Source organism: Onychomys torridus, chromosome 6 (genome assembly GCF_903995425.1).
Source record: "Onychomys torridus chromosome 6, mOncTor1.1, whole genome shotgun sequence".
NCBI lineage: Eukaryota > Metazoa > Chordata > Mammalia > Rodentia > Cricetidae > Onychomys > Onychomys torridus.
In genome coordinates, this window is record NC_050448.1 from 16,499,039 (window position 1) to 16,571,127 (window position 72,089).

Sequence of the window (72,089 nt, forward strand, 5' to 3'; positions counted from 1 at the left end):
ATTTCTTGTTCAAAGCAACACAAATAACAAATATTGTATCATCTGGGCTATTTCCTTAGCCCCCAAACTGTTGTTTTATACCATTATAATATTAAGACTGGTCGTGGTGGCACACACCTTTAATGCCAGCACTCAGGAGGCAGAGGCAGGTGGGTCTCTGGAAGTTCAAGGCCAGTCTGGTCTTCATAGTCATTTCTGTAACAGTCAGGGCTATACAGAGAGAGTCTGTGTGTGTGTGGGGGGGGGTATTATTTCTATAATGATTAAATGAAAATTTTATACTCAAAAGTCCTTGGTGTCTTGAAAGTAAAAAAAAAAAAAAAAAAAGGTTAGATAATTATTGCGTGTGTGCTGAAAACCTTGAAAGAAATACCTTGTACATAATCTGTAAAATCACTTCAGGATTAATTTCTAAATAGGGGAAAAATAGGACAAAATACTGTGATTCTTGTGAATCACACTGAAAATCTGATGAAATCCATGAAATAATAATCTCCATATTATAAAGGCTATAGTTGCTCCAGACTGATGAATAAAAATTGTAAAGTATCATGGACAAATGCATAGTATGTACAGTAACAACAAACACATTTAAAATAACCATGCAAAACACAGTTTTACCTCTTTCCCAGTAGCTTATGCATATTTGAAAATAATGCAGGTTTTATAGCCTTCATGCCAACCTTGGCTGGCCTTGGATCCCCTTTTTAACCTCTCTTCAAGAATTTGCTGAAATATATTCTTGACAATGATTGACCTCTATGATTCAATTTTCCAACACAAACACTTGACTGAAGCTGTTTGCTTAGCATTTGTTGGAGCTTTGATGTCAAGGCTGATTAAATCCTCTCTTTAAAGTAAACTTTTGTTCTTTGGCTTTCACACAAATGAAAACCTTCACAGGAGACCATGGTTAATGATAAGAATGATATTGAATCATTATGTTGAGTATCAGAGGGAACTAGTGTCCCCAACATCTCCCAAGCCCCAAGCCCTAGGTTTCTCTCCTTATTTATAGGTAAGATATATGATAGGCAGACAGATAGATAGATGATAGAAGATAGATATAGATTATTGATAAGACAGATGATTGATATGTGATAGATGATTGATAACAGACAGACACAACAGCCATGGCAATTTTAACAGGCCTTATTTATTTGACTGATGTTTGTTTATATAATGCTTAAAAGAAGATGTGTTGAGAGGCCTGCCCATAGGTCCCATCCCTAGGTACCAGCCATTCTGGGAAGACCTACCCAACTTGGCCCCAGATTCTGGCCATCAGGCAGGACCCTCCCACACCCACCAGGAAGGTTCCCCTTTTCCAAGACCCCAGGCAGACCCTGCAATCTCCACACCCTGCCCCCACACCCATCTGCCTGAGACCCTAGCTACTTCCTGAGACTTAGAGACCAGCCCCCAGCTGCCATCCCGCCTCTGAGCTCCCATCTGGACAAGAGGTGAGTGCCTGGGGTCATACCCAGAGAGCCCTGCCCCTAGGTCTCATCCCTCAGCACCAGCCATTCTGGGAAGACTTGCCCAACTTGGACCCAGGTTCTGGCCATTGGGCAGGAACCCCCACCCCCCAGGAAGGTTCCCCTTTTCCAAGACCCCCAGCATACCCTGCAATCTCCACGCTCTGCCCCCACACCTATCGGCCCAAATCCCCAGCCACTTCCTGAGACTCAGAGACCAGCCCTCAGCTCCCATCCAGCCAGCACTCTCATCTGGACCAGAGCTTCCATCTGGACCAGAGACAGGCTTCCTGAATCTGTCAGATCTGTCTGGACAAACTGTGCTGATAAGACCAAGAACGAACCCAAGAGGAGATGGGCAGACATCAAGGCAGAAGTACATACAACAAAATAAAGAGCAATACATAATCACCAGAACCTAGCCCTCCTCCAATACCTAGACCTGAACATCACAGAATGGAAGAAGCAGAAGAAAACAACCTTATGAATAAAATCATGAAGAGGCTAAAGGCTTATAAAGAAGAAATCAAAAATAAAGTGGAGGAACAGACAAACAAAAAATGGGAAGAATGCTACAAAAAAAACTAGAGGAAAGGACAAATCAAGGAGAAGAAAACAATAAATCCCTGAAAGAAAATCATGAAAAAGCAATGAAACAAATGAAGGAAACAGTCTAAGACCTGAAAAGGGAAATAGAAAAAAAATAAAGAAGACACAAACAGAGGGAATGCTGGAAATAGAAAATCTGAGTAAACAAACAGGAACTTCAGATGCAAGTATAACAAACAGAATGCAAGAGATGGAAGAGAGGATCTCTGGCGTCGAAGATACAGTAGAAAAAATAGATTCATCAGTCAAAGAAAACACTAAAGCCAACAAAGTCATGACCCAAAATGTCCGAGAAATTTGGGACACCATGAAAAGACCAAACCTACAAATAATAGGGATAGAAGAAGGAGAAGAATACCAACTCAAAGGCACAGAAAATATATTCAACGGATCATAGAAGAAAACTTTCCCAACATAAAGAAGGAAATGCCTAGGAAGATACAAGAAGCCTATAAAACACCAAATAGACTATACCCCCCCAAAAGTCCCCTCAAAACATAATAATTAAACAACTAAACATACAGAATAAAGAAAGAATATTAAGGGCAGCAAAGGAAAAAGGCCAAGTGACTTATAAAGGCAAACCCATCAGAATAACATCCAATTTCTCAATATAGACATTGAAAGCCAGAAGGACCTGGACAGATGTAATGCAGACATTAAGAGACCATGGATGCCAGCCTAGACTCACATACCCAGCAAAACGTTCAATCATCATAGATGGAGTAAACAAGACATTCCAAGAAAAAGCCAGATTTAAACAATACTTATCCACAAACAAAGCCCTACAGAAAGCACTAGAAGGAAAATTTCAACCTAAGGAAGTCAGATACACCCTTGAAAACACGGGCAATAGATAACACCACAACAGTAAACCCCAAAGAAGAGAGGTACACACACACTACCACCCAAATAATAATAATAATAACAATAATAATAATAATAATAATAATAATAATAACAAGAATGAACAATCACTGGTCATTAATATCCCTTAATATTAATGGACTTAATTCACCTATAAAAAGACACAGGAGCCAGGCAGTGGTGGCAAATACCTGTAATCCCAGCACACGGGAGGCAGAGACAGGCGGATTGCTGGGACTTCGAGGCCAGCCCAGTCTACAAACCGAGTTCCAGGACAAGCTCCAAAACTACAGAGAAACCCTGTCTCAAAAAAACAAAACAAACAAACAAAAAACAATGACAACAAAAAGACACAGGCTAACAGAATGGATACGAAAACAGGACCCATCTTTCCGCTGCATACAAGAAACACACCTCAAATTCAAAGATAGACACTACCTTAGAATAAAAGGCTGGGAAAAGACTTTCCAATCAAATGTTCTTCAGAAGCTAGCTGGTGTAGCCATCCTAACATCCAGAAAAATAGACTTCAAACTAAAATCAATCAAAAGAGATGATGAAGGACATTACATACTCATTACAGAAAAGATCCACCAAGATGAAGTCTCAATTCTGCACATTTATGCCCCAAACACAAGGGCACTCACATATGTAAAAGAAACATTACTAAAGCTTAAATCACATATAAAACCCCACACATTATTAGTGTGAGACTTCAACACCCCACTTTCACCACTGGACAGATTTGCCAAATTGAAACTTAACAGAGAAATAAAGGACTTAACTGATGTTATGACTCAAATGGACTTAATCAATATCTATAGAACATTCCATCCTAACACAAAAGAATACACCTTCTTCTTAGCACCCCATGGAACCTTCTCTAAAATTGACCACATACTTGGCCACAAAGCAAATCTCAATAGATATAAAACAATTGGAATAACCTCCTGCATTCTATCAGACCACCATGGTTTAAAGGTAGATTTCCACAACAACAAAAACTACAGAAAACCTACAATCTCATGGAAACTGAAAAATGCTCAACTGAATCATCAATGGGTTAAGGAAGAAATAAAGAAAGAAATTAAAGACTTCTTAGAGATCAATGAAAATGAATACACCACATACCCAAACTTATGGGACGCTAAGAAAGCAGAGCTAAGACGGAAATTCATAGCACTAAATGCCCACATAAAGAAGCTGGAGAAATCTCACACTAGTGACTTAACAGCACACCTGGAAGTTCTAGAACAAGAAGAAGCAAAGTATCCCAGGAAGAATAGGTGCCGGGAAATTATCAAATTGAGAGCTGAAATCAATAAAATAGAAACAAAGAGAACAATACAAAAAATTAATGAAACAAAGAGTTGGTTCTTTGAGAAAATCAACAAAATAGACAAGGCCTTATCCAAACTAACCAAAAGACAGATTGAGAACATCCAAATTAACAAAATCAGAAATGAAAAGGGGGACATAACATCAGACAATGAGGAAATCCAGAGAATCATCAGGTCATATTTCAAAAACCTCTACTCCACAAAACTGGAAAATCTAAAAGAAATGGATAATTTTCTGGATAGGTACCACATACCTAAGTTAAATCAAGACCAGATAAACCATTTAAATACTCCAATAACCCCTAAAGAAATAGAATCAATCATTAAAAGTCTCCCAACCACAAAAAGCCCAGGACCAAATGGTTTCAGCGCAGAATTTTACCAGACCTTCAAAGAAGAGTTAATACGAATACTCTTTAAATTGTTCCACACAATAGAAGCAGAAGGAACATTACCAAACTCCTCCTATGAGGCTACAATTACCCTGATTCCTAAACCAAACAAAGATGCAACAAAGAAAGAGAACTACAGACCGATCTCCCTCATGAACACTGATGCAAAAATACTCAATAAAATACTGGCAAACAGACTCCAAGAACACATCAAAACAATTATCCACCATGATCAAGTAGGCTTCATCCCAGGGATGCAAGGGTGGTTCAACATACGAAAGTCCATCAATGTAATACACCATATAAACAAACTCAAAGAAAAAAACCACATGGTCATCCCACTAGATGCAGAAAAGGCATTTGACAAAATCGAACACCCCTTCATGATAAAGGTCTTGGAGCAATCAGGAATACAGGGAACATACCTAAACATAATAAAGGCAATTTACAGTAAGCCAACAGCCAACATCAAATTAGATGGAGAGAAATTCAATGCGATTCCACTAAAATCAGGAACAAGGCAAGGCTGTCCATTCTCCCCATACTTATTCAATATAGTACTTGAAATTCTAGCCAGAGCAATAAGACGATATAAGGAGATTAAGGGGATACAAATTGGAAAGGAAGAAGTCAAGCTTTCCCTATTTGCAGATGACATGATAGTATACATGAGTGACCCCAAAAATTCAACCAAGGAACTGATACAGCTTATAAACACCTTCAGCAACATAGCAGGATACAAGATCAACTCAAAAAAATCAGTAGCCCTCCTATACACAATCGACAAACAGGTTGAGAAGGAAATCAGAGATACATCACCCTTTACAATAGGCACAAATGATACAAAATACCTGGGGATAACTCTAACTAAGCAAGTGAAGGACCTATATGACAAGAACTTTAAATCCCTGAAAAAAGAAATTGAAGAAGATGTCAGAAAATGGAAAGATCTCCCATGCTCATGGATAGGCAGGATTATCATGGCAAAAATGGCAATCTTACCAAAAGCAATCTACAGATTCAATGCAATTCCCATCAAAATACCAACACAATTCTTCACAGACCTGGAAAGAATAATACTCAACTTCATGTGGAAAAACAAAAAACATAGCATAGCCAAAAGAATCCTGTACAATCAAACAACCTCTGGAGGAATCAGGATCCCTGACCTCAAGCTCTACTATAGAGCTACTGTAATAAAAACAGCTTGGTACTGGCATAAAAACTGACATGTGGACCAATGGAATCAAATTGAAGACCCTGACATTACCCCGCACACCTATGAACATATAATTTTTGACAAAGAAGCCAAAAATGTACAATGGAAAGAAGAAAGCATCTTCAACAAATGGTGCTGGCATAACTGGATGTCAATGTGTAGAAGGCTGCAAATAGATCCATATCTGTCACCATGCACAAAACTTAAGTCCAAGTGGATCAAAGACCTCAACATAAATCCAGTTACTCTGAACCTGATAGAAAATAATGTAGGAAGTAGTCTTGAATGTACTGGCATAGGAGATCACTTCCTAAATATAACACCAATAGAACAGACACTGAGAGAAACAATCAATCAATGGGACCTCTTGAAACTGAGAAGCTTTTGTAGAGCAAAGGACATGGTCAACAAGGCAAAGTGACAGCCTACAGAATGGGAAATGGTCTTCACCAACCCCACATCTGACAGAGGGCTGATATCCAGAATATATAAAGAACTCAAGAAATTAGACGTCAAAATGCCCAACATTCCAATTAAGAAATGAGCTATAGAACTAAACAGAGAATTCTCCACAGAGGAAGCTCAAATGGCTGAAAGACATTTAAGGAATTGCTCAACATCCCTAATTATCAGGGAAATGCAAATCAAAATGACTCTGAGATACCACCTTACACCTGTCAGAATGGCTAAGATCAAAAATACTGAAGACAGCTGGGCTTTGGTGTCACATGTCTTTAATCCCAGCACATGGGAGGCAGAGTCAGGTGGATCTCTGTGAGTTTGAGGCCAGCCTGGTCTACAGAGTGAGTTTCAGGAAAGGCACAAAGCTACACAGAGAAACTCTGTCTGAAAAAACCAAAACCAAAACCAAACCAAACCAAACCAAAACAAAACAAAAAAACAAAAATACTGAAGACAGCTTATGCTAGAGAGGATGTAGAGCAAGAGGAACTTTCCTCCACTGCTGGTGGGAATGCAAGCTTGTACAGCCACTTTGGAAATCAATATGGTGCTTTCTTAGAAAATTGGGAATCCATCTCCCCCAAGACACAGCTATAGCACTCTTGGGCATATACTCAAGGAATGCTCAATCATACCACAAGGGCATTTGCTCAGCTATGTTCATATCAGAATTGTTTGTAATAGCCAGAACCTGGAAACAACCTAGATGCCCTTCAACTGAAGAATGGATAAAGAAAATATGGTTCATATACACAATGGAGTACTACTGAGCAGAGAAAAACAATGACATCATGAGGTTTGCAGGCAAATGGATGGATCTAGAAAAATCATACTGAATGAGGTAACCCAGACTCAGAAAGACAAACATAGTATGTACACACTCATAGGAGGATACTAGATGTAAAACAAAGATGACTAGACTGCTACTCACAACTCCAGGGAGGCTACCTAGAAAACAGGACCTTAAGAAAGACACAGGGATCGCCCAATGACAGAGAAATGGATGAGATCTACATGAACAACCTGGACATGAGTAGAGGTAATAAAGGGCAAGTTTCAAGGGAAAGAGAGCTTAGGGGAGCAGGAGATCCCAGCTGGATCAAGGACAGAGAGGAAGAACAAGGAATAACAGACCATGATAAAGGAAGACCACATGGGAATAGGAAGAAGCAAAGTGCTAGAGAGGTCCCCAGAAATCCACTAAGAGACCTCCAATGTAGACTACTGGCAATGGCTGAGAGAAAGCCTAAACTGACCTACTCTGGTGATTGGATGGCCAAACACCCTAATTGTTGTGCTAGAAATCTCATCCAATGACTGAGGGAAGTGGATGCAAAGAGCCATTGCCAGACCCCAGGTGGAGTTCCAGGAGTCCAATTGGCAAGAAAGAGGAGGGATTGCATGGTCAAGAATTGTTGAGACCAAGATTGGAAAAAGCACAGGTACAAATGGCCAAACTAATGGAAACACATGAACTATGAACCAAAAGCTGAGGAGCCCCCAACTGGATCAGGCCCTCTGGATAAGTGAGACAGTTGATTAGCTTGAACTATTGGGGAGGCACCCAAGCAGTGGGACCCTGACCTGTCCTTAGTGCATGAGCTGGCTGTTTGGAACCTGGGGCTTATGCAGGGATACTTTGCTCAGCCTTGGAGGAGGGGACTGGACCTGACTGGACTGAATCTACCAGGTTGAGCTGAATCCCCACAGGAGTCTTGGCCCTGGAAGAGATGAAAATGGGGGTGGGCTGGGGGAAGGTGGGGGTGGGAGGGGCGAGGACAGGGGAACCCAGGGCTGATATGTAAAATTAAATTAAATTATAAAATAAAATTAAAAATTAAAAAAAGATGTGTTAAAGAAATTTGGAAAATAGATTTAAAAAATTGAAAAAAATAAGTCATCTACATTTCGCATAATTTCTTTTACAAGATTTTTTCTTTTTGCTGTTTTCCAGCATTTTGTCATTTATAAATGCCATTTATAAATGCATATAATAGATGCACAGAATTTCATAACTACTATGAACAAATCCCTTGGTAACTGTTCTCCAGGTCAAGATGTACAAAGCTACCCAGGCCCTCCATCTGTCACTCCACAGGTGCAGGTTTTTCTTCCTCACCATGGAATCACCAACTTGACATTCCCCTCTGTTGTCACTCTGGCTCCTCATTATAATTGTATTACCTCAGGATGTGCTACTAAAAATAGGATTTCAATTTGCCTACTTTCTAAAGTTTATATAAATAAATTTGTATGAACTTTACATCTTTTTTTTTTTTTTTTTTTTTTTTCCGAGACAGGGTTTCTCTGTGTAGCTTTGTGCCTTTTCTGGAACTCACTTGGTAGCCCAGGCTGGCCTCGAACTCACAGAGATCCCCCTGGCTCTGCCTCCTGAGTGCTGGAATTAAAGGCGTGCGCCACCACCGCCCGGCCTACATCTTTATTCTTACACTATGAAAGATCAATTCACTGTAAGAACTAGAGGGGTAGAAGACTTCAAGAGAACATGGCCCACAGAATTAACTAAGCTGAGCTCATAGGGGCTCATAGAGACTGAAGCAGTGATGGTGGAGCCTGCATGAGTCTCAGCTAGGTCCTCTATATATTGTTATGGTTGTTTAGTGCCCTGGCCAGCGGGGTATCAACAGGGACGACCCACCTGCAGGAGAGAATGAAAGGGACGGAAGACACAAAGGAGGACAGCAAGACAGAGTTCTGATCAAGCTGTAAATTTTATTTTTCTCAGCAAGGCTTATATAGCACAGGAGGGGGAAAGGGTAAGAGGGAAGGGACGTGCAGCTGTAGGATGATGGCTGGGTGGTAAGATCACTCACTGGTCAGGGCCCATTGTTCTGTTGCTATGCTACCTGAACAAGGAATGTTCTTTAATCTTTGAGGGCATCTGGTTTAGTAAACAGGTATTACTATTCCTGGACAGGGCAGTGGTCGCATGACTTGTTCTCTGGCCTAGCTAGTACTTTTCCATGGTTCATATTTGGTCCCTGACATCTCCCCCTTCTATACATAAAGCAAAACAAAGAAAGGAAGCCCAAATGTTTTGCCATGATGGGGGAGCGGTGACAGAGGCTCTATCCCTGATAGGTTGCATTGTTAATGGTCGGTTCATGTAGGCATCCCCACAAGTCCCGAAGGAAGCTGGAACGATGCAGTTTTTACAGGGGGTGGGTTTTAATCCAGGAGGGAAGAGTATAGGGTCTGCATAACCGCTGTGCAATAGAGCATGTCATCCAAGGCACCCAGGATGGTGGAGCACTTTATTCTCCCTGCCTTCTGCAGTCCCAGCTGCACCCTCAATTCCCTATGCAGTGAGCTCCAGCTCCCAGGCACAGGTGCATCCTCCTTTGGGCAGAGGTGTCTGTGCTGATATGGAGTCTTTATCTGGTTCATCGAGACCCCATTCATGGAGGTGGAGGTGATGGTAATGAACCTGAATTTGTTTAGCCTGAAGTTCGGCCAGCTGACCGCGCACAAATTGAGTTAGTTGAGACAAGGCCCAAGGGCCGAGTGTCAAGACAAGAATGAGGCCAACCAAGGGTTCCAGGAGGGACAGCAGGAGGGTGGTTAACCAGGGAGAAGCAGGGAACCAATTTGGAACCAGCCTAGTTCTTGATCCCTTTCTTTTTTGAGCTTCTCTAAGCCTTCACGGACCTTAGCCATGCTATCTCTTGCTACTCCTGTGTGATCAGTATAGAAGCAACACTCTTCCTTAAGAGCAGCACAGAGGCCTTCTTGCTGTAAAAAGAGGAGGTCTAGCCCTCGGCTGTTTTGGAGGACCACCTCTGAAAGGGAGGTGAGGCAGGATTCAAGGGCGGAAATGACTTTCTCAAGCTGCGCTATATCTTCATCTATGGAAATTCTAAGCTCTGAATAATGTTGATTAGATAAAACCAGGGAGGCTATGCCCATACCAGCCCCTGCTGCCCCAACCCCCAGGAGGACCACTAAAGTGACTGCAGTCACAGGCTCCCTTTTCGAGCAATGGGGGCGGAGGCTCTGTCTCTGCCAAAGTCTTCTCTTCCCATCTTCCGGAGAATTGATCTGGAGAATAATAGGTTAGCCTAGGGATAAACTGAACCAATATGCAGAATAAGGGGGCAGAGGGATTATTTAAATGAAGAGAAATTTGTGGTGTTAGGCCATCAGTACAGACCCACCAAGTATCATTGGCAGGGAGAAGATATCCAGACTTAAGGGAGGTATTTAGGTTATCTGTGACATTGCAAAGGGGTTGATAAACAGGTGTGGGGGGGACTGGTAGCGCCTTGGGTGACAAGGCAGCGGCCTGAGCCCATAACTTGGGAGAGTGTAAGGCAAGATGTGGGTGGTTGTTGCCAGTGACAATCGTGTGGATCAGTGGTTAGGGGTTAGGGATTTAGCTCAGTGGTAGAGCACTTGCCTAGCAAGTGCAAGGCCCTGGGTTCGGTCCTCAGCTCTGGAAAAAAAAAAGACAGAAACACTTAGGGAGAAATCTAAATCAACAGCCACTCCTTCATAAAATGGGGGGGGGGGGGGGGCAGAATGATAGCAAAGCTAGCAGGAGTCAACCAAATCAGGCTTGGAGGTATTAAGTACCTGGTAAGTTTTTGCAATAAGGGTGGTAATCATATCTTTGGTAGTTGGTGGGGGAGATGGGAACGCAGGAGAAAAACTCTTGGATATCTGAGATATATTGGTCGTAGGAAAATCATTGTTGTTGAGAAGAGGGTTGGGACTGATGGCAACAGGGTTAGGGAAATTGACAGGCTGTTTTAAAAGCCTAATAATAAAGATGACACCTGTATCTCTTCCTTCCTGATATAGGCAAAGGCCCCAAGTGAGGCCCACCTCCCAGGCTGAATGAGCCTTCCTGGCCTCGGTGAAGGTAACTTTTAGGGGGTGGCACCAGGAGGAACAATCAGGGATGCCATGATAAGTATGAATATTTCCAGTGGAATAATTACTGGTAACAGTAATAAAATCCCAAGAAGAAGAGGGGTGCCAATAGGTATTGCCTATAGTTTCACATCCCCAGGACTTGCAAAAAAAAAAAAAAAATCTTCGGTTCCCTCACATTTGTGGAGAAACTTGCAAGGCTGATGATGACCAGGGCAGACATAAAAACAGAGGGTGGCGAGTTTCTTTCTCTGGGCCTGATTTGCACACCCGGAGGTCAAGGCCTAGGGTCATGATAAGAATCAGAAAGCTCCGGAGCCCTTCCGGTAGAGGGTTGATCATCAACATGCTAATCGGGGGATGTTAAGGTGGCCATTTTACAAAGGTTGGGAAAAAGGTCAGTCCACTAGGGAGCATGGGTGACTAGGGAAGTTTGCCAGATGACATCTTGTCACCCCATCACCTGCCAGGTATGGTTTAAGGGCTGGTGGCAATTGGTGTTTTGGGGTAGGCTAGAGAGGCTGTGGCTCAAAAGGAGTATGAGACCCCAGACAGTCAGCTGACTCACGATGGGCAGCCTTGTGGGTGATCTCCATCTCTTTGGGGTCTCTGTCTTTGATGGTAGCTTCAGCATCTGGAAGAGAAGGAGGGTCCTCAGGGGGGCCAGCCGATCCCCTGGGTATGTTATGTAAATTTACAGATCAGACCAGGTGCTCAGGGAGCCAGCATGGGGTATCATGTGCCTGGTCAAGGATGCAAGCAGAGCCATGGCCCCAGATAAGTACAGGATCTGGACCATTCCAAATGCCTGTAAGGGGGTCTCGCCACATGGCCAAAGGGCATCTGGTGTCTGCTGAGGGGTGCCAATGGTGGTCAGCCGCTGATCGACCTTTACCATCCAGGGGGAGAAAGTTAAAAACAAAGAGGGCATGGCTCAGGTGGTCTCGGGGGGAGACAAAGGAAAGCTCAGACATCTTTAATCGAGAGAGCCATATTTTTAAGGTTTGGTGGGCCTGTTCTATAATGTCCTGACCTTGAGGGTTGTAAGGGATACCAGTAGTGTGAGAGTTCTCAAATTGTTGGAGGAACCGTTTAAGTCCTCCACTGGTATAGGCTGGGCCATTGTCTGTTTTTATATGTTTTGGGATACTCAAGGTAGAGAAGCAGGCCAGGAGATGAGCGATAATGTGCTTGACAGCCTCACCAGTATGAGGGGAGGCAAAAATAAAACCGCTGAACGTATCAACAGAAACATGGAGATATTTTTGTTTGCTGAAGTCGGGAACATGTGTAACATCCATTTGCCAATTCATATTAGGCAAGAGCCCACGGGGGCTAACTCCAGCATGGGGGACAGGATGGGAAACTACACAAGAAGGGCATTGTTTAGCTGTCTCTCTAGCTTGTTTTGTGATTTTAAACTTTAATAGAAGGGTTTTGGCATTAAGATGGTGGAGGCGATGGGCGTGAGAAGCCGACAGGATGGGCTCCTGTAGAACTGGAAAAACCTGCTGAGTGGCTTTTCCCTCTGTGAGGGGGCCAGGGAGCTCCCCATGAATACAAATGTGGCCAATAAAAACAGGATGGGAGCATTCTCTAAGTTTTTGTTGAATTTGAGCGAAAAGGGGAGTGGCATTGGAGGTGGGCTTAATGAAGGGAGCTGTACCGAGAAGAGGAATTGAATGAGCGATGTATGCACTATCAGTGTAAATGTTAAGGGGGGAATCATGGAAATCCTGAAAAACCTGTAAAACAGCAAAAAGTTCAACCAGCTGGGCTGAATGAAAGGGCAAAGGGAAGGGAAACGAGCGACCTTGAAAAGCATAAGCCGCAGTGCCATTGGCTGACCCATCGGTAAAAAACAGTCGGGGCCTTAGGCAAGGGGCTGGAGGAAATGAGAGGATTCTTGTGCAAATTTATTTTCTGGCCCATTGATGGTGCCTCCTTTCTGCATCCTCCCACAAAAAACAGGGAGCCTGAGTTCACTTGGGCTTATTTTAGGAGAGCTCAGTTCCCAACACTATCACTTTGGGGGTTAGGAGTTTAATGTTTGCACTTTGAGGAATGGGAATGTTCAGACCCCAGCAAAGGGGAGCATACTTTCATGTAGAACCATAAACTATTTCTGAACTCCTCTGAGCAGCTCCATCTAGGAAGGAAGGAGCAGAGCCGGAGAAGGGGGCCAGTGAGAGAACTCTATTGAGGATACAGTATGAAAAAAATATGAGTTTGCAACAGGAAGGCCACAGGGCTGTAGCAGGGGGTCATGTGGAAATGACCTAAAGTGGAGACCGCTTCAGGGGAGACGGGCAGAAGTCTATATTATGAAGTGCCAAGGAGGCACACTATGTAATCAAGGGATTGGGGGGGGTGGGCGGTGTAGTGACTTCTAGCTGGCAGGAACAAGCTGATGTTGAAGGCAGAGACACAGGAACAAGGAGATTGAATCCCAGGGGCCGAGGGACAGAGGAGAGTCCTAAGGCACAAGGACTGATTGGGGCCAAAGAGGAGCACCAGGACCTGGCTGTCAGGACACCCAATGGTCATGTCAGTGCAAGAGGCCTGTGACTTAACATCTGTACATCCAGATAAAGTGACTCAGCAAACGAGGAGGGCTGAGTCATCCCAAAGGCAAGGGAGCTGAGTGAGGCTGGCAGAGGCACTCAGGAGGTGGTCAATGGCCACCTTGGCTCTTAGAAGTGATCTTAGGCCAGGTGTGGCACACCTTTATTCCCAGCACTCAGGAGGCAGAGGCAGGCTGATCTCTGTGAGTTCAAAGCCAGCCTGGCCTACAGAGACAGTTCCAGGACAACCAGGACTGTTACAGAGAGAAACTCAGTCTTGGGGAAAAAAGTCATCTTAGAATGTTCAGTCTAAGCTGCAGACCCCACAGTCCACTAAAGTGAGAGTAAAGACAAGTCCTTACATCCAAGGTGAAGGTAGAGAACCCATCAGCACAGAGACACCTCATCAAATTACTGAGAAAGGGAAATTGAAGGCCAAAGCACACAGAGAGGAGGCTGTAGGTGACAGACAGCTGTCACTCACAGACCCCCAACAGCACAATGGTGAGGATAACAAGTAGAGCCTGACACAAAACATCTGTGAAATCTGGGGCACTATGAAAAAAACAAATTTACAAATAATAGGACTAGAAAGAGAAACCTTGATCAAAGTCCCAGAAAATATTTTTAATAAAATCATTGAAGAAAATTTTCCTAACATAAAGAAGGACATGCTTATCAAGGTATAAGAAGCTTACAGAGCACCAAATAGATTGGACTAGAAAAGAAAATCCCCTCACCACATAATAATCAAAACACTAAACAAACAGAACAAGGAAAGAATATTAAAAGCTGCAAGGGAAAAGGACCAGTAACATATAAAGACAGATCTATTAGAATTACACCTGACTTCTCAATGGAGACTCTGAAAGCCAGAAGGTCCTGGACAGATGAGCTGAAAACTCTAAGGGACCACAGATGCCAAACCAAACTACTATACCCTGGAAAACTTTTAATCACCATAGATGGAGAAATCAAGATATTCTATGATAAAGTCCAATTTAGACAATACCTAACCATAAATCCAGCCCTACAGAAGGTACTAGAAGGAAATCTCCAACCCAAGGAAGTTAACTACACCCACAAAAACACAGGCAATAAATAATCTCACATCAGCATAACCCAAGGAAGGAAAACACACACACACACACACACACACACACACACACACACACACACACTCACACGTCATAAGATTGCTATAGTGGTATATGCCTGTAATTCCACCACTCAAGAGGATCTAGAAGAATCAAGAGTTCAAGGCCAGCCTAGAACACAGAGACTCTGTCTCAAAAATAAACAAATAATGAAAATTAATTTATGTGATCCAAATGCAGCAGCTGGTTCTGAGAATAGGAGAGAACGGGGCACCCAGCACTTTGCAGGACAAAACTGAATATCCCAACGGCAAAATAGCACACCTCTAACACCGCAATGGATATGAGGGGTTAAAGTTTAGATTATGTTCTGTCTGTTAGGGCAAGGAAGTTTTTATAAGAACACTCTGCAGTGGTACTTAAGTTTCTAAAAGTTCCGTGTAATTGGAAAAGCAGTTTGAATGTGATAGAAGTAAATTCATGCCAACAGCACCACCTGCTGGATACAAAATGGACTGCCCAGATGTTAGGAAAACAAAGGCCACACCACACACACACACACACACACACACACACACACACACACACACACACACATACACACACACCACAGACATACAACACACATTCACAGAAACACACACTGACATGCCACATACACGCATTCAGAAACACTGAGCAAAAGAATGGAACACTTATCCAAGAGACTTTTGAAAATTAAAATTAGTATAATTTCAAATCATAACAAAATGATCCCCTGCTTACACCAGCTAAATTACTAACTAAAGCCATGTGATTTGGAGGCTCCACTTCCACCTGGGATGCAAAAGTCAATAAAGTCATTTTTATGGTAACAGACAGAGACCAATGTTCCTAACACAAAATGAAGGTGCATGAAACCCGTGCTGAGTTGGGATGAGGTCTGCCTATCTTCAGGTGAGCTGCCCTCGCCTGAGTTCCCGAAGCCTGTGCATTGGAGACTCCAGATAACAAGACTTCTGCAAATGTGATCTTGAAATGGAGAGTGCTGGTGAATTATCCCGTAAGGTCAAATGTCATCATAAAGCATCTTTAAAAAGGAAAATGGAGGCAGGAAGATCAGAGTTGGAGAGACTAAATAATAGAAAGCAGAGTCAGAGGCACAACTGGCAGCTTTTACAGTGAGCAGGGAGTGAAAGGCCAGAGAAACTGATCCCCCAGCAGCCTGTGATGGCACAGTCCTGCCAGCACCAGAGCGTCAGCCCAGGGGCGTGTATTCTGGCCTTTGACTTGCAGAAGTCCAAGAAAATCTTCTGTGTCGCTTTAAGCTGCCAGGCCGGTGGTAGATATATATTTGATGTTTATGTAAACACATTGCTATAGAGAGTAAAAAGGTTCTACCATTTTAGAGAAAACCAAAGAAGTGAGGAATACAGAGGGATCTTGTTGAATGAAGACATTGAGATTCAAAATAAAGGTCACAGTATGGTCCTTATGTGTAACAAAAGGAAAAATATTAATGAATGAATTTGAGGGACAAGAACAGAGCCCCGCCCCCAGCTGGGGAGCTCTCGGAAGTTAATGGCTGCTGGGAGTGTGGCCTTTTTTTTTTCAGTTGCCTACTCACTGCTAAGTTGTTTATGTTCCAGTAAATGATTCCCGCCATGCTCATGTAAGCAACTCTAATCCAGCCCGGGGAATCATTTTTAAAAGCCATGAGGTAGGAGGGGTACTCACTGAAGAAAGGCTTGGCGGGTGGGGGTGGGGATGGGGGCTGTTAAAAAGTATAATGAGGTGACTGTAATAATAATTCTACATGTATGAAGCTGTCCAGGAATACATTTTAAAAACAACAGTAAAGCAAATTCCTCTCTTTGCTTCATGAAGAGCAGCTTGCAGTGAGCGGGGTGCCTGCTGACATCTGTGTGGTCTGCTTACTCCAAACAGTTTTCACAATGACTGTTTTCTCCTGGAGACATATACTGGGCTTGACTGTTAGAAAAAACAGCTTGTCACAAAATCATGAACATAATAGTGACCAAACTATAGGGAAGTTTCTTATGCTGCCTTTTTCCTTTTCTAATCAACGAACATTATTTAGAAACTAGAGATTAAATAGAATGTTTTCCACATTAGTACGTGCTGGAAGGCCCTTTCCTACAGTTGAGTCCACAATGCCCCTGAAGGCCCGTAAGCCTGAGGCTTGCACACCGGAGTGTGGCGCTACTGGTAGATGAGGAGCCTCTAGGAAGTGGGGCCTAACAGAAGCTAGGTCACTGGGGGTGTGCCCTTCAAGAGGATAGGGACTCTGGCCCTTCCTTCTCTGTTCTCTGTCACTCACTCTCTCTGAATGTACTAGGACCCATGGGTCCAAAAGCAACTGGCCAATTGACTGTGGACTGAGAGCGCTGAACAAACACATCTTTAAAAACCAGCTGTCTTGGGTATTGCCACAGTGAGGCAAAGTCTTCCTCTGGCCCATGTGCAAGTGTTGATGGTATGTGTGGAAAATGTCCACCATGGCTTTCTCCTCTGGCTTATTTATGGTCTGAAGACTGCTCCCCTATGGAGACAGGAATTAGTCAAACCTGTCCCTTTTTTGATGCAGCTGTGTGTCATAAAGCCTCCCAGTTGATCTGCATGAATAAACACACCTGTGGTTCACTCATGTAGAGTAAACACTTTAAGCATCTGGGGGCTGCAGTTTAGTTTCTCCATTGCAGAGCCCAGGCCACCTGGCCCCAGTTTTTCTGCATATCTGTGTGTTTGTCTTTTCTTCATTCCCTCACCAGCTGCCGGGCCCATCCCTGGAGCTGTGCAGGGCATGGCATGCAAGGCCTTTATCCACACCTGTGGGATCTTTGCTAAATTAGGTGAAAAACTGCACCTTGCCATTATCTTATTTTGCATTACTATCATGAATGTTTTTATCCATCATTCCACATGCTTCAAAACTTATTTCACCTACTCTGTAAATTATTTTTTCATGCCCTTGACCTTCATTTTCCATGAGTCATGGTCATTTTGCTTTCAATGTGAAGGGATTATATATAGGTAGTTAAACCTTTACACAAGCTATTTTCAAAAGGAACTGCCTTGTTTATGTGCACACACACACACACACACATATATTGCATATACAATATATGCCTTAACATATATTAAATATGTAATATATATAAAGGAAATTATGCCTTTGAGTTATAAGTATATAAGTTATAAGTGATTTTCTTTTAAGCTTGCCTGTTGGTGTAAGTTGCATCCACACATCAGTTTAATAATTGAGTGCATTCAGACTCGTGTCACCATCCTACTGAACACTTCCTCCAGATCCACTCTACACAGGGCTCATCTAAACAGCACAGATGAGCAGAAGGCCGAGCTGCCTACAACTGTTTAGGACCATGTGCATAAACAGATCCCATCATGAGCAAATCGGATTGATGTTCTTCTTTGCCTAATACCCAAACAATTTAATTGATGCCTCAAATATCTTTTCAGCATCTCTTTGTACAGATATAAGATAATATATGGTTTTAGTCCCTTCCTTATAGCCTGCTTTTCAAACATGAGTTAGGAAAAGTTATGGACACTCTTCTGAACCTTGAACCCTGTTTCCTCACCTAGGGTCTTGGGGACTCTGCCATAACATACATAGAAAACTGTCATAAGCCCTGTGCACTAGTTTATTTGAGCAGTCTTCTGTGTATAGATATGTAGGTCATTCCCAATCTTTTGCTAAAATAAACAGTGTCACGATAATAACCTTGAGTGTACATTGTTCATAGATAGTGGACAAGTGCCCAGAGTTGTTGGTGGGTAGACGGTAGTGGTTTTATGGCGTTGATAAGTACTGCCAGTGTGTGTTGGCTCACTTCCCATTTCTGTCATGTGAGAGTTCCTCCCTCACCAGTGTGCCGACACTGTAGCACACCGCTTTTGGATTCCTGACAATCTGATTGGCAAAGAAAGAAACTGTGACATAACTTGGATCTGTCTCCCTATTAGGAGCTTTAAGCACCTTCGCATGCTAAAGGCCCATCTATGTTTCTTCTTCTGGAAACCCTTTCTTTTTAGTTTTTCATTATAGTAGTGGCTTCTTCTGAGACAGAGTCCTGCTGCATAGCCCAGTCCGTCCTCTGAATTGACCGCGATCCTTTGTCGGCATCCCAAGAGCTGAGATGACAAGTGTCCTGCCACCACACTTGGCTTTGCCCCTTTACTTTCTGGGCATCATTTGTATACTAAGCTCTTGGTTATATAAAGTAAGTATTTCTCATTTTTCTCACCTTTGACTTTTTCTTGTACTCATGATGGTGTTTTACCTTTCCACCATCTTTTGGACTGTCCATCCCTCCTTTGCCCCCTCTTATCTTCCTATTGCTGTGAAGAGACACCATGACCAAGGCAATTGGGGGCTGTACTTTGAGAAGACTGCTGACCAATCCTAATGGCACCTTCACCATCATCAGCTTTCAGGTTGAGCCATTCCTTAGCAGCAGACACCTAGCTAGTAACTAGGCAGGAGGTACAGACAGGCCAGGTACTTCTTTCATGGACCTCTCTCCTGGGGAATGCACCCCAAACTTCATGTCACATTAGCAGGTACTTGTGAGGTCCATAAAGTAGTCTGATACCTTACCAAGTCTGCCTCCTGCAGGTGGAAATGCCTGGCCTATCTGTGCCCTTCTGTATCCCTAACTCCATCCCAGCACCTACTTCCAGAGATTCTAAGTGAGGTGGGCTGCAGGAATATATCATAAGAACTCAGCTGGTTATGGCAAAATCACTACCTGGAGGGATCAAGGAATTCCTCCAGAGGAAGCCATATTCCAAGGAGCTTTTGGTGTTATTTGGTTTGTTATAGATCAGCTGTCTTCTGTTATGAAAATCATGTGTGCCTTCATAGTTTTCCCAATTGATTTTTCCCTTAGAAAGGCTAACAGTGTGGACTGATCACTCTCTGGACATATACATTCCAGGTATTTGGAGAACAGCCTCTGGAAAGGCTTCCTCTGGAATCAGATATCTCCCTTAGCCACTTTCAAGGACTAACAGTAATAACAGTTGACATACAAGTCTCCTGATAAGGTAAATTCCACAAGGATGGATGTTAAGTAATAGCTTTACACAATTTAGCTCGGACCATCCTTTCTTACAGCCTTACTAACTTTATAGATCTCTAACTCCTTACCTAACCATTTCTAGGAATATTCAGATAACCTTCTGCTCTGACAGCTATGCTCAGCCAGAACCCCAGTTCAAGCCTCTCTGTAATTATCATCATTGGCAGCATCTGGCCAGGTCCATCCCCAGATGGAGGAAAGTACTTTATCAGAGATACCTCTGTACTCTCTAAGAACACACTTAAGCATCCAGGCTACCTGTTTGAGAAGGCCTGGCAGCTGTGCCAATTAAGCTTAACTTCCTCCTTTCCAAACCTTACCTCTAGTTCCAGATCTCCCTTTAACTATCACCAGAAGCATCTAGCTGTACAAAGGTTGCCTAATGACCTAGCACACTTCCCCCTACCCTGCAGAAAAACAGCAGATAGTTTGGACAGATGGGGCCACAGGAAAAAAGAAGGCAGTTTTATTTTCTCCCACTGACCTAGCAACTTATAAATTCTTAACATTTTCTACCAATCAGGTTTAAGGTTATAGTTGAGCACATAAGATCCCTCTTCTTAGATATTACCTGAGTTTAGCCTTTAGTTAATTCACTTCCCCATTGGTCACTTCTCTTTTGGGTTGCAAATGATAATTAATGGTTATTGCCTTCCTATGTGATTCTTATCACCCCTCCATTTGACCCTGGAAGCCTGGCTTTACACTGCTTGCAAGTGTATATACACCAGGACTTCCAGGGCACAAGGATGGAGAAGAGAAAAGAGAACGGAAGAACTAGATGGGGAAGAACTTGAGGGAACAAACTGAGATGGGGAAGAACTAGATTGAAGGGCTAGAATAGAGTACTAGAGGAACGAGATGGGAGAGGAGGAAGAGCCAGATGGGGAAGAACAAGATGAGAGAGAAGGAGATGGGAGAGGAGCTGACATGGGAAAGAACTAGATGGATGAGAACCAAGAAGGGGCAGAACTAGATGAAGGAATTAAGATAGAACCTAGAGGGGACAGCAGATAAATGTAAAGAGAAATTGGGCAAGAAAGGAGCTAAAAATGAGAGCAGAGTATAAGCTTGTAGAGAGAGAACCGACACAGAATAATAAAGTGTATGGACTAAGGAGTTTCATGTAGATTCATTTCCTAATCAAAGATTAATTATCAGCTGGTTGTAGATTCTTCCCAGACCCTTGGAGGGGACTATCGAGGGGCTGGACCCCCATAGTCCCCGATATCTAAGAGGAAACTCAAGGAAATGTCTTACTTATGATGTACCACCTAAGCTTATCATTTTGAGATTTACCCCGAACAGAGGAAGTTCAGAACTAATCTTATCTTTTTTCCCCTCTATGACTGCCAAATTGTCTCTACATGAGTTATTTTTACAAGGAACTGCATTGTTGTACAGTAGATTAAGACCTACCTACTCTGGGCACTTCCCTATCTGCAGTCATTTTTGAATGATAAATGCACAAGGTTCTTATTGTGATACTGTTTGAAACCAAAGACTGGAAAGAACCTAAGTGTTTCATTATCGGGGCTTGCTTTTTCACTCACCAGTCTATTCATGCACCAATTTTGCAGAATTTTAATGACTCACTGGGGTGTAGCTCAGTGGGAGAATACTGCTCAAGACCTGCCTGAGCACCAGCACCAGCATGAGAGAGAGAGAGAGAGAGAGAGAGAGAGAGAGAGAGAGAGAGAGAGAGAGAGAAGGAGGGAGGGAAGGAGGGAGGGAGTGAGGGAGAGAGAGGGAAAGGTGAGGCTGGCTTGGGATGTGTGGTAAGATGACAGGTAAGAGCCTGTCTCTACAAAGAGCTACATACCCTCACTGCTGTCATTTAGATGAACGAATGAGTCTCTTTGAACATGATCTAGTTCTGAAACCCCCTGTTTTCACAGTGAGTTCACAGGGAGATCTGGCAGAAATCACAAACTGGATAAACACAGCACAGGGTAAAGTGTTTCCGTCTGTATTTAAAGCCAAGCGAGTCTTCTTGTCTGAAGTGGTTTCACACCGCACTCCAGGCTGGCCTGGAGCGCCCAGCAGGCCTCTTGCCGAAGCTTCTCAGCGTTGGGTTCCAGGTGTGAGCCACCATACCCAGCCTGGAGCCTGGGGGATAAGTCCAACTTTACATCATCTCACACCCAGTGTTTACAGTTTCCTTGGTGATTCTGAAGAGCACTGAGGGCTGTGAGAAGATTGCTGTTATAACTTAAATTTTTCGAAGGGAGATTAACATTTTACTTAGAAAGAAAAGGTAACCCTGAGTATGAAGTGTGAGTACAAGATAACAAAATGACTCCACTGGAGAGGCACCCTGAATGCAGGAAACTGAAAGGCCAGTATTAGGAGAGCTGAAGAAATGGCTTCTAAAAGATACTGTCTGTGTTATTACCTCAAAGGGGAGAGATGGCAAAGGCTAACACTCTGAAAGGTTGTGCAAAAATGACTTTTCTGCTAGTAAGAAACACACAATATTGCCTTAGCTGATGAAGAAATAAACTTCTTTACCCTTCCTCACCTGGAAACTCTTACACACACACACACACACACACACACACACACACACACACACAGAAATAAACTTCTTTACCCTTCCTCACCTGGAAACTCTTACACACACACACACACACACACACACACTCACACACACATACATACACACACCACACACACTCACGAACACACTCACACACACACTCACACTCACACACATACATACACACACACATACACACACACCACACACACAGAGAAATAAACTTCTTTACCCTTCCTCACCTGGAAACTCTTACACACACACACACACACACACACACACTCACACACACATACATACACACACCACACACACTCACGAACACACTCACACACATACACACACTCACACACACACTCACACACATACATACACACACACATACACACACACCACACACACACACAAACACACCACACACACACACACACACACACACACACACACGTGTGCAGTTCAGTGCCACTCCACCCCACACCCAGCTAGGACACCTCCCCCATCCCATCCCCATCCCATCCCCATCCCTTCACCATCCTTCACCATCCCTTCACCATCCTTCACCATCCTTCACCATCCTTCACCATCCCTTCACCATCCTTCCCCATCCTTCCCCATCCTTCCCCATCCTTCCCCATCCTTCACCATCCTTCACCATCCTTCCCCATCCTTCCCCATCCTTCACCATCCTTCACCATCCTTCACCATCCTTCACCATCCTTCCCCATCCTTCACCATCCTTCCCCATCCTTCCCCATCCTTCCCCATCCTTCCCCATCCTTCCCCATCCTTCCCCACCCTTCCCCATCCTTCCCCATCCTTCACCATCCTTCCCCATCCTTCCCCATCCTTCCCCATCCTTCCCCATCCTTCCCCATCCTTCCCCATCCTTCACCATCCTTCCCCATCCTTCCCCATCCTTCATCTCACTGCATTAGGAAATTTGGTCTGCAGCACTGTATTGTATTTTCAGTACCCCAAGACCAACTATAATTTTAACTTTTACTAACGCCACTGCCAAATGCCTGGTTTCAAAAGGATATCATTGCTAAGTAAACTTTCTAAACACATACTGGAGTCCGAGGGAAGGGATGTTTATTTGTCATGAATCTCTTTTGACACAACCATCATAATTTTGCAGGTCTAATAGAGCAGTAAGCTTGATTGACAGCATTTCCAGGAGTTCACAATTTCATGGCTAAGGTTCCGATCAAGGTAATATGGTTATTAACTTAATATAAGTGAAGCTTTAAAAAAAGATATAAAAAGCAACCTGACCTCTTTATAGAGAATATTAATGTCTCAGACATTAGACTTAGAGGCCCGGGTGAAGGTCAGCACTAAGGAGGACAGGGAGGTCACAAGGCTGTACCACTATTTCCATCTATGACACATTTGGTCATTAGCACACTAGTGTGAGTAAGGCAACGTGTCAAGCGGGAGAATACAAGCATGGCTGCATGTGCTGAAGGAAGCGGGTGGAGGCAGCAGGCACAGGGCACTTCAGCCAGCCCCTCAGTCATCTTCTCCTCCGCAGAGCAGCAGCAGGGTTTTCTTATAGTCTCCAGACGTGTCGCCCTGGAACCCAAACACAGTGAACTCAGTGACTCACAAAAGCCACAGGAAATGAAAGGTCAAGAGCAATGTGGGCATGAATTGCGTTCCTATGACTTTCCTCACGACTGGACAACTTCTTTACGTGACTCGTACACCAGGAATGTTACACAGGGCAGTTCCTACCAACATCGCTTAGTTTAACCTTCTAATTTTACCCCTCCAGGGCCATTCTCTTCAAGACAGTGCAGTATATTCTTCCATAGAAACAGAGAGGGCAAAGAAACGTTTCCAGCTGTGTTAAAATTGTCAAGCTTTCCAAACAGACTCCCAGTTTCTCTTAGGCTAACAAAGGTGCAGGGCCACCTGGGTGCTGTGGCTTTTCCTCAGACACAAGCACACAACATGCTTTTCTCAACCTGGCCTCATACACCAGCAGGTGTGAACTACTAGTGTCTTAAGTGTGCCAACTCGCTAGCACCCTTCAGCCCAAGCACACATACCACATACATTAAATGCAAAGCTTTTACTCAATTGAAACCCTGCTCTACACAGGGTCCACAGTAACTTTTATGCCCCCACAAGAAAGACGGTCAAAAGACGTCAAGGTCACAGAATGCTTTGCTTTTACAGTGATGGCAGGTTTGCCTTGACCCTAACTGCAGATAGGACCTGACAGCAGAGAAAAAGTGCCAGAGAGAGGCATTACCAAAGACAGTTGATACTGCAGAAACACAGAACACAGTCTAACCACGCGCAAAGTCTTGGGTCTGTTGGGCCTTGGCCATGCCTGTAACCCAGCTTTCCCTTTAGCCTCCTTGGAGTCCTAGCTCAACTCCTGTGACTAAAATGTTTAATTGAGCACAGGAACTGGAGGATTCTTTCATCCATCCTGTATGCTGCCCACTGTCTGGCTCTGGGTTTCCAACATAAGAAAAAGTTCTACCTTGATCATAGAATACAGAGAAGTGGCGAAGTTCTTCCTAAACTCCTTCCTAATGTTGAACAGATCAATCTCACTCCTCGACACCACGACTCTGATGAGGGTGTGATCGTCTGTCCCAGCACCCTTTAAAGGAGAAAGAACACAGGTGTTAAAAGTCTTCACATACAACAACAAATGCCCCTGGTTTGAGTTAAGTCACTTCAGTCTAGCAGTTTAGTAGAAACGGTACACGTTTGAAGAAGTAAATTCCAGGTTGTTGTCTAAAGCATAGTCAGACAGAGAAGGATGCATTCATTAGAGAGAAGGTTCCCACTGTCCACTCACCTTCATAGCATAGTAGAGGGTCTCTGCAAGGTAGGCAGGTATGCTCCGAATAGACTTCACTAAGGAAACACATAATACAACTGTCAGATGCTATTCTGACATGAGAAGAATGACGTAATCACAATGCAAACATTCTCTCGTGTTTTTAGCTCTGTTTCTAAGTGTAAAAGTGAGATGAGCAGCCGGGCGGTGGTGGCACACACTTTTAATCCCAGCACTCGGGAGGCAGAGGCAGGTGGATCTCTGTGAGTTGGAGGCCAGCATGGTCTACAGAGCGAGTTCCAGAATAGCCAGGACTGTTTGACAGAGAAACCTTCTCAAAAAACAAAAGAAAACAACAAAAAAAGTGAGATGTGCTGCAGGAGGGCCCATCCGCAAGCTGCTAGAGCGCCTCACCGACTATTTCTTAGACACTAGCTTGGTTCTCCCCAGAGGTCTGTGCAGGCACAGAATGGCACTGGGCCAGAGGCTCAAGTCTTCCCTGCACCTCTTTGTTCTCTGAGGTCTTTGCTGGCACCTGAGTAGATGTCGTACCACAGCCTTCATCACTGATAAGGTGTACAAGTAGCTTGGAAGTTTCTGTTCCAAGATGTTCAACTCAAATGACCCAAGAAGACTACTACACTCTCTGGAGGCTCTTGAACTGACTTCCTGTGTTCTCGCCTAATCCTCCAAACTGAAACTCACAATTCACATAAGCAGGCTGGATGTATCCACTGCAACCCACCCTCTGGGCCAGGCTGACAGAGAAGCATCTCTCCTGCCACATATGACTGACACAGTTAAGGCTGTGCAGACCGAAGTCCACCCAGCAAAGGACACCTTGAATATAAAAACTTTGTGGTATAGAAAAATGACAATCCTTCAGCTATGAGATTTCTTAATTCTTCCTTTTCAAAGATTAAGAAAAACAGCTTTTCAGGCAGACTCAGAAATTATCATCTGGCTAGGGGACAATATCCGTATCGTTGACGTGACAGGAGATGGGATGGTGGTTGTTTTCAGAGTTTTAACTAAGTGCTCAGAAGAACTGTGACTTTCATGTTTGTCTCCATCATGAAAGAGCCAAGTTTCCAGCTCACAAAGTTGGCTCTTTCATAACTTTTGCTCATTCTCCAGAAAACGAACAGCTACAATGAGCTCTATGTCAAATGCTCAGAACAGACAGACAGGCTGCCTTCAGACCATGTGAAACCAGGACCTCAGGATTTTGGGAATGGCTAAAAAAAAAAAAAAACATAGTTGACTGCAAACTGACTTCTCCAGTTCTTCTGAGCACTTAAAATTCCAAATTATTTAACCCAAAGACAAGCACCATCCCATCTTTTGTCACATCAAAGATATACACTTTTTTTTTCTAGCCAGATGATAATTTCTCAGTTTGTGGGCTGGAGAGATGGCTCAGAGGTTAAGAGCACTGACTGCTCTTCCAGAGGTCCTGAGTTCAATTCCCAGCAACCACATGGTGGCTCACAACCATCTGAAATGAGATCTGGTGCCCTCTTCTGGTCATACATGCTGTATACAAAATAAATAAATAAACCTTTAAAAAAAATTCTCAGTTTGCATGAAAAGCTGTGAGGACAGTATTCAAAAGAATTCTAAAATCCTACAGAAAGGCAAACCTCTGTGATACTGTCCACAGCATCAGAGGGCCACAGTTTTATTTTTCATCTATTTGTTTTTCTGAGACAGGGTTTCTCTGTGTAGCCCTGGCTGTCTTGGAACTCACTCTGTAGATCAGGCTGGCCTCGAACTCACAGAGATGGATCTGCCTCTACCTCCCAAGTGCTAGGATTAAAGTTGTGTGCCAACTCATCCGGCTGTACCTTTTTTTTCTGAGACAGGGCTTCTCTGTGTATCTTTGGTGCCTGTCCTGGATCTAGCTCTGTAGACCAGGCTGGCCTCGAACTCACAGAGATCCGCCTGGCTCTGCCTCCTGGGTGCTGGGATTAAAGGCTTGCGCCACCACCGCCCAGCTGGCTGTACTATTTTTAATGTGATTTGAAAGTGAGTCTTACTAATGCTCTTAGTATTCCACATAATTGGACAAATAATCATGTCTCTACAACATCAACCTAGACTTCCCAAAGGAAATATCAGGAATTTGGTTTATCCAATGCCGTATCATTCTCTTACTTTCCATGAAGAAACATGATGATTTTCAGATTTAGCTTCAACTGGATGAAATCAATTCATATCACAATAAATATTACACACATTGTGAATTCACCTACCCACAGCCAGGAGCAACTGTTCCAAGTTCCCTGAAGTCTCTCGGTCAATGGTTTCCTCAATCTGAAATCCTGATATTGTCATGTACTTGTCAAACACTAGAAAATAAGAAAGAACATGCTTCCATACTTGCTGAAGAAACCCCGCCTTCCTGTCAGGACCACCATGTGCTAAGCCCCAAGCACCATGCTTAGATTCCACACATTGTTTCATAAGTGCTGATTTCCTGAGGGCCTCTTGCTGGTTGTCATCAGTGAGACCAACAGGTAATTCTGCTGTGAGAGATTCTGAAAAGCCCATTTCCTTCCTTCTAAAAAGCGATCAACAAATATGACCAATTTAACTTTTTCTCCTCTTCCTGCTATGAAAATGAGGCTTGGAGCTACAGCAGCCATCTTGTGATGTGGAGGTAAAGAAGGGACATGCTAGCACAGAGGACAGTGTGGCAGGAAAAGAGAAAGATACACATCCTGCCAAATCAACCTCGTCGTACCCGAGGAAATAAAGCCCAACTGTTAAAGCCATGATGAGGTGTTTCTGTTGCTTGCCATCGAACTAATTCTAAACTGACATTGGCATGGGAATTCAATGGATGAATAGGAAGTCTTAGGGACCAACGTGCAGGGAAATTCTTAGAGTGAGACTCTCCTTGGTGTCTCCCATCACCTCTGAGGATGAAAGGACTGCTGAGGGCATCTAGTTTTGTAAGAGCTACAATAGCAGTGTCAAGAACTGTGAGATTTCTCCAAATCAAACTGTGAAAACTGATTTTGCTCTGGGACAGGTATCTGCTCAGACTTGCCCACACATTTTCCAGATTTCCCAAAGCATTGGTCTCAAACAATGTTTTTACTTACCTCTTCTCAAATGAGACACACTGCGTGTCCCAAAGATGGTGATAAACTTTTCTTCATCTGTCCCCCACTTCAGCTCTCCAGCCTGGAACAAGGCCTGCAAGGAACCACCCTGGATGAGTCAGTCACTATTCTGGTTTCCCAGCGCTCCGCCCCTTCCTGGACCATGAATCTGCCTGCCTGTGTGCCAAGTTAGTGGGTCACATGCAAAGCACGGAAATGACAGAAATGACACAGGAGCTCGTGCATGTTGACAGGAAATCCCATCTTCCAGGAGAGGTGCCATGGTTTGGGAGAGGCCCTGCCCTCCACTGCTGAACATGGATTTGCAGACAGAAAAGTAATTCCATGAGAAGCTGTCTGCGTTTTGCTTTGTTCATCCTGTAGCTGCTGCCATGTCTATAGCACACGACAGAAAGAAAACATACTTCCTGTTTACATCTGTGATTTAAGCCAAGTTAGTTATAGAACACCTTGGTACACAGCCACACAGATCATGGTAAAATGCTTAAACGTTGTAGGTTAGCACAGTGGTTGGCATCTATAAGGCACTTAATAAATACTCTTGAAACCACTTGAGTACCCATATTCACTTTTGAAAAACACAAACGCTCACAAAGTTCATGCACAAGCTTACAAAACTTATATGTGAACATTATAAAATCTGAGGTCACCCGAGATGTCGCCAATCTTTACGATGTCATACAGTTACACAATTTTAGTTGCTGTTTTAATAGACAGATCCTTGTTGGGCTAAGAGGAATGTAACTTGACTGGAGATGGCCTTCTGCACAAGGACACTCCAAATAAAGACAAGGCATGACAGTGGCTTGCCTGTGAGTATGTGACTCCTGATCTTGGTAGGCAAAAGCATTCGGAATATAGTGGTCTAGAGCTATTTTTTATTTTACCAACAGACTATTAAAAGATAAGACCCCTCCCAACATCTTTGTGCTCAATAAACACAATTCCCTTCTCCCTCCTTCCTCTAATGGTCCAATCCTCTGTCCAGAACAAGCATTTGGCAAGAATGATAAACACCAGTTTTAACACCCTTTTAAAAAGTCAATTTAACACATTTTAAAACATGAAACTGGGAGCTGGGGAGGTGGATCATCAGTTAAGAGCATTGGCTGTTCTTCCAAAGGAGACTTGGGTTCAATTCCCAGCACCCACATGGCAGTTTACAACTGTCTATAACGCCAGTTCCAGTGATCCGACACCCTCACAGAGCAATACATGCAGGCAAGACCCCAATGTACATAAAAAATAAATAACTCTTAAAAACAAAACATGTTTTAAAAGGTGAAATTGATTTAAGATGTTTAAAATTATTTTTTTAAAAATGGTGAGGTATTGTCTAGGAATTCAGTTCCCAAGCGAATGACTCACTGTGGCTTATCAAATTCCTGAGATAACAGGCCTGCCTCGGTGCCAAGTATCAGTACAGAAAAAAACCCAGAGGTTTGTGCAAAAGCCCTTCGCTGTCTCAGCTTCTTCTCCACCAAGAAATCACAGATCCCCCTAGTGAAGACCACCTCACTGCCTTTGCAACAAGGGACAAAGGGTGTGCACCGGCCCAGACCTGACAGAAGCAATCTGCACAAGGCTGGATTACTGATTCCAGCAGCCAAGAGGGTGTGGCCCGAGTGGTTTCTCTCTGCTGCTCCTGGTCACAGCAAAGGGAGGAAATCTGGGGTTCCGTCGGGGATTTTAAAGTCCCCCCCCCCCCATGAAGGCAGTATTCACACACACAAAATCTAAATGGTCACATCTGCTTCATGACAGGTGAGTGACATGTCCACAGCCTGGGTAATCAACACAGTCCCCAGATAAGGACATCAGTGCCTGGGAGACTATGAGAACCCCACCCAAACCTGAAGGCCCAGAGCTGAAGCCCAAGATCTGCAAGTGATCCACAGGCCCATGAACCTGAGAGACAGTTCTGTGCAACAAACGGCGAGAAGAAAAAAAACAATGAGAAGGTTCAAGGGGACAGCTTTCCCTAGGCCTCACACAACACAGTGCAGATTGCATCAGCTGTGCCGGGAAGTCTGCCCACAGGGCCTCACCACTGTCATCTGAGACTGCACTTCCCTCGCTGTCACCACTGAAAAGCTTCCAGAACTCCTAACCCGAGAGTAGAAGTGTGAGAACAGCACCATCTCTCACAAAAGCCCAGAGGAACCAATCCTGGAAAGCAGTGTGGTCATCTGAAACCAAGCAAAGCCCCTAGCTGGGGAAGGATGAATCAAGAGGTCTCTTCTTGCCTTTTCTCTGCAAGAAGGTGGAGTTAAATTGGATCTGAGCTTTTAACCTGCATTTAGTAAACACTTCATGTGATATAGGAAATCAGAACAGGGAGCTAACACTGAACATGAGGCTTGTTTGGTGGAAGAGAGAGGGTATTCGAGTCCCAGAGTCAGGCTGGGGATTGGAGTTCCATTGTTACTCAGAGGGCCTGGGCTTGTTCCCTTCCAGTTGGGAAAGGCCTCCTGGACCTGAGTGCAGCACTTTCTCATGCATCAGTTACTGACTGAATGCCAGCAGCACACTTGTAGGAGCTGAGGCCGGAACCAACTGACAGTGCCCCAGAAAAGCAGGCTGAGACAGGAAGACGGGACAGGAGGAAGCCAGGGGTGGGTGCTACAGTTTTGTGTGAGGGTCACCTGAGTGGTGCCTTGAGGGTCAGGAAGGGTCACACCGGAAGCATATGAGTGGGACTGACCTTTGAAGAGCTGGGGTAGGAACAAGAGGAGAAGAAAAGAGAATTCAAGCTGGGGTAGAAGGCCTAAGACACGGATTACAAGGTTTAAGGAACAGCATTCAGGGGCCTGGTCTTCATCCTGAAGAGAGTGAAGTTTGAAGGGCTTAGACAGGCACATGGCACACCTGATATTTACAAGGCAGAACGGGCATAAGTGAACTACTGTACAGTGAGCCCTCAGTAAATGTTTCCTGTCTTCTCCAGGGAGGCCAGGACCACAATGATTGAAGCTGTTAAGAAACCAGCCACTGAAAATATAACGTTCCCCCCTTGAGCCAAGTCAGACACATATTGCTGGCTACTGCAGAGTGGAGAATGGGATCTCCCCTTTCTATGGCACCTTAACTGAAGCATGACCAGAGACGGGCTACAGCGGGTGATTCTAGGGACCCAAGTACTCGAGGACCAATTTCCAGGTTTCAGCTCTCATATTCCACGTTTCCTAATGCGTATTCCTTACGTGTGACTGTTTTATAAACCACACTGAGATTGCACTGGGGTTCAGAAGTCCCCGAAGTGAAAATTTTCATTTGGGGGTTGATAAAAAGGAGCTGTCAGAAGTACAATCACCCTGTTTGGAATGCTGTCAAAGGAAACAGAATTTCCTAATGCTGAAATAAACTAAGCTGTAACTTCTTTTGTAATAAAATGTCATTTAAACCATAAACACTTTATTCATTCTTCCTTATTTTATCATACGAGAAGACCCATTCCATCATGGCAATAGAATAGTAAAACAGTGGGTTTTTTTTTTTTTTTTGATTCTCCATTTTGTAAATGATAATAAAGAACATGTCTAGGTATAACTTGCAATATAACTTGCTTATTTATTTCAGCTTTGGACAAAATTATATTGTTGGCCAGATCAAAGCAAGAAAAATTTACCTATAAGGGTCATATGTTTTATAGGGAGCTGCTAAATACATTTTTTACAAAATATAATAGACCTTACTCACCTGAGCATCCAGTTCAACTTGAGCATCATCAATTGCAGTATCAGGGTCTCTATTTGCCTGTAAGAAATGACATGGCACACTGGACCACAGAGCATCTTCATTCTGATGGAAAGATGCACCTGATGCCAATGCACAAGGCACTCTCTCTCCCCAGAAAGCTATGCTTGGGCTAAGAACATATCACCCTGTCTCACTACCACACAGCAGCGTGCTCCAGCACAACCCTGCTGATTCTAAATTCTGTGAATGAACGGGCTGCATACAGCTGCCCAAAATGAATGAATGAGTTAGCCATCTACAGTCTGAATCAGATATTCTGAGGCACAAACAAGCATAGGCAGCATGTGGCCATCACAGTGGGAATGGGCATATACCAGGAATTATTCAAAGACTTTTAAGTGGCCTTAATACAGGGAGGTCATTCCAACCCAACTCCTTTATCAACCATGTTAAGTCTCTACCAGTACCTGAAGGAGGACCACCAACATCCTCTGGTAGTACCCTGAAGTATCCCCCACCACATCATCTTCCAGGCTGGAACCGTATTCTGCAAAACAATGATTTCACACTTGTTCATAGCATCTCTCAACTAGAAAACCCCTGCCCCATTAATCAAATGAACAAGACATACAGGAAGACAGATTATATTCGATTAACAAAAATCTTCTCTAGGCCATCTCTGAGTGCTCTAATTCAGTAAGTGAGCAGCTGGGTGAAAATGGGCTACATTAATGTCCCCCAAAAGCATTCACTCAAGCCTCAATTATGACAGCCACTAAGAAATGCTCTCCCCAAATGTCGTTAGTAATATGCAGACACAGAATGACAGTGTAAGGCTTCGGAAGCGTGATGATACTCATGAAGCTCTGCTTCTTTCAAATGTTTGTGTGATGTGTTTTTTTGTCAGATGTTTTCCATCCTCTGGATTCTTGTCTTTGCATGGTCGTATTTCCCACCAATAAGATATTTTTCCTTTGCAGCAATTAAATTACTTCTGACAGACAGCAATGACCGTTTAGTTTGACCCTCCTACCTCAGGTTCCAACTCCTCACCTCGAGGTCTTAGGAAGGGGAGAGCTGAGCACTACTGAGTCATATACCCTTTCACTAACTCTCAAATTGCTATTTTAAAATGTTCCTGCTATAAGGCACTAAAATATTTAGTCATTGTTTGAAAGCAGGACTATTTTAAAAGCCTGGTGCCTCTTTTTTTGCATGTTAGAACCAGTTACCCAAATAGGAAACCTGTAGGCATCTGATTCCTTCCTCTACTCCAACACCTGCAACTAATTATCAAATCCCCCCAAACATTTGCTCCCCTGGTTTGTACTCTTCATGCCCCCACCTCCCAGCAACCTCAGTGGTGCCCTAATTACTGCACAACTTCCTCTTTGCTTCCCTACAGAGCTATCCATCCAATATACATCTACACTCAAGTCTCCTTCGCTCCTTCAACTGCTCCTTCAAAATTCCATCAGCCATTATACTCCTGACCCAAGGTCACACTCATCCTCCAGGCATGCACATTCCCTGCACTGCCTACCTACCCAGCTTTTATCTCCATAACAGACACACATTTGCCTTTCCCTAGAGGCAGGCTCCGTCAGCTCTCTCAGTCGACTGTCCTTGACGCAGGGTCCTTGTCACTGATGATCAGTTACCTTTGGTACTGGAGACCCATCTTAGCCTTCCTTCCCCAGTTTGCTGAGTTACAAGGAATAAATAAAACATGGCTGTATTTATGGTATACATCATGCTTGATACACTGTGAAATGGTTACCACAAACTAACTGGTACCACCATGTAGTTTTCTGTGAATGGTAAAACAATTTCTAGTTTCTTAGAAAATTTCAAGTGTACGATAATAATGCTATGAATAGTCTCCATGCTACAGCCAGATTCCCAGACCCTGCGCACCCCACCGCACTGTGTGGTGAGCACCATCATCTTCTCCCACACCCTGTACACCCCACCGCACTGTGTGGTGAGCACCAACATCTCTCTCTTCATTGTCCCTCCTGTCCAGCCTTGGCAAACACCACATTACTCTCTACACTAACAGCTTTTTCTGTTTTATCACTTGGTTGGATTCTCCCCAAGTGAGGTCATGCAGTGTTTGTCTTTCTGCTCCCGGCACACCTCTCTTAGTTACGTAATGCCTTCCACGTTGACCTGTGCTACTGTAGATGTCAAAAGTTCCATGTTTAAAGCTAAATAGTGCAGCACTGTGTGTGCATGTGTGTATACCCAGCCCGCTTCTTCCACGCATTTTTCAATGGATACTTAGTATGTCACCTACACTTGAAATTCAACTATCTTGTTTGCATTATAAAGCCTTGCCTGAGACCCAAAGCTACGATGCCCTCTCCCCACTGTCTACATCCTGAATTAATACTCTTCATGTATGCCTTTTTAAATTTCACCATCCCTTAAATACTGACTATAATCTCATTGAGGACAAGACCTGTGCTGTGCATGCCTTCTACGTCTCTCAGGGCAGCAATGGACACAGAGCCATGCCCAGTAACACACTGACAGGATGCAGCTTGCACATTTACCGTAACACAGATGCTCAGTCCTCAATATCAGCGCCCCAGAGGGAGAGCTCTGAAGATCCCATCAAATAAACTGCCACTGTGAGGTCTGTGCATGCCCTCTGCCATAGCGGCAGCAACCATCTTGACTATAAGGAGAAGCTGGAAAGAGAGACTCCAGTAGTTATTTAGGTGCCCTAAATAACCATTCTGATCTTGTGGGTTAACAACACCACATCTAAATTCCATAAGTTAATCCTACGGGAGAGCCACAGTCACTGACTAACATTCCAAGCTGAGTCCAAAGACAAAAAACCTGACAAGATCAGAACTCTCCTCCTTTACTTTCATTTCATGGACTTGAATACATTCAAGGCATTGAAATATGGACTAGACTAAAATACAGAATACAGAATTTGTTTTCACAAACACACACACAAAAGTAGGTCACACTAAAAATAACAACTAAAATACAGGACATGTTGGCCAAGCACTCTCAGCAGATGGTCAGCATACCCTTATCAATGTTTTATCACTCCAGTATGGAAAAGGGTTTCAGTCTTTCTTCCTGATCCCCAAACTGTCTTCTACATAGCTCTTAACATCTAGCGTAAAATTGAATTTATTTGAAGAAACAATATAGAAGAAAAAGCCAGTCTATTCCTATAGTGTCTGCAAGTCCTGTGCAAAAAGAAACTGCATCTCCTTACAGGTGCTGTCAATGACTATAACAGGAGTAAAAAGACAGGAGTGCATTCCTTTAATATTTTGTTTGTTGTCTGCTTTTTATTGAAGGAGAAGAACAGCCTGCTTGACTTATAGTCAATTCACTCAATGGTCATGGACAGCCTGATGCCTGATCTACACAGGACTGCATCCATGTAGAGAAAGGCAAGGCAATGAACTCCACTGCTCACCTTCTTCATAAACCTGTTTTATGGCCCTTATTTCTTCGGGTGTCCTTGAAGCAATAATTTCTGTCAGTACTTTTTCATTGGTCCCAGCTCCCTGTTGGAAGATTTAGTTTTAATGGAGAAAACATGTCAATAAGATAAAAAAGGAAAGCTATTTCCCTGGATGTTATCCAAATTACATAATTACAAAAATATCCAACATAACATAGATTTCTTTGTATACATGTTCTATCATTACAGAGTTAAGAAATTCCACACTAATTTTCTTTCCAGGGGCAATCCAATTCTATTTTGTTTTTTTATTTTGCTGAATGAAAACTAAAATTTACTTTTCTATGTCCATCAAATATACCATTACAGTTGAGATCTTTAATGCTGCCCCCCTAAAAGACTAATGTTTTAAGTTTAGTGCCCAGAGTGGCACCAGGCACAGCTAACCAAACCTTTTAAGAGGCTTTTAGGTCATGGGGGAATATCTTTAAGGGGGATGGTGGGACTACAGTTGTCTCTTCTCTATCTCTGGCTTCCTGCCTGGCTACAGGCCAAAAGCCTTGGGGCCGGTTATTTATGGACATCAGCCAAAGTAAACCCTTACTGCTTAAGTAGGTCATCTCAGGTATCAGAACAATGGAAACCACTTGCTGGAACTCACTTTCTCTTTCTGAAAAATAATAATTCTAGCTGGGGTTTCCTTTTCTGTACTTATAAAAGTTATGCCTGCATTGCTACATCAGAACATATAAGCAGCAATAGGACTACATTTAGGTCTGTCTGTCTAAGACAGCACGTTTTCTATTTCTGCTTCTTTGTAAAAGCTCAAGCTCTAAAACACTTAGGGGAAATTGGAGTTGCTAACAATGCTTGTGATGTATTCTGTTAAAAGGCCCCTTTCTCAAGGTCCTCAGGTCTCATTTACTTCAAAACTGTGATTGCAGGACAGCACAGAGACTCAGAAAATGCAGTCTCCTGGCAGGCAATTCCCTTTCTTCTGCTGTGTGAGCAGAATCCCTGAGATGCTTACTTGTCTACTGATTCAGAACCCACCAAGGACAAGGCACTCCTGTCACTGTCCGAGCAAATGTTTCCACACAGTCATCTACCAGCCTTCTATTTCAAAAGGTAATCATCTCATCTGTAACATTTCCATGGCCTGAGAGTGAACTGAAAGTATACAACTCCAGCACACTAAAATTTTAGGCAATATTTTTAATGTGAAGATTAAACGACACGTGTTAAGTTGGTTCCCCTTGACCCTTACTGACTCCCACAGTTTCATCTCCTGAGCATCCTTTGCTGAAATGAGTCAGATAAAGCACAGGCTGATTACCAGCATAAAGTAGTTCTATGCATGGCCGGAACGCCCTCGCCTGCACCCTTTACCTTCAGAGCGTGCTTCAGTTCATAGGCATCGTAGAGCCGCGAAGGCTTCATCAGAGCCACAATTAACTTCTCAAACTTTCCAGTTAGTTCAGACTTCAGGTCATCCAGAAGGTCCTGCCTCAGGAAACACAAACTTGGTGACCACGGTCATCTCAAACAGAAAGGACGGCCCTTTGCTCTAGTCAATTCTCTACGGTGCTGCTTCAAGTATTACAGAAGGTATCTGTGCTAAACAACACCCTAAGGAGTGTACCTTTGACATTTGACCCAAACCTCACATGGCAGTATATACTGACTAAGGTGTTTAAAGCTGTTTTCCTTAACTTCAAGGGTTAAAATAATATGGAATACTTTATAGAGCAGGCTAATGTTTGTGGTAGCATATGCTTGTAATTCCAGTATATGGGAGGCTGTGGCCAGTCAGCCTGGAAACATGACTCTTTAATTTTGGTGCTAGGATAAAACCCAAGGTCGCCTCATGCCACGAAAACACCCCACAGCCAGTCTACATTCTCAGCCCTTTATAAATTTTGAGGCAGCTGTCCACACTGGTCTTAAGCTCACTCTGTACCCCAGGTAGGATGATGATGATGATTTTATTACTATTATTTCTTCTTCCTTTTTTTTTTTTTTTTTTTTTTGAGACAGGGTCTCTCTATTATGTAACCCTGGCCATTCTGGAACTCACTATGTAAACCAGGCTGACCTCAAACTCACAGAGATCCACCTACCTCTGCCTCCCAAGTGCTGAGATTAAAAGCCCACACTACCACACCTGGCTCCAGGTGGAATTTGAACTTGCAGTCCCATCTCAATTTCTGAAGTACCTAGAATTACAGGCCTACAACACTATGCTCAGCTTTATATAGTAATATTGTACCTCGGAATCCCAAGCCTCCTGTCCTGACCCACCCATACAACCAAAAAACTTAACTAGCAATGTTGCTCTGTGGCACAGCACCTGGGCCATGCAAAGCATATATTCAGCATACATATTTTTTCCAGTATCCTTTTAGAAATATCCTTATAAAAGTTCCCTCAAAGAGCTAGAACATATTTTAGTAGCATAGCACTGTGTCACATGTACAGGGCTTTGGTTTGGCCCTCCAGCAACAGAAAGAAAAAAACAAAAAACAACAACAAAAAAAAAATTCTCAAAACTCACAAATATATTTTTAAGGGCAAGATTTACCCTATAATATCCAAACAATATCTTTTCTTTTACTATCCAATTCTAATATATAATATTAACACTCCAGTGCATCGTCAATGAACATAGTTATGCTTTGAGAGGCATCTTTAGTGTGGGAAAATGTGCAGTCATTTATGAGAAGGGACAGCACACCGGGCAGCAGGACTGGGATTAGACATCTTCCGCCAATGGCTACACTGCTGCTCCCTGGAGAGCACTGGTCCTGGGATCTGTCCCAGCAACACAAAAGGACACCTTCTGGTTTTCCAATGCATCTGTTTCTCAGTGAAATGACAAATGTAAATTGTCAGAATAACAAGACTACATTATGGTATTTCACATGTCCTCTCATTCGGTAAGATCTCAATTTTTACTTTGAATTATCAATCAAATAAGAACAAAAATCAAATAATTTAAAATTTATTAAAATTATTGCAATAGAGGCATATACCTAAATACAGGCATATATCTAAAAAACAGATAATGAACCAGAGAGGAAAGAAGAGGGCAGTGACCAATGTAGGGCCACTGACACCCTGCACCCCGAAAGCATGAAGCAAGGAAACAACTGAGTGAGGCTGTTTTCCATGGTCTTCTAAACCATATGCTATGACAATTTGTTGGTACAGTGCATGTATTCTAGTTATCTATTGATCTTCTAACCATCCGGGATGGTTTAACCTAGTCAGAAGAAGGTAAATAAGTACAGAAGAGCACTGTACCACTCTTGGGGTCTGGGCATCTAAGGATTCTCATATCCCTGAGGTGGAGAGGAGGGTCCTGAAAAAATTCCTTACAGATTGTTTGACTTCTCAATCTCTTTTAAAACTCACAGCCGGACTCTCCCTCCTACCTTGGATGGGTCATGGTCTTACCTTGCCAAACAGAGTCTTAAACTCCTCGGCAATTTCCTGGCGCTGAGCATTGCTTCGAGATGTGAGCAGGGTCAGGATGCTCTCCTCATCGGTGCCTGGAATTGAAGGTTAGCAATGAAAGCTGGTCTCCCACACACCCGCTCTCTAAGCCACCTTTCCAATTAGCTCACCGCCACTCTGTGCTCTCAATGCCCTCTATGAAAACATAAAACAGCTTACACAGAAGAATATATAAGATTGAGAACTTTTAAACTATTATATTTCATACATATATGAAAGCACCACACACACAACTTCCTATTCTCAATTGGACTTAAAGTGGATAGACAAACACTCCTGGCTTTTAACATCTTGGTGTGCCTACCTTTCATGCAAAGTTACATAGTTACCCCAGTAATAGCTGTTCACAAAGTATAATGTGTTGAGTATTACAGGAGGTTTATTATTATTATTATTATTATTATTATTATTATTATTATTGAAGAAAAAACATAGTGCCTGGCTTTAAGTTATAGATAATTTAGGGTAGAAACTTAAAAACCTACAGATAAGCAAACTACAGAAGAATGGCAAGTTCCTTAGGAAGGTCCAAGTGTTACATGAGAGGCAAAGGTGGGTCTCCTGGCTAACAAGAGAAGAAAGGAGTTTGGGGGAAGGAGGTACCCAACAGTGTCTTGAAAGATGAAGGCTTCTGAGAGGCAGCCATATAGGGACAGGCTTAGAATGAGGACAAAGCTCACAGAACAGAAAAATGTGGAACTTGCATGCAGAGCAGACAGCCAGGATCAGAGATATCAAACAGTAATGGGAGATGAGTCTGAAAAGGGGCCTGGGAATGCCAGGGGCAACCTCTCAAGGTAAGGAGAATGACAAATCCAGTGTAGGAGCCTGAGAGTAGACCAGTCACACACAAAAACCCTCAAGAGGTTAGCAACTGGTTAGAAAGGTACTGGGGCACAGGATGGTGGTGGTGGTGGTGGTGGTGATGGTGGTGGTGATGGTGGTGGTGTGGTGGTGTGATGGTGGTAGTGTGGTGGTGGTGGTGTGGTGGTGTGGTGGTGTGGTGGTGTGGTGGTGTGGTGGTGTGGTGTGGTGTGGTGTGGTGTGGTGTGGTGGTGTGGTGGTGTGGTGGTGTGGTGGTGTGGTGTGGTGGTGTGGTGGTGTGGTGGTGTGGTGGTGGTGTGGTGGTGTGGTGTGGTGGTGTGGTGTGGTGGTGGTGTGGTGGTGGTGTGGTGGTGTGGTGGTGTGGTGGTGTGGTGGTGGTGTGGTGTGGTAGTGTGGTGGAGGTGGTGGTGTGGTGTGGTGGTGTGGTGGTGTGGTGGTGTGGTGGTGGTGTAGTGGTGGTGTGGTGGTGGTGTAGTGGTGGTGTGGTGGTGTGGTGGTGTGGTGGTGTGGTGGTGGTGTGGTGTGGTAGTGTGGTGGAGGTGGTGGTGTGGTGTGGTGGTGTGGTGGTGTGGTGGTGTGGTGGTGGTGTAGTGGTGGTGTGGTGGTGTGGTGGTGGTGTGGTGTGGTGGTGTGGTGGTGTGGTGGTGGTGGTGGTGTGGTGTGGTGGTGTGGTGTGATGGTGGTGTGGTGGTGGTGTGATGATGTGATGGTGTGGTGTGGTGTGGTGTGGTGGTGTGGTGGTGTGGTAGTGTGTGGTGGTGTGGTGGTGTGGTGTGGTGTGGTGGTGTGGTGGAGGTGGTGGTGTGGTGGTGTGGTGGTGGTGTGGTGTGGTGTGGTGGTGTGGTGGTATGGTGGTGTGGTGGTGGTGTGGTGGTGTGGTGGTGTGGTAGTGTGGTGTGGTGGTGTGGTGGTGTGGTGGTGTGGTGGTGTGGTGGTGTGGTGGTGTGGTTGTGGTGTGGTGGTGTGGTGGTGGTGTGGTGGTGTGGTGGTGTGGTAGTGTGGTGTGGTGGTGTAGTGGTGTGGTGGTGTGGTGGTGTGGTGGTGTGGTGGTGTGGTTGTGGTGTGGTGGTGTGGTGGTGTGGTGTGGTGGTGGTGTGGTGTGGTGTGGTGGTGGTGGTGGTGTGGTGTGGTGTGGTGGTGTGGTGGTGGTGTGGTGGTGTGGTGGTGTGGTGGTGTGGTGTGGTGGTGTGGTGGTGTGGTGGTGTGGTGGTGTGGTTGTGGTGTGGTGGTGTGGTGGTGGTGTGGTGGTGTGGTGTGGTGGTGTGGTGTGGTGGTGGTGTGGTGTGGTGTGGTGGTGGTGGTGGTGGTGGTGGTGTGGTGGTGTGGTGTGGTGTGGTGTGGTGGTGTGGTGGTGTGGTAGTGTGTGGTGGTGTGGTGGTGTGGTGGTGTGGTGGAGGTGGTGGTGTGGTGGTGTGGTGGTGGTGTGGTGGTGGTGTGGTGTGGTGTGGTAGTGTGGTGTGGTGTGGTGGTGGTGTGGTGGTGTGGTGGTGTGGTGTGGTAGTGTGGTGTGGTGGTGTGGTGTGGTGGTGGTGTGGTGGTAGTGTGGTGTGGTGGTGGTGTGGTGTGGTGGTGTGGTGTGGTGGTGGTGGTGGTGGTGTGGTGGTGTGGTGTGGTGTGGTGGTGGTGGTGGTGGTGGTGTGGTGGTGTGGTGTGGTGGTGTGGTGGTGGTGGTAGAAGAGCCCCTTAAGCAAGAGAAGTGGACGTGTGCTGGACAAAAACACTGAGTTACCAGTTTGCTCACACTGTGTGTAAGCTAGACTGGTGACCTCAGAGCACAGAGCTGATGTCACTTACCTACCCAGTTCTAGAGAATGAATCTAGAGACTTCGGGATGGTCTAAAGATACCATGTCGTTATCTGACTGCATTTGTAACCACCTCCCAACCTGTTTTATGATCCTTTAGAATAAAAAGGTTTAACTTACCCAAGCCTTTCATGGCCTTCCGAAGAGTTTCTGCATCAGCCCTGCTATCAAATCCAGGGAAGTCAGTCACGGTGCCTCTGAGAACCTGAGAAACAGAAGGAAGGTATTATTCACACTGTGACCAATGTGAAAAGGCCAGTAACATCGACAGCCCAGTCTCCCTTTGCTCAATGCTGTGTTTGACTTCTAAGTAAATTTACCACCTGGTAAGACTTGCGACCCACTTGAAAGGGGAGAAAGCACTTGGGGGGAAGTGGCAGGGCCTGTCAAGGGGAGGAGACACTCAGAGCCACCGGCAATAACATCGAGGGCAGCTCCCTCATCTCCCTCACGCCCAACCAAGGCCTGCTGCTTCCCAGAGGTGTGCCCGCAGGCTTCCTTCCCTGCTAAGTCTCTCCCCTTCGGTCTTGAAGCACACTGAGCCTGCATTAAAATAAGATGTCCCACTCTAACCACTCAGTTGGAAGTGCAGCTCTGGGTTTACACAGCCTTCATACTGAGTTCTGGTCCTGTAGAGCTGGGGATCTTGAGACGATTCAGCGATTTCTGAAAACACTTGGCCATTTGTGTGCCAGGCAAGAACCGTGACGGAAACTCTTCTTTAAAAGCCCTCCTGCTTTGAATTACCACATGGAGTGCTTCTACTAATCTCTCATGATGCCCAAAGCTGGAAAGTGACAGGCAAGTAAGTAACAAATGCAGCGGAGCAAGCAGGTGCAGAGGCTGACGAGGGCCACGCATATGAACACAAACTTGAGAGAGGGTGACAGGGAAAGAGAAGAAGGGGGAAGAGAAGAAACTGAGGAGGGGGGATAACCCAAGACAGACATAAAGGTTGCCTGTAAAGTCGCCAACATGACAAAAACAGACAACTGCAGAAGTTAGCTGTCAGCATGCACAAAAGCACATGAGAATAAAATGATCTGCTACTTCAGATAAAGGGTTAAGTGCTACAACGGACTGGAAAAAGAATCGGGTTGGACAGAGAGTCAACATGGGAAAGGCCTACAAATGCCATACAACAGGCACAGAGCTGATCCTGCAGCCAACAGGGAACACTGCAGACAACGGAGCCAGGAACAATGTCAGGTCAGCTCTGCTCCGCACTGTCCCCGGCAGTGGTGGACACACACACACACACACACATACATATGTATATATAAGCCCAGCCAAGGCTGTCAGAGACTGACACAAGAGAAGGGGGGAAGGAGCTGAACAAACACAATTGGCAGGAACTAACAGTAACTAACATGAGAGGGGAACGAGCAGGAACAGAGTCGGAGACGCTGCTGCTGGTTTGAAATTCAGACCTGGACAGCCGACTGCATCTGTCCACAGCAAGTACACCCAGGGACAGCACTGCCCATGATGGGACAGGCCCTCCCCACCTATCACTAATGAAGAAAATGCCCTACAGGCTAGTGTACAGCCTGATCTTATGGAGGCACTTTCTCAACTGAGGCCCCTCCTCTCAGATGACTTTAGCTCCTGTCAAGTTGACAGAAAACCATCCAGCACACAGAAGAAAGGAGAAGTGGGGACAGACCAAAGAGCTGCCCAGAGGAAGGGGACAGGAGGTGTGGCAGGTGTATCCCTGTGGTTGACAAAGCATGCTGCAAGACAGTGAGGTGGACTATCTCAGGGAAACCACATCTCACAAACAACAGTTTGTAAAATACACTTTGAAAAGAAGAAATACTGATCTGCTTTCTAAGTTATGAAGAAACTGCAAGGAAACAGTTAAACATGGGCAAGGTTGAACAAAGAGAAGTCACTTGTCGCAAAAAATATATCTGACCATAAGGACTGGAGGAAACTTCTTGAGAGCTGTAAGGAAGAAAACCATCCTTAAAGATTTCAGCTATTAGCAAGAAGAAATCACTTCCTGCCACATATCCAAGAGCTTTCTAGAAATTGTGATGCAGTTTTGCTATATTCCATACAGGGCTAGCAAGGCCACATGGCAGCCCTAGGAGACCAGATGTGAGTCACACAAATGCGTAATGAAGACAGAGCCCTGGTTAGGGCTCTGCCTGGCCCTTGCTACCCACATAAACTGCAATGTGATTCTGAGTGACCCACCCAGGAGGCCCCCATTTCCTGAAATCCCTGCAGTCAAGCAGAATAGGCTTCGTCTATGGGTTCTGGTGCCTCATTCAGCCTCAACTTATCCTTGCTTCTCTTCCCCTCTTACCACCAATTCCCCTCAAAAGGAATTACTCCAGCTGCTCCAACAACATCTGTTCAAAACATAGAATTCACTTTTTAACTCTCATCTTTAAAAATGTCTACTCTTTAGCTCGATAATTTTGTTGCCTGGAAAGGTGGGAAGACAGGAAGACAGAGTTCTGCACCCCCTCCCAGTGAAGCAGGAAGGTCTAATTGGGTGAATAACTAAAGGTCTACTAATATTCCTGTGATACTGCAACTAACCAATGGGGGGGAGGGGGAACCTTAATCACTGAATAACTGGATGATCAAGAAAAGATGGAAAAGTCAGCCTGAGAAGATTGTGCAAAATGAAATAAAGTCCAGAAAAAAGTCAGAACTTCTAACAGGACCAAGGGGTACACCACATCCAGGTCAGACATAATCCCAACCTGTGCTCTGGCATGCTAGCTTCAAGCCCTTGCATCACAGCTGGCTTGCCGCTCTCAAGACTCCCCTTCCCTTTCTCCCTCATTCCTCCTTTGTTTCATTGCAGTTGGTCCAACTATCCATCTACTTCTGACCTCTTTCCTAAGGTCAGGAACAAAAGTATCACTGTAAGACAAGTCATTTAAGTTATTTGCACAATGGTAGAAAGTTCCAATGACAAAATAAGGGTTTGTAAACATGATTTAAAAGTCTGTTAGTTGGGCTTTCTGGGACATGCCTATAATCCCAGCTGCTCAGCAGTCTGAGACAGGAAGGACAAGAGTTCAAGGCAACAGAATGATTTCAAGGCTAGCCCAGGCAACTTAGTGAGAGCATGTCTCAAAATAAAAATCAGAAAGAGGGCTGGGGGCACAGCTCAGTTGTAAAGCATGTGCCTAGTATATGTGAGGCCTTGAGTTCTGTCCCCAATACCAGTTTTAAAAAAAGAAAATCTTTGGTATGTATTTCCTTGCTGTTATGTGTTTTGTTTTTAAATTTCCCTGCCAGTGAAGAATGTTATCCATAGGCAAACATCAATAAAATGAAAGGAACACTGAGTGCTCTTAGAATCTGCCCACAGTAAGGATGGCTCCTCCTCTGCTGTTGTGTACAAGGGCTTCAGCTCCCATGAGCTCTTGAGGCAGGGGAGAGTCTGCTGCTTCATCTAACTGTTCAGCAGGGCATTCTGTGAACAACACTTGAAAGCCGTAACAACCAACCAATTCATGTGCAAGGCAATGAGAAAACAATCTGGTTTATCGAAGGATCAACAGCATGAAGCTTTATTTCCTCCTGTACTGAAACAGTACAAATCTAGTGACTATGACTTAAACTATGCAAGGGTAGGAAAGAGGCAAGTGCTGTTTGGTTACAGACATAAACCATATAAAAATCTACACAAGTGGGAGGACTTAGGGGTATAAGTACTGTGCTCTGGTAGGAAAAGTAGCCTAAACAGTTCTTTAAAAATTATGTGTATGAGTGTTTTGCCTGCGTATATGTATATGCACCACACAAGTGCCCAGTGCCTACAGATACCAGGACAGGGCATCAGATCCCTGTGAACTGGAGTTACCTACAGATGGGTGTAAGGACTGTGGGTACTGGAAAGCAAACCTGGATCCTCTGCAAAAGCAAGTACCCTTAACCACTGAGCCAGCTCTCCAGCCCCCGTTAAAGTGTTATTTGTTTTGTAACTTATGTGTATGCCTGTAAACCTGTGTGAGCCTATATGCACAGAGGAGTATGGGTACCCAGAGGCCAGAATTAGACATTTGATCTCCTCGACTAGAGTTCAAGGCAGTTGTGAGCTGCCTGATGTGGATGCTGGGAACTTAAATATTTAACAGGAATTCAACAAATCCACTTCTCTCTTCTCTGTCCACACCCAAGCTCAGCAAGCCAGCCATCCTGATCTGCACCTAGCTCTTCATCACCTCATTCACTTATCAAAGTCACCCCCTTCTCCCATTGGTCCCTCCTATCTAGTCCCAGCTGTACCCTGCATGATGACCAATGGCTGTATTCATAGGACTCTGGAGGCTGATGCAGGAGGATTGTTGTAAAGTCAAGGAAAGCCTGTGCCTTAGTCAGATCCTGTCTTTAAAAAATAATAATAATAATAACGAAATCCTAGCCGCTGCCTAGTTTACTTCCTTCGTGGTAGTGGAGCACTCCTCAGGATTATCAGAACAGGTTCCTAAGTGATCCAGTTTCCCTCCCAACTCCAACAGAGCAACCCGTCTACTACAACCCCTAGAAATGCAGCCGCCATGCTAGCATCAGGACAGTCTTCCTTAAACACAAATCTGGTCCAGGGATACTCACCTTTAACAACCCTTTGAAGGGTTCTCCATAACCTAGAAAGCAATTTCTACTACTTGGGTCTGGCTCTGCCTAGCCACCTGGGATCCCAACACAGGGAGCCACTGGCCTCCCTTACCAGTCACTCTGGCAGTGTTACCTGAAGTTCCAGCCTGCTGAAGTCTTAGCCATGCCCTAAGCATTTGCATTTGTTCCTGCTATGGCTACATAGGATGCCTCCCCTCCTTTATCCCACACAAGTCATGCCGGCAAAGCAACTTCAAATGAGAGCAACACATATTTCCAAAACCTATCTTCACAAGTACCAGATAATGCATGGAAAGGGTTTGGCGATGCATCTAGTCTAGAAGCCAATGGTAGTCACAGTTCTCAGTTTACTTTCTGTGTCTTACAAGACCCATGGCAGAGTGGGAAAACAAGTACCCAAGCATTCAGGATGCACACACAAATGGAAAGTAAAGGCAACAGAAACAGGAGTCCAAAGAAATGAAGCTAACTTCAGTCTATGTTCCTTCCAATTAATGGCTTATATGTTTACATAATGGGTAAACCACTAGATAAAAAGGATGGATCCAAAACATATTTAAAGCAAAGATCTTAGGAGCACTAAATTCTAATTTGATTAGTGCTTTTGTGCAAATTTAAAATAGTAAACAGTTACACAATCAAAGTGTCTTTCAGAAATGGATCTATGATGTAGAAATACATGTATTCTATTTTGAACTCTGAAGTCATAGGAAGAAAATCACAGACCGTGCATTGCTAAGTCACTTAAGCACTGGAGCAGGTCTTCTAAGGAGCTGGGAAAGGCGGTAAGGAAGCCAGGGCTTGCTGGGGCCAATGAGGTGAGCAGTGGCTTGCAAAGCAGCCAAGTGCTTTCTCAGAATCCAAATCTCAGAGTCAGAGGGATCAGGAACTGCACCAGACTGAGCCAGGGCAGCACAGGCCATGAGTAACAGACAACCTTGATCCAGAGTCCTGAGACCAGCTATAGAGATAACTGACCTGGATCTGAGTCAATGTCCAGAGACTCCTCTGTAATGAACTCATGGAAAATTTCATTGTTTACGTTGATCCAGCCAGCTCTGCAGAGTCTTTGTAAATTATTATTATGAGGCCACAATTCTAAGCTAACCCCCAAATTTTCAAACCAACCCTTATGCAGTTTAAATATATACCACTGAGGTAACTGATACTCTTGAAGTTTCTGCTGAAAATTTATGCAGCCCAGTTTTGTCTCTATGACATTCCTGCTGTTGTGAATACATTAACTCTTTAAGAACAGCAAAACTAATAAAACTAAGTTCAGACTGCTCAAAATTAAATTCTTAAAATTTGATTATGTGAAAATTAATTCTTAAACCAAATTAAATTTATGAAATGGTTCATTTGTGTATGAAATACAGACAATTCTTTTTCCAAGTCAAAGAAAACAAGCCCATGAACTTTTAAGTATTTAAAGTAAATTGGAATACCTATTAATTTGGCTGTAGCTAGACAATGAAATGAAAAACGAGCTGTGTTGTCACATGAAACTGTGTGGGAAATCAACCCTTTCCTCCCCACATGGTTTTTGGTCATGGTGTTTCATCACAGCAACAGTAACCCTTACTAAGACAAGCTGGTACCAGGACCGCTGTGACAGACCTGATGATGTTTTTGGGAGAACTGTGGAAGGACTTTGGAACTTGGGACTAGAAAAGCCATTGAGTGTTCAAAGCTTGGTGAGCTTTCTGTAGGAGCCTGGAAGATAAGAATGTTGAGAGCAGTGCAGAGGATGGAGGCCTGGCTTGTGACGTTTCCGAGGGAAGCAAAGACTCTACTGGTCAGCTGGACATGAAGAATTAGCTGTGATTAAGAAGAGACCAGCATCATCGAGGTGAAATGTTCTAGAAGTGTTTCCGAAGGGTCAGCATACTGAAGCTCTGGTCCAGAGGTGGCCAAGGTTATATCTTACACTGGCAGCCAAACTTGGTAATATAAGAGTTACCCAAGTGGTACTGGTTTTGAAGGCATGAGGGGGTCATGGAGGGAAGCTGAGACTTGGTCTTTGTGGCATGGCTGGAGTGCCGCAGAGAGCCCAGGAGAGGCTATTGGTGAAAGTGCAGCCCAGCTGCAGCAAGGGACTCCCTCATTTCTGGAGATGCCAGTACCACAGGACAACAGCAGCAGAAGTGGAGTGGAGCCAGCCAGAACCTAGAAGACACGCTGTGTGTGCTGGAGAAGTGACCCAATCCCTTTGGAGGAGCCCAGATGATCTTGAGTGGATCCCATACATTGGACATTGAGTTATTTACACTTCTGGAGTTTGGTTTTACTTTGTTCAAATTGTCTGTGCCATAGTTCTTTCATCTTTAAGTGAGATAGTATTTAACTTATTTTTTGTTTTTAGATAATCCCATGATTCAGAGACTTTTAAACAGATTTTACAATTTTACAGATTTTGGCTTTTAAAAGAGACTAAGTCGGGTTGTTTTTTGTTGTTGTTATTGTTGTTTTGGGGGGTTGGCTTTTTTTTTGCCGGGGGGGGGGGGGTGGGGTGTCGTCCACACAGGTTTTCTCTAGACCAGGTTGGCCTCAAACTCACAGAGATTCACCTGCCTCCGCTGGATTAAAGGCATGTGCCACCACCACCCAGCAAGACTGAGTGTGTGAGTGTGTGTGTGTGTGTGTGTGTGTGTGTGTGTGTGTGTTGGTGTTTTTGAGACAGGGTTTCTCTGTGTAGCTTTGGAGCCTGTCCTGAAACTCACTCTGTAGACCAGGCTGGCCTTGAACTCACCAAGATCCACCTGGCTCTGCCTCTCAAGTCCTAGGATTAAAGGTGTGAGCCACCACCACCTGGCAAGATTGAGGGTTTTTTTTTGTTTGTTTGTTTATTTGTTTTGTTTTGTTTTGTTTTGTTTTTCGAGACAGGGTTTCTCTATGTAGCTTTGCGCCTTTTTCCTGGAACTCACTTGGTATCCCAGGCTGGCCTCGAACTCACAGAGATCTGCCTGGCTCTGCCTCCCAAGTGCTGGGATTAAAGGCGTGCGCCACCACCACCTGGCAAGACTGAGTATTGTTAAAGAGATCGAATTTGTTTGAATTTTTATCAACTGTGCGATAAAAGATTTTTAAAATTTGGAATGTTTATATTGTAATGTTGATATTTACGTATGATCTTGTGGATGAACAAGAAAGGAAAGATTGTGGCTTACTGGTGATGTGTCTGTGTGTCAAGTTGACAAGGGGTCAGTTGTGCTGGCTGGTTTTGTGTCACTTGATACAAGCTAGAGTCATTGCTGAGGAGGAAACTTCAACTGAGAAAAACCCTACAAAATATCAGGCTGTAGGCAAGACTTTAGTGCATTTTCTTAATTAGTGATTGATGTGGAAAAGCCCAGCCCACTGTGGGTGGTTCCATCCCTGGGCTGACAGTCTGAGGTTCTATAAAAAAAAAAAATCAGGCTGAGCAAGCCATGAAGAAGAAGCCAGTAAGCAGCAGTCCTCCATAGCCTCTGCGTTGTCTTCTGCCTCCAGGCGCCTGCCTGTGTGAGTTCCTGCACTGGCTGCTTTTATTGATGAGCTGTTACATGGAACTGGAAGTGAAATCAGCCTCTCCTCCCCAAGTTGCTTTTGGTCATGGTGTTTCATCAGAGCGATAATAACCCCACTAAGACAATAGCATAAAATTTAAGAAAAACAAAAGCTTTGGAACCCAATTTTTAAAAATCTAACCCAATATATGGTAAGTCTAACTGAAGAAATATCACTAAGATGTAAAGAAAAACTACATTTATATAAGAAGTTGGATATAGAAAACAAAAGATAAAATGATTCATACATATTCTACTACATAGAGATAATTCAGGCAAATTTAACAGCTTTGTTAATTCTTAATAAGTAATTTGAATTAGTTTGCATTCAAATTTACTACAGTAGAAAATGTTACTACTAATCCAAAAATCATAGTGATTTGTGAATAGTATAGCAGCATTGTTATACTAAAATAACAGGGGCATTGAGGTTTAAAATCATGTACAACTCATTCAAATTAATACTTTCAAACATACATTTAAAAACAACTACTGTCAACTAACTGTTTATAGGTACACAGAAGTGTATTTGTAATTTAAACTTTTCCTAGGTATCATAGAAAATACAATTAGCAACTGTGTTTTCTTTGAGGAGGACTGAGAAGCCATCATGAAACTATTTCCTCCATCAAATAGCCAATCCACTGATGCTAAGGGATGGGGCAGGAGCAGTTAAAGAGCAGATCCCATGGTGTTACTCTATAGAGTCTTTCAGTTCTAAATCTATTTGCTGAACATGACAATAGAAAGTACACAGCTTTCAGTATGATCTTCTGCCTCAGTTTTATTCCCTATTCTGATACAACAATTGAGGTAAAATTTAATTGAAAAGGAAAATTACAGCGGTAAACCCACCAGGCTCCATAGGTTGTTACAAACTCGTCCACACAGACAGCCCTGGTTTAACTCACTGGGTCACAAAACAAGACAAAAAGACATGAATGTGAGAAAAAGAAGAGGGTTTGGGAGGGTTGGGAGAGAGTCCAAAGAGAAGTAAGAATAATCAGAATGCACCATGTACATTCATGAAATTGTCAAAGAAATTTAATTAATAAAAAATTTGTAACTGAAAAATTAACAATAAGGGACAAAGAGGAATGGGGGAGGAGAGGGGGTGAAAATGAAGGGGAGGGATGGAAGTCCAAGGTACCACCAGAGACCAACCAATTCTTTGCCCCTAATTCTTAGCAAGATGGGCATACTCATGTTGTGCCTAACCACCTGGTCTGGACTGCTCCACTTTCATAAATGGTGCATTCCCCACACAAATAAAAGGACATTGTTAATATAGAAGATATAAATATGAAGTATTACTGTAGTAGAAAGCTACATTTCAAGTTTTCAAGAAACATTAATGTTTAAACAATGAAATTTTAATTGCTGAAGCACATTCCTTTAAGATAGAAATCTAATACCATTGCTTTCCAGATGCCATGAAATGGAAGTCTATGGTTCCCACCCGCTTAGGTCAACAAAAGTCCTTGCATAGAAACGCCCTGAAACCTAACATGAAGCTCCAGCTTTCCTACAATGACACTAGAATCCAAAGGATTTAGACAGCAAAGTGCTGTTAGAGCCAGGCATGGTGGTGCACACCTGGAATCCCAACACTTGGGAGGTAGAGGCTGAAGGATCAGGAGTTCAAAGTCATCCTCAGCTACATAGTAAGTTCAAGCTAGAGTGAGCTCTTTGAGGCCTATTCCCCAAAACCACTAGGGAGAAGAGGGGTAGCAATTATACAATGTGGACATTCTGCTCATCATCAAATGCAAATGTAAGCTACCAAACACTGTTCTAATTTGAAATGCTTTAACAAAATGTTTTACTTCTCTGGTTTCCACACACAAAGCTGTGAAAATGTCAACATGCTACAATGTTTCCAATATTGCCCTGGATAAAGAGTGGATGTAATAGAAAAGAATTGATGGAGAAACTTCAAGCTGACTGTGGTGGTACATATTTGTCATCTCCATACTTGGGAGTTTGAGGCAAGGGGATCTCAGAGAAAGAGGAAGCCTACCCTTAGAGTACAAGCAAGCTCCAGTCCAGCCTGGGCTACAGTAAACACACAGAGATTTTGTCAAAACAAAAACACTTGAGACATCATTGGGATATTTACAAGAACAAGCCAAATGGGCAAGGACAAAGAGAACTGCTCTGAGAGGCTTGCTAATCACCATGTCTCTCAACACACCAGCTTATGAAGACAGGAGAGACTCTGAGGAGGAGAGCTAATCCTGCAAACACACACTTTATGCCAAGGAACCTAAGTCCACAGTCCCCTGGAGGTAACACGAGAAAACCAAAGTGCAGAAGCAGAAGAATGGCAGGACTGTAGAAACTTAATGAAGGTCGGACGTCATCTTAATCCCTCCATTTTCTCTTGAAAGAGCCAGGAAATCTTACCCAGTTGTACCAAAGTAACTGACTACTGAACTAATGGGAGAGAGTGTGTGTATGTGCTGGAGCAATGTTTGAGTAGGTGAAGGATAGTCTGGACTCTGACAAGCCAGTTAGATTGGCAAGATGTGTGAAATTAGTTTAGGGGTGGAAACTTTTTGTTCTTTTGGTTTTTAAGACAGTCTCCTATAGCCAAGGCTCTTGATGACCAAAGATGACCTTTAACTCCTGATCCCCCTGCCTCCACCTCCCAATACATGGGATTCCAGGTATAACCACCCTGACCTCAGGGTGAAATATTTTAGGAATGATAACTTATTCACATGATCAACTTTTAAAAATTACTATACAAACCAGATGGTGGTGGTGCAGGTCTTTACTCCCAGCAGTCAGAAGGCAGAGGCAGGCGGAACTTTGTGAGTTCAAGGCCAGCCTGGTCTACAGAGCGAGTTCTAGAACAACCAGGGCTACACAGAGAAATTTTGTCTCGAAAAACAACAAAAGACAAATTACTATATAAATTAGTTTTTCTTTGGCGCACCTTGACAAATATTAAAAGATTAAAAAAAAAAAAAAACCCAATAGCAACAACAAAAACCTATTAGGTAGTCAGCTTCTGAAAGAGTCCCAAGGCAAATTCAATTCAGAACTTGTTTCGCGAGTTCATTACTTTGGAAAACCAGCTCTTTGGTTCAGTGCCTTTAGCGGAGAGGGGTGGGGGGAACAGTCGGTTCCTTTTAAATAAACTGCGCTGAGTGCTGGCAAAAGCTCCCCAGAAGCACCATGGAAACCGCCCGCGCACACCCAGTATTCAAGCACAGGAAACTGCGGGAAAAATAAAAAATAAGGGAAGCCCAAGGGCGTTCTCCTCACATGACCAAGAGAACTGTTCCTGCTTGGGTTCTAATTTTGGCAACTCTGGATTTGGGGCGGTCCCGTTCACATGTACCGAGAGAAGCACCAGCTGGTTCCGGACCCTCCAGAGCGAGGGAGGACACAGGAGAGCAGACACGGAGGGGGACACCAAGAGGTCACAGAGAGGGCACAGAACAGGACGTGAGAGGGGAAAGCGGAGACCAAGAGACTCCAAAAGCAGCGTCACCTCCCCTAGCTCGGCTGCTTTTGGAGAAGGTCCAGATCGCCCTGGTCGCAGGCTCACGGTTTACCTGGGCCATGATGCTGTTGGTCAGGAGCGAGCCGGGGCTGCGGGGAGAGAGAGAGAGACGGTCACGGGAGCCCCAGTACCCTTCCCCCAAAAGAGCCCCGCGACACCCCACGCCCACCGTGGAGGAGCGGCTCCCGGGACCACTGCCACTCACCGAGAAGGCAGAGTTCAGGCTGCGGGCGAGAAGAGGACCGATGCACACGCCGAGGGACAGGGCAGGACTCTCCGTGGCTCTGTGCAACGGAAACGCCCTGGACAGCCCAGCCCAGCCCGACCTTGCCCCGCCACACCACGCCCCTGCAAGGCCGCACACCCACCAAGACCCCGCCCCCAGCCACACTACACTGCAAGCTCCTCCTTAGACCAGGCACTGGCTGCACCCCTAACTACCCACCAAACTTTCCTTGAGGGACCACGTGCCCAGGCAAGGCCACGCCCCCACCACGGCCACGTCCCTAAGTCTCAGGCCCGGCCACACCCCTACCGGGCCACGCCCTGCCACGTCCTGGCCTCTGTGCTCCTGCGCCTGCGTGGGGCGCGGCTGGTCCACATCCTGCTTCTGCTATGCAGGACCCGCTGGGGGTCCCGCAGCCTGGGTGGGGCTGGGGCGCCCGGGACTGTTACAACACAGTCCACAGCGTCTTCCACCGGACGCGGAGCCTCGGTCGGGGACTGAGGGCCTTTCCCAGATTGTTTTCAAGTGTTTAGTGCTAATGACTGTTTCCAGATGGCCGCGTCGCAGATGTAGTTTTGTGTAGTATACGTGCAATGTCAAAGCCTCTGGTAACAGTTTCGTTTCCAAGCCCAGCCTGTAACTTGCAAGAGACTTGTGAGGTGTAGGGTGACTAAAGTGACGCCGGAAAAGCAGCCGGTGCCGTTCTCAGGTTCGCTGGTGTGGGAGGGAGGCGCCCGCGGGGCCTGCGGATGAGGCAATAGGACAGAGGCTTCCTAGTCACGGGTGTTCTAGAAGGAAACGTCAGGATCAGGTCTTGAGAAAGAAGCTGATCACGTGGAGAAGGAATGTGATTGTGTAGGGCCTGTAATTTGCTGTGTACCACATGCTTAGTCTGGTCCTGACAAGGTCCAGTAGGTCATGGTTTTTTGGCAAAGGAGACAAAACTGCCTGCCACCCTTCCCATGGCCATACCCTTGTCCCACTGCCTTCCTCTTCATGACCTCGGTGGAATCCCTTCTCCAGGGACCTAGCCGCTCCTCATAGCCTCCATTTCAGCTCCTCTCCCAGGGAATTGTTCTGTTGTTGCTGTTGAGTTGTTTTGTTTTGTTTTGTTTTTCCATAGACTACTTTTGTTTTGTTTTGTTCTTTTCCCAGACTCAGGTGACCCTTCCGCCTGACTCTTAAAGGACTGCAATGACGTCAACGCGCCCAATTTCCCTGTCCCCCGCCCCTGAGCATTCTTTTAAGACCCACGTCTTCTCGGTCACTCATACTTGTCTATTTTCTGACCACAAATAATATCATCTCCTATCTGGCTTAGGCGTTCTTTTTCCCACCCACATCTACTCAGTGCATTTTCCTCCTTTCACTTTCTGCCCTGGAGTTAGGACCAGAGGATCCTGTTTAAGAATGCTGATGTGGGGTTGGGGCATTTAGCTCAGTGGTAGAGTGCTTGCCTAGCAAGCACAAGGCCCTGGGTTCGATCCTCAGCTCCAAAAACAAACAAACAAACAAAAAGAATGCTGATGTAGCTGGGTGGTGGTGGCGCATGCCTTTAATCCCAGCACTCGGGAGGCAGAGCCAGGCAGATCTCTGTGAGTTCCAGGAAAGGAGCAAAGCTACACAGAGAAACCCTGTGGAGAGAGGGAGGGAGGAGAGGGGAGGGGAGGGGAGGGAGAGGGGAGGGAAGGGAGGGGGAGGGAGGGGGAGGGAGGGGGAGGGAGGAAAAGAATGCTAATGTAGAAAACTATGCCCTGCAGTCAAGAAGTAAAGCAGGAATTAGTAGCCCCAGAATCTTGTTCTTCCCGTCACAACTAGTTTATTCACCCCTCTAAGCCCTCATTTTGAAAGAGCAAGCTGATTTTCCATATCCAATATGGTGAGTCCTATATAGAAAGTAATGCAGAGCTTGTGGATGGGAGATTCCTAAAGAAGGTCTGGAAGATTTTCCGACTAAAGGAAAAGCCTGAATTAATACAATTGAGTGTGCTGAGTACCTGAGAAAATGTGCATAAGACAACCCATCTTAAAATTCTAAATATAGCACACATACAAACCCCGAGGAGACAGCATGCTGTGAAAGAATGCACGAAATGATGTAATACAGTTGTCTTATAAGCAACAGAATTTTATTTCTCAGCTATCTGAAAGCTGGAAAATTCAAGATCGAGGCTCTGCCGATTCAGGGTCTAGTGTGACTTTGCTTCCTGGGAGAACATCATCTCACTCCTGACATGGAACAAGATGCTCACGAGCTCCTTGGTGGTCTCATTTATAAGGGCACTAATCTCAATCATGAAGTAAAATCCTCATAAATCTTAAAGGCAATCCTATGGCCTTAGAAGCTGGGTTCTCAACATATCAATCTGGGAGTGATACATCAGATCACAACAAGCCTAGATACGTTTTTGGAATGTTGTCTGGCACCACCATGCTAATAGCCTGCATATGTGTTGTCCAAGGACTTAAAGTCTCTGGAGATTTACAATATTAGATGTCCTTCCAACGGTGCCTAGCCCAATTGTCATCAGAGGGACTTCATCCAGAAAGTGATAGAAACAGAGACAGAGACCCATAGCCAGACATTAGGTTGAGTTCGGGGAATCCTGTTGAAGAAAGGGAGGAAGGATTGTAGGAACTAGAGAGGTCAAGACTTCACAAGAAAACCCGCAGAATCAACTAACCTGGACTCACAGGGTCTGAATTGACAAGCAGGGAGCCTGCATGGGACTGATGTAGGCACTCTGCATATATGTTACAGTTGTGTGGCTTGGTCTTCTTGTGGGACTCCTAACAGTGGGAGCAGGGGCTGTTTCTGACTCTTTGGCTGGCTTTGGGGACCCTAATTCTCACATTGGGTTGCCTTTCTCAGCCTTAATACATAGGGAGGTGCTTAGTCTTACTACAACTTGATATGCCATGTTTTGTTGATATCCATGGGAGGCCTGCCCTTTTCTGAACAGAAATGGAGGAGTAGATGAGGGTGGGGGCAGAAAGATGGAGGAGTGCCTGGGAGGAGAACAGGGAGGGGAAGCTGCAGTTGGGATATAAAATTAACTAATTCGTTAATTAAAACAACAAAAAGTAAATCAACTTCTGCCAACAGGAGACTAGAATGTGGTGGATCTTGGATAAGTAATTACAATATTTCATAGGGATCTTTCAGAAAGAATGTTTGATCTTTAAAAGTCTAGCCAGGCCTAGGGGTGCAGGCCTGTTGTTGTAGCTACTTAGGAAGCTAAGGCAGGAATATCAAAAGTTCAAAGTCAATCTGGTCCTCAGGGTGAGTTCAAAGTCAGCCTGAGAAATTTAGTGGGGATCTTGTTTTAATATCAAAAGTAAACTGAGGAATGGAAATGTAGCTGGGTGATAAGAGCGGCTTGTCTAGTGTGTATAAAGCCCTAGATCTAATCTATAGTGCTGCAAAGGGAGAAATCAAATAAGCAATGAAAGTATGTAAAATAATCTACAAAAAATACTTAGAAAAGGACTAAGGTCCTGTCTGAATCTTGAACACCTGTCACAGTGCCAGCACTTAGTGGAAGTGACATTGGTCGGCTGTGACTAGGCACCCGACAGAAATGGTATAGCAGAGGAAGGACTTCTTTCTGTTCACAGTTTTGGAGGGTTTGGCCAACACTCTGGACAGAATGTCATGTCAGCAGAAGTGTGTGGTAAAGGAACTTCTTCACGTCATGATGGGCAGGGCAGAGAGCTGGAAAGCAGACCAGATATCATCTTCAAGGAAACCCCACCTCCTAAAGTTTCTGTAATCTCCCAAAATGGCACTAGCAGCTGAGAACCATTAAACCCAGAAGCCTATGATAAACATTTCATGTTTAAACCATACTAGTAAATTGATGCATGACTTCAATGTAGAATGGAGTTTTGAGTAAGTGTTCTTCAACAAGACTGCTGTTTAGCATAAACTGCTGGTATCCAGAATGATCAAGAGGTATCAAAATGAGTTCAAAATGAACTTGGAGAGAATGTTCCTAGAAGAATAGATGTATTCTTAGATAGAATCTGAATTTGGGGGATAACTCATTCCTGATTCAATTACAATTTTGTCTTATGATTTTATTAGTATATTATCTTGGACAGTGACTTGATTTTTGTACTGTTTTGTTTTGTTTGGTTGGTTTTGGTTTTTTGAGACAAGGTTTCTCTGTATAATAGGCCTGGCTGTCCTAGAACTCACTATGTAGACCAGACTGGCTTCAAACTCAGAGATCCGCCTGTCTCTGTCTCCTGAGTGCTAAAATTAAAGGCATGCGCCACCACCACCTTGTTTTGATCTTTCTTTATTTGGTATGGTGACTCAGATTACTCGAGCTGCCTTGTTCAATTCCTAAAATAACAGGATGACTGATTTCAATTCCTCATGCCTCTTTCTCCATCCAAAAACTGTTGCTACCAACCCTAACCCTCATTTTCTTGTTGATGATTCAGTCTCCACCCATCCCACTCAAAAAAGAAAGAAAGAAAGAAAGAAAGAAAGAAAGAAAGAAAGAAAGAAAGAAAGAAAGAAAATACGGTCCCCACCCTTCCCACTCAAAAATGAAAATACATCTCTTTAAATCCATTCATAGCTCTACAGCTGTGAACCTAGCTACCAGCTATCACTCATCCATGGCATCCAAACACCCCAGATCATTTCAGCTTCTGGGGCCTGTTTGAAGGTCTTCTTAACATTTTTATGATTCACTTGTTGCTCATTCATTCATAAATTTATTGTGTGCCTTGCCATTGACACTGAGTTCACAGGGGTGGGAGGAAAGGCTCACGAAATCCAGCTAGCTAGCACTTGGCCTGACAGGGTGAGACAGCAGCAGTATTCTGTTCAATAAGCTGGTGGGGAGTGAGGGAAGTCAGTGAGGAAAAGGTCCTCAGGGGAATGAGAAGTTTTATGTATCAACCTAACTGGGCTCCAGAGTACCCAGATGTCGCTTCTCATCATGTCTAGGAGGTTATTTCTGCAAGAGACTGGCTTTAAATTGGTAAACTGAGTAAAGTAGACTCTCCTCCCTGATAGGCCTAACCCTGTTTGTTACAGGCCTGAATAGAACAAAGGGCCAGGAGGACCTGGTTCATTTCTTCATGACAACTGGGGTAGTCTTCTGCCCACTGTACTTCAGGGTCAGGCCTTCCAGCTTGAATTTGAATCTACACATCCTCTTCTGTGCTGTCCTACCAGTCTCCCTTGGTCTTCTGCGTACAGATGGCAGATGGTACAACCCTTAGCATCCCCAGCCACATGAACAATTTCTTATCAGTCTCTTTGTGTATGTGTGTGCACATATGTATGTCATTGGTCCTATTTTTTAAATTAATACAAAAGGGAAAGTTTCCATTCACAATAAGCAGTTCTCGAACTCTTCTGGTACTGACTATATAAGCTTCAATTTAATTTTGACTCTACCTGGGGTAAAGGTCTACCTGATAGACTATGGCTTAGTCTCACAAGACCATGCCCATTTCAGACACCCACTGTCCGTCCCACTGTGAGTCCTGAGTTGTAGTCTGCACTTTAAAAAAAAAAAGAAAGTAAGAAAGAAAGAAAGAAAGAAAGAAAGAAAGAAAGAAAGAAAGAAAGAAAGAAAGAAAGAAAGAAAAAGAAATTTAAGTTTTCACTCTATGGGTATGAGTGTGTTGCTTACATGTATGTATGTATACCATGTGCATGCCTTGTGCCAAAGTAGGTCAGAATAGTGTGTCACATTCCCTGGGACTGAAGCTGGAGTTAGAGATGGTCATGAGTCACTCTATGGGAATCAGATCATCTGCAAAAGCACTAAGTGCTCTTAACTGCTGAACCAAATTCTCAACCCCTTCATCTACATTTCTGAACAATGGCTATAGATCAGGTTTCCCAGAGCCTCTTCCTCAGGTTTCACATGTTTTTGGCCAAAATGATTCACAAGATTGAGTAAGACGTTTACATATGCTTATCAATTCATTATAAAAGCTATTACAAAAGATTCAGATGAAGAGGGCTATGGGACAGGCACAGAGCTAACAGACCTCAGCCCCACCCTCCGTGTGTGCTGGCAGCTTACTAAGGAATGGGACCATAGGAATAATCATTCTGATCATTTCCACTTTAGAAACACACTGTACATTTACGAGCGAGAAGTGTGTGTGTTGGACCATCCCCTGAAAGAGATGCTTTAGGGCCAGCATTTTGGATGGACAAAAGAAGGTTTAACCTTGCCCTGCTGCTGTTCTGGTACCTCAAGCATGACACCTGGTTCCCAGCGGTGCTCCTGTTAAGCAGCCGCCCTGCTGGGCAACCCTATTTGAGTGTTTTGACTGCAACTCATGGACAGCCCTGAGTCACACAACTCAGAAAGCCAGCTCTGGGTTCCTGACCCATAGATAGAGTGAGATTCACTCGCCTTTTGGTAATCTGTTACACAGCCACAGCTAACAATCAAACAGTTCATGTCAGAGGTCAACAGGACAGAAATTCGAGGGTCAACTTCCAGTATATAGTCTTTGGATTTTGAATGATATCCATGACCTGTTTTTGATTTCTCCCCCTTCACTTTGAAATAAGGTTTAAAAAATTATGCTGAAGAATATTTTGAATGGGTTACCTGGGTCTAGTGTGAAGGTCTAGACTTGACTTTACAGGCTGCATCTTAGGGAAAGAGCCACCATCTCAGACTACCTGATATACTCAGTTCCAGGAAGGACTTCAGGAATGTGCCATGACAACTTGAATGGATACAGAGCAGTATCCTCCTGCAGGCATCCTGTCTGTGGTTTATGGCCCTTGAAGATATCTAGATAATTCTGCTGAGTAGTCCAGATAATCCAGATAAACCAGGTTGTAGTTCCCTGCCAAAAGTCTAACCCAATGGTTTCAAATGTGGTTTCACGCCCAAAGTCTAGACCATTAGTTTCAAAAAAAAAAAAAAAAAATCACCTTGCCTCATATCCCTTCTACCCAATTCCAAGCATGTAATTCCTGGCTTGTGGTTTTTCCCTATAAAAACTCTCTACGCCTGGGCTCGTGGCTGCTGCCACATTTTGTGGTGGTATTGTGTTCCCAAAAATATTGTGCACCCTAATAAACTTATCTGGGGTCAGAGTACAGAACAGCCACAATATTAAACATAGAGGATAGGCAGTGGTAGCACACACCTTTAATCCTAGCATTCCAGAGGCAGAAATCCCTCTGGATCTCTGTGAGTTGAAGGCTACATTGGAAACAGCCAAGCATGGTGACTCAGGCCTTTAATCCCAAGAAGTGGGCCTTTAATCCCAGGAAGTAATGGCAGAAATATATAAGGCGTGAAGATCAGAAACTGGCAGCATTTGGCTGGTTAAGCATTCAGGCTTTTGAGCAGCAGTTCAGCTGAGAGCCATTGGGATGAGAACACAGAAGCTTCCAGTCTGAGGAAACAGGATCAGCTGAGGAACTGGTGAGGTGAGGTAGCTGTGGCTTTTCTTCTCTGATCTTTCAGCATTCACCCCAATACCTGGCTTCAGGTTTGTTTTTATTAGTAAGACCTGTTAAGATTCCTGCTACAACATTTCCTTCCATCTGCCCTGCGGTGGCCCAGGTTGAACCTGAATAAAAGGACCCTTATGTGCTTGCATCAGAAACTGACTCCTTGGTGGTCTCTGGGGGTTTTGAGAAAACGGGCACAACACTAGCTTGAGTGGGTCATCTGAGGATAGCTTAAGTGGATTGTCTGATTGATGCTAACAGAGTGATGTGCAAAGAACAGTCCCAAGTTTCTGTCACCACTTCCATGCTTTAAAGACTGGCATGGGAGTCCAAGCTCTTACCTTTTTAGACTCACATGTACATTCTATCAGAGTCTCTAGGAAACAATTCAAGAATTCTAAGTCACATTTTTATGATTTGCCATGCCCTGGTTTTGATCTTCTGCACTGGAAGAAGGCAGGGGTGAGTGGGTGAATAATATGTAGTTGATTCTTATTCAGTAGATAAAAAACATAATAACATGAAATAATCTCAAAAAACAGTTGAACCAAAGGGATGAGACATAGAAAGGAAGAATCCGTTCTGTTTCCATCTAGATGAAGTTTAGGAACAGGAAACCTACCTTCTGGTGATGACTCCAGAGGCTTCTAGACTTATTTTAGGGGGAAACCTTTCAGTTTACTAAAAGCAGGAGAGAGAACAGTTTTTGAGGTGATGGAAGGTTTATGGACCTTAATATCATTACACAAGAGAATATGTATTGAGAATTTACTAGTTAATAAACTTCTGTTCATTTCAATAGATGGGTATGAATAGACAATGTAAAATAGTTTACAATTCCCAAATCAAAACATGTTTTAAAAACTGAGCCTTCACGACTCTCGAGTAAAGCAAAGCCACTATTTCCAAGTAGTGTGAGCAACTGCCCTTAGGAAGGGCAAGCCGCTGGCACTGGATCTGAGACACATTCTCTTGCCTCCCCCTTCTCCTGGCCAAGCAAACTCAGGCTGCACAAGAAGGGGCCCCGAGGTTAGAGGTTAGGAAAGGCCCAGCGGGACAGAGTAGAGGACACAACCACAGTGGCCTGCAGGAGTCAGACGGTTCCAGAGTGACTCACAGTCCAGGAATGCCCGAGGAGGATTTTGGCACAGAAGGGAAACTGGAGAGGGAAAGCATGCCAACAAAGCCCTCCCAGTGTTAGTCTGAGGCCTCTCAAGGGACCCGTGTGCTGCAGCTCCAACAGAGGGGGCTGGTCATGTTAGCTAGAGAGGTGGCTTGGGGAGCGAGTGAAAGCCAATGAGGTGTTCTAGGATGACTGCACTGAGGACAGAAAAGGCGAATGTGGTAGCTTAAGGAGGCTGCATGCCAGCTGGGCTCACAGGTCGTGAGCCTGCCACGCAGCATTTCTAATCAAGTTGAAGACCTTTCTGTGGGCCCCTAGGTCTGAGTACTGTCCTCCATGGCAAGCCCTACCGCTGGCTAAATAAAATAGATGTAACTCGCAAAGGGCTCTAGTGAGGAAGCTGAGTGTACCTGCTCACAGTTTTTCCGTGGTTCTCGGGACTTTCTTATCTCTAAACTCTCCCCTTAAAGAATCTCCTTCAACTCTTCAGACTAACTGGGAAACCTGTGCAGGAACCTTTTCCTGGAGACATCTTGCTCCTGTCCTGCCACCTCCTCACAGCTGAGGTTTCCAGATCCAGCAGCACCTTGGCTCATGCAGCCTGGACAAGTGCTGGCTTACTCAGAAGTTCCCCAGCTCGTGGATCCTATTCTGTCTTTTACTGGTGCATTTGCTGACTTGGTGGAGTCTATTCTCCAGCATTTTCCTGAAAGAGATTCAAAGGGTGGTAAACATTTGAAACTTGGGCCTCTGGAATGTCTTGAACCCACCTTCTTGCTTCCTAGGAAACCAGGCTTGAAGTCATTTTCCACCTGGGTGGTAAGGGGAGGAGGTGAGAAGTCTGGGCTGCCCAGGTTCTTGCTCTCTTTAATCTCTGGGACTTCTCAGGATCTTTTCTTTAGCTCCAAGATTCGAAAGTTTCACACAGCATCCAGGAGCAATTTTTTAACTTTTTATTTCTCTGAAACTCTCTTTCCTTTTTTATGTTTTCTTTCTGGAACTCCTATCAGTGTTAGGCTTCTTGAATCCTAATATTTCCCCTTTTTCTATTTCTTAATTTTTTTAGTTAATTTTCTGGATGAATTCCTTAATTTTACCCTCTAAACACTCTTCTGAAATTTTCTGTTACATTTAACATCAGAAAGCAACGTGTGATAGAAATTCCCAACACACCCCCATGGTGCGGCATGGTCGCATATGCCCTGTGGGACACTTAGTCATTTCCGCCTAGTTCATTTCCGGGTCAAAGTCCTGCGTGACCCATGACCCCATGGCTGCGTGGTTGAATAAAGCACACAGTGCAACCATGTGATCTAGTCGCATGTGTGGAATAGCCACGCAGGCCTGTGTGCGGCAGGGCTTAGCCTTTATAAGACGGTGCCATGTTCCCCTGTCCCCTTCACACACTTGTCTTTCCACAGGCCTGATCACATCTATCCTCTCCTCATCTTAATAAAACTCTTGTTAGTGGATTCTGTCGTGTTTTGTGACTTTTCCTTGCAGGGTAAGAGCGCCACTAAAAACAAACAATGTGTTAGTCTCTGCACAGCTTTGTACACACATAAAGTTATTATCCACTGCTTTTGAGTATTTATTTTATTTGTTTATATCTACCAAGATATGCATTCAGTTTGCATGTCCGATGACTCATGCCTGTCTGCCCACATTTAAAAGTAAAAACTATGAGCAGCAGTACCTTCCTGTGATATCAGCTCTCAGGTGAAGTTCTAAATCAGCCTAGGCTACATAGCAAGATCTTGTCTCAAAAGAAACAAACAAATAGACAAACAATAGGAAAAGAGGCTGGGACACACCCTAAGAGTGAGCTGGGCAGTTTTACTATTAGATTCTTCTGGTTTTGCTTCCAGACAGCTTCCCCTGGAGGGCTCAGCTGTGCTCCCATCTGCAATGTAAAAGTTCAGCTGCTAACTCACAGACATGCAATAAATCCCCTTATTCAACCCTTTCTCTGACATCTCTAAGCCAGTCCTGGCTCCCCTTGTTCCAGCCTTCCTGGTCCAACTGTGGTTTCGATGTTGTCTGCCTCATACCATCGGTTTTAAAACTAATCCACCTCTTCATTTCCAGAATTCCACATGTGTCATACCTATCCTTATGACTACATGCCTTGCTAGTTAGAGAAAGTCTCTTTACTGTCACTTTTGATGATCTGGGAAGGAATGGTGATGAACATGAACTCACACTGCGGTTTTTAATTTTGAACTCACCTCTTTTCCATCTGTGTTTCTTGCTGACTCTGAGGTAGGCTGAGGTGAGGACTCTAAGAGTTCCGTCTACTGTCTAGGGCACACCCTAAAACAGATTAGGAGCTTGCTGAGCATGTGAACACCCCAATCCAGTTCAGTGATGTTTACTGAACACTAACCAGGCTTTGTGTTCCTCCAAAACATTTTCCATCTTCCCATTTCATCTGCTGTTATTCTTGTAGGAAACACATGGAGCTGTTCCTAGTTTGAGTGTCAAAAGCTCACATCCTAAATAATTCCTCATAGCATAAAGAAAACACTGAGGTCGAACACTGTGACAGCATTGTTAGGCAAACTTGCACCATACCTCTAAAAGCAGAACACTGACCTGAAGGATCTGAAGGACAGACTACACTTATCCCTGAAGAGACAGCAAAGCCCTATGGTGAAAAAAAAAGCCCATTAGCTAGTGTGTCTGGATAATTGGGAGCATTTTACAAACTGGGGATAGACCTGGGGCCATGTGTGTACAGGGTTAAGTTTCCTGCTAGGCCACATGCAGTTTCTTCTCTTTGACTGGGTCAGGAGCAGAATATTTCCTTTGCATTCAGGAATAAGAAGTACTCAGAGGAAGGCAGGACTCTAAAGGGATGCAGCTTATGAGAAGACAGGAAGTGCCTACACTGGGACTCATCTTGGACAAATGAAATGCTTTGGCATTTCATAAGCTTCTTGATGCCATACACAGTCTAAGAAATCCTCATATTTCCTGAGCTTAAGTTTCATTGCCCATGTAAAATGTAAATTTAGAATTAAAGCCTGTAGTTATTGTAGTTGGAATCTTAAATGGTCTTATTAATAAGATCAAACCTGAGGCCAGTTATTGGGGTGAATGCTGGAAGATCAGAGACACAGAACAAGCCACAGTTTCCTCACCTCGCCAGTTCCTCAGCTGGTCTTGTTTCCTCAGATTGTAAGCTTCTGAGTCCTCCTCCAAATGAATCTCAGCTGAACTGTGCTGCTCCAAAGCCTGAATGCTAAACCAGCCAAATGCTTAACTGACTTAGTTCCTGGTCCTCACGCCTTATATAGCTTTCTGCTTTCTGCTATCACTCCCTGGGATTAAAGGCTGGGTTTCTAGGATTAAAGCCGTGAGTCACCATGCCTAGATGTTTCTAAAGTGGCCTTGAACTCAGATCCGCCTAGCTCTGCCTCCCAAGTGCTGGGATTAAAGATGTGCACCACCACCACCCAACTTCTGCTATGGCTTGCTCTGACCCATTTTCTAGCCACCATTTTTGGCTTTGTTCTAGTGGCTGTCTGTTCTCTGACCCCAGATAAGTTTATTAGGGTGCACAATATTGTGGGGAACACAATACCACCACAAGTTATAAACATCATGTTTCCACAGTCTCTTAATCAGTTATTTTATTTTATTTTATTCTTTTCTTTTGAGATAGGGTCTCACTATGTAGCTCTGGCTAGCCTGAAATTCACTATGTAGACCAGGCTAGCCTCAAACTCTCAAACTTATGGTGACTCTTCTGCCTCTGTCTCCCTAGTGTTGGATTATGGATTTGAGCTATCATACCCAGCTTCAATTTCACATACACTATGCAATATGATGGTTCTGATCACTAAGCAGTCATTTTAAGATCCATAGAAATTTGGCTGACAAGATGGCCTTCTTAGTTTCTATTGCTGTGAAGAGACACCACGACAATGGCAACTCTTCTAGAGGAAAACATATCACTGGGGCTGAGCTTACAGTCCAGAGGTTCAGTCCTTTATCATCATGCTGGGAAGCATGGTGATGTGCAGGCAGACTTGGTGCTGGAGGAGGAGCTGAGAGTTCTACATTTGCATGGGCAGGCAGCAGGAAGTGAAGTACCATACTGGCCAGGCTTGAGCTTCTGAGACCTCAAAGCCTACCCCCTAGCAAAACACTTCCTCCAACAAGGCCACATCTCCTAATGGAGCCACTCCCTATGGGCCTATGAGGTACATTCTTCTTCAAATCACTACAGTGTCTTAGCAGGTAAAGGTGCTTATTGCCAATTTTGACAATCTGAGTTTGATCTCTGGGACCCACAGAAAAGAACTGACTCCCACACTTTGCCATCTAATCTCTATACTTGTTTGACAGGGTTCTCTAGAGTCACAGAACTTGGGTTGAGGATTTAGCTCAGTGGTAGAGCGCTTGCCTAGCAAGCACAAGGCCCTGGGTTCGATCCTCAGCTCAAAAAAAAAATAGAGTCACGGAACTTATAGAATGAAATCATCCCTCTCCCATACACACACACACAATAGATTACACACACACACACACACACACACACACACACACACACGTGTGTGTGTGTGGTGTGTGTGTGTGTGTGTGTGTGTGTAATCTATTGGAATTACTTACAAGCTGCAGTCCAGCAATGACTAGTTGTGAATGGAAAGTCTAAGATTCTAGTAGTTGTACAGTCCCATGAGGCTAGGTGTCTCAGCTGGTCTTCTGTATTTGCTGGAATCCCAAAGACGAAGACTCCAATGTCAGTGAAGGATAGATGTGTTGACATGGGGAGGGCAAGCAGGCAAGAATGAGCAATCCCTTTCTTCTTCCATTGTCCTCACATACATTTCCATCAGAAGGCATGGCCCAGACTAAAGGTGTGCCTCCCCCTCAAGATCCAGATTGAAAACATATTGTCTTCCTGACTCAATATTCGGATCACAAGTGTACCCTCCATTTCTGGATTGTAGTTCATTCCAGATATAGTCAAGTTAGCAACCAAAAATGGCCATGACACGTGGCACATACACACACACACACACACACACACACACACACACACACACATACACACACACAGAGAGAGAGAGAGAGAGAGAGAGAGAGAGAGAAGTAAATGAATATGATAAAAATTCAATTCATAAAGTCACAGAATAATATTTAATAACAATAACAAGAATCCAAGAATCATGTGTAAAAATAAACACATGGTCAATGGGACATGTAGATTTCTCACCTAAAGTTTATATGGATCACTATAAATCGCTTTGGTTGATTTGGCTTGATGTTTCTTGAGACAAGATCTCATATAGTTCATGCTGCCCCTGAACTCCTGATCTTTCTGCCTTCACTTCCTCAGTGTTAGGGTTGGTTACAGCCATTATCACCATGCCCATTGTATTAATCAATAGAAAAAAGTAAGGACTAAATAGGAAATCATCTGTCATGAATGTATGTCAGAAAGTCTTTCAGCTGAGATGAAGCTAGGGTTAGAGACTTGCCGAGGCTTCTGGGAAGGCTGACTGAAGTCCACAGATCAGGGTGGGTCTGGAAACCTGGAAGGATTGTTGAGATGTCTGCAGCTGGGCAAGATGATCCTTGGAGAGGAAAGTTGAAGTTTTGAAACTGGCTTTTCCTTTGGACAATTGCTCACTCTGAGCACTGGGTGAGAGGTCAGGAAGCTAAACAGTGACACGGGGTGGGGGGGGGCAACTAAGGATGGGGAGACAGCAGAACTGCAGCCTTTGGGGACCCAGGCATCCCTTGAGCAAGGGTCCAAACAAAGTGTAAAACTCGGTCTGACCAAACTCTGAAGCCTCATTAAAAATCCAGCAGAAAGCATCTGAAAATGGAACAGCTGGGCTTTTTAGTTTGTTTTGTCATTGTTGTTTGTTTTTGTTTTTCTTCTCAAAAGATACAGGCAAAACAAACAAACAAACAAACAAACAAACAAACAAACAAAACCCACAGTGAGCACCCTGGCCTTGGAAGACCCTCTGGTAGAACTTATCTCCAAAAACAGGCCAAGTCCAAGACAAAAGAGAGCCTCCTGGGGCTTACAAAGCAGTGTCCCCTCCATAACACCGAAAACATTGGAAGTTTCCAAGGCTTGGGCAAGAGGGCAGTCTAGGTGGGCGAGAGGAGTGTTAGGAAGGGAAGCTGCTCTGCTTTAATGTGACATGTGTAATTTGCTGGAACACACAGTACGCACACCATCAAGAGTATACCAAGGCCGGGATGGTAAGCTTTGGACATTGGATGATAATGGTGCAAAAGCAGGTTCATTCATCAGTTGGCGAAAGTACTCCTCTAGTGGGCAGTGTTGATAGCTGGGGAAGGCTGTGTGTGGAAGAAGACAGAGATCTACAAGTCTTCTCAATTTTGCTATGACTGCTTTGAAATAACACTATAGAAAGAAAAAAAGGAAATAAAAGAAAATGAGGAAAAGGAAGGAAGGAAGTGGGGGAGGAAGAAAGGAAGGAAGGGAGGGAGGGAGGGAGGGAGGGAGAGAGGAAGGGAGGGAGGGAGGGATGAGGAAGGAAGGAAGGAAGGCAGGTAGCAGGCAGGCCAACACCCTTCACTGCACCCTGGAGCTGAGTCGGTCTCTGGCTGTCCTCAGATCCTCTTAGAGAAAAGATCTGGAGGAAAAACAGCATAGACATCTAATCCAGAGACTTTAGTTACCACAAGCAATGTGACTGCTAATTTGTCACCTTGACAAGATCCAGAATCACCCAGGAGGAGGCTCTAGGTATACCCGTGAGGTGCTTTCTCAATTAGGTTATTTGAAATGGGAAACGCATCCCAAGTGTGACCTTTCCTGACGTCTCCCTTCCGAGTTCGCCTGCTTGTGCGGCCGCCGCCATTCTTCACTGACACCGCAACCCAGCTTTCTGCCTTTCCACATGAAGTGAACACCAGTTGCCCTTCAGAAACCCCCAGGCCCTAAGCACCAGAATGGGGCCTCGGAGTCATCTAGGTGTGTATGTCTGAGATAAACATCACTGGATTACCCAGGCTGTATCATAGACACCAATTAATCCAACGAATTCCTTTTACTAGATCTCATTCTGTTGGTTCTGACCCTTTGGAGAACACTGACTGATGCAAACAGTAACTATGACAAATATATATGTAGGAAAAAATGGTGTAAAAAATAAAAGCTACATCAGTATTTAAAGGCAAATATATATTTGGAGCACAATATATACCAAAGGTGTAACAGCTTCTCACATTTTTGAGTGTTTATTGTATGTCATTGTCCTAAGTGCATCTAATTTCTTACAACACTCCTGTGAAATAAATACTATTATTGTCCCCTCTTTATGAACGAAGAAACTGAAGTACACAATGCTTAAATAAATGGCTGTAGTCAAAGATTAGTAAACAGAAGGGCTAGAATTTGAGCTCAGGTGTGTCTTAGTCACTGTTCTATGGCTGTCAAGTGACACCCTGACCAAACAGCACCTATAAAAGAAAGTGTGTAACTGGGGGCTTGCTTATAGTTTTAGAGGGTTAGTCCACGACCATTATGTTGGAAAGCAGACAGGCATGGAGCTGGAGCAGAGGCTGAGAGCTTTACAGAGAGACAGACAGACAGACAGACAGAAGAGAGACTGTCCCGCTGTGAGCATTTTAAGCCTCAAAGCCCACTCCCAGCAGTGACTCACTTCCTCCAACAATGCCACACCTCCCAATCCTTTGCAAACAGTTCCACTAAAGGAGCTTTCAATCACATGAGCCTGTGTGGGCCATTCTCACTCAAACCCCCACAGGCAGTGGCTCTTTGTAGCAGGAGAGGTGGCTTTTCCTCCCTTTCACCTACTTGCTTTTTTAAATGCATGAAATCCTTTCTCATCCCTCTCCACCTTCCTTATCTAATTCTTCCCCCACGTGCCTGAAAGTTTCAGCTACTCAGCCTACAATCGCTTTCAGTGCAAATACGATGTGTGTCAGTCCGGTGTACCGCCAAGAGCCTGGCTGCGCAGCAGCCCTCTGAGGAGTGTCACCCTGTGGTTTTCCTCCTCTCACAGTCCTCAAGTCCCCCAGGCTTACCCCTCATCCTTCTTCCAGTATATTATCGCATCTCTTACACACTCTCTCCTCTCAGAACACAAAACACAATGTCATGAAGAAACCAGTTCCAACGGGCTTGGAATTCGCTATTACTGGCTTCTGCAACAGCTTTTTAAAATGCTCTTTACTCTGCCTATCCATCCTAACATTGGTCCCAAGGAGATCTGTAGATGAATGCCTTAATGAAGCCTCCATTAAGCTCATACCTCTTAGTGGCGAGCACACAAAGCAACGGTGAAGGGTGAAATTAGCTCCTAGAGACTGCACTCTGTGGGACCCTCAAAGACACTGAATGGAAACTCTGATTTCCCATCCCCTAAGTAATTCCCTGATTGAAAGCCACAGAGCGTTACAGATGGGTGTTTCCAGGCCCACAGCATTTCTCCAAGACCACAGTTCTCTTCTAGCCCATGAGCGGAGATGAGAAGAACACAAACATATGCCCGGTGGGAAGCCTGCCCAAGGAGGAGTCCCACCCCTCACATTTTCCCTGACAACACAGAAAACAAGTATTCAACACAGAAAGTGGATCCTTGGAGGCAGGGCACAGCACCAAACATCTCTAATTACTTCCAGCTCAGAATGAAACTCGAGACCACCATCTTAAAGCCTGATGCTGAAAGCGGCTTCTCGTCTCAGAACAGAAATGTCAAACCAGCACATTGTCTTTACAGGACAGGGCAGAGTTCTCCAGAGGCTTATCACTTTTATTGGCTTTACTGATAAGGACAAATACTAGCAACCACTTTGCCTCAAGTCTAACAGCATTTTTATTAACTTTCTTTTCCCAAAGATAATCTAGCTGAGTGACTAATGACAACTTAAATCTTATCTCAGTAGGTTTTATTATAACCTTAGCAGTGGAGACCTCATTCAATCTATGCTCTATATTCTAGAGCAGCCTTGGACCTTTACATTCATTCAAGGGCTCCTTAAGTACCCAGAAAAAAACATCATTGCCCTGTTCGTGTTTCCATGGTCCCAAACACTGGCCTTTTGTTCTCATAATGTCTCATGAACATTCTTTCATGCATGTCTGTATCACCTGCCATATCACAAGCCTTTTAAGGATTTAAGTGTGTCGTAATTCTCCGAGTTTCAAGCACATGGGGGGGGGGGGAATATGAGTTCAGCATGTGTTTGTTGAGAGTGGGGCTTTACTGGTTAAGAGGTCCTTGTTCCAACTGTATCTATCACTTTACACAGAATTCGTTTTCATCTCAGTCCATGGAGTTAATGAGAGTCTCCTTTACAGGGTATTGAGTATGTTGTTATTCAATGTGTGCTCACCCTGGCTGTCCTGTCCCTATGACCAGTATTTCTCGGCAGCCTGAAACACCATTCATAATGCTGGAAGAACTGCCACCTGAGCTCATGGTCCTTTGCAAACAGGGCCTCTGGGAGGCGGGGGAGTAAGCTAGCTCTATGTCACATGGCATTACAGACCAGAGAATGACCGTTCAGATGCTCTGTTGTCCGGGAATGAAGCTTGCACAGCGTATGTTTCCTCATTTCAAAGGGTTGACTTCATTTCATCTTCATTTGTGGGACAGAGAAGTTCTTATTATTCTAATTCTTAAAGATGAGGAAAATGTGCCAGAGGTTAAATTACTGAGAATTACGCCCTAGTAGCTGAGTCACTGGCCACAGAGCCCATGATTTCGTTTCAAGTTGTAATGGAGAACAGACGAAGCACAGGATTGGCATTCAATGTTTCCTGGAGTTGTGTCCAGTTCACCCTCCCAAGTCACCAGTATCTCCAGGT

The 72,089-nt window shown here is 44.3% G+C and overlaps 1 protein-coding gene across 1 annotated transcript; it reads right to left on the minus strand.

Moving 5' to 3' along the window:
* Positions 1-23,635: 23,635 nt before the first annotated feature.
* Positions 23,636-53,819, minus strand: Anxa5 (annexin A5). Its single transcript, XM_036191578.1, has 13 exons — positions 53,658-53,819; positions 53,505-53,541; positions 41,903-41,987; positions 39,094-39,188; positions 37,027-37,140; positions 35,650-35,740; positions 32,666-32,745; positions 32,199-32,255; positions 28,479-28,572; positions 27,624-27,719; positions 25,387-25,445; positions 25,063-25,185; positions 23,636-24,140 (listed from the first exon to the last, which is right to left on the minus strand). Exons 2-13 carry the CDS (start codon positions 53,511-53,513, stop codon positions 24,078-24,080), a joined length of 966 nt encoding a protein of 321 aa, XP_036047471.1. The 5' UTR covers positions 53,514-53,541; positions 53,658-53,819; the 3' UTR covers positions 23,636-24,077.
* Between the last annotated feature and the right edge of the window lie 18,270 nt (positions 53,820-72,089).

Excerpts from the sequence above, each read along its gene's own strand:
- Anxa5 (XM_036191578.1), bottom strand. Across the intron at positions 37,141-39,093 it reads TTAAGACTCTGTTTGGCAAG|GACCTTCTGGATGACCTGAA; the intron begins GTAAGACCATGA and ends TTCCTGAGGCAG. Across the intron at positions 32,256-32,665 it reads TGTTGGTGGTCCTCCTTCAG|GCAAATAGAGACCCTGATAC; the intron begins GTACTGGTAGAG and ends CATTTCTTACAG.